Source organism: Prionailurus viverrinus, chromosome B4, assembly GCF_022837055.1.
Source record: "Prionailurus viverrinus isolate Anna chromosome B4, UM_Priviv_1.0, whole genome shotgun sequence".
NCBI classification, from domain to species: Eukaryota; Metazoa; Chordata; class Mammalia; order Carnivora; family Felidae; genus Prionailurus; species Prionailurus viverrinus.
In genome coordinates this window covers 5,104,130-5,176,218 of record NC_062567.1, presented here as the reverse complement: position 1 = coordinate 5,176,218, position 72,089 = coordinate 5,104,130, and positions in this window count along the sequence as shown.

Here is a 72,089-nt window from a genome sequence, read left to right as displayed (position 1 = left end):
CATGACCCTGAGATCAAGAGTCACCTACTCTTTCTACTGAGCCACCTAGGCACACCAGTTTTTCACTTTTTAAAAAAAATCAACTTTTCTTATCATATTACATCATTTCCATTTCCATTTCCATATCTTGCATAAATTTTTTTTCCTGATAGAAACTGTATGTCTTCAGTGAAGTCTGGGCCTTCAATAGCTTCATGGGGGGAATCATGACTGGTTTTAGCTAGTTTATGAGACCTCTCCCTTCCAGGTGTTGGTTCAGGAGGAAGCAAGTAACCTAATTCTGGGCAATGGTATATTTAAGGAGACTTGTTGAGAAATGAGTCCTGGCTCTTAGAAAGAAAAGAGAAAAAAAAAGACTCAGAGAAGAAATAGGTCCCTTATGTCTCTGAACTTCACATGTGAGGGTGTGATCCTTCAAATTGCTGCAGCCACTTTCCCACCATGAGGCTACATGAATGAGGACAAAAGTCAACTTATTGCTAGAGTTAGTAGAGAAAGAAAATAGATGAAAAAACTCTGGCTTTTTGAGTTGTACATACGGAATCACATACTTACAGGCTTCCTGTTACATAGAATAATATAATGTAGTTTATTTAAGTCACAGAAGCCAGAGATTTCTGCTATAAGCAGCTAAGCACATCTGAACTAATATTCTTTATCGTTTGTATGACATGCTACAGATAGACCTATGGAGATAGGTCTGTCACTCCAGAGCTTTCTAAAATCTGAGGGATAGGCAGAGATAGAGAGAGAGAGAGAGAGAGAGAGAGAGAGAGAGAGAGAGAGAGAGAATATGCACACCTGAGTGGGGGAGGGCTAGCGAGAGGGGGAGAGAAAAGAATCCCAAATACAGTCCACCATGCTCAGTGCAGAGCCTAATGTAGGGCTTGATCTCTCAAACGGAGATCATGGCCTGGACTGAGGTCAAAAGTCAGTTGTTTAACTGACTGAATCACCCAGGTGCCCCTAAGAGCTTTCTCTTGCGTAGGGGTTGCCCTTACTGGTTGTGAGGACAGGTGACTGGAGGAACACGTGTGTCAGAAAGAACTATATAAACCAGTGTACTTCATCTTAAAAAAGGTGACTCCCATATTACTAACTGAGACAGCATTTATTTGCATATCCTACAACGTTCTCCACAGCCTGATGCCTACCTACCTACCTACCTAAAATTGTGAACCTTTGCAATTTATATATAGAACACATTATTTGATTTATTGATGAAGTGATTCATCTATCAAACCAAACAAAACTAAAAAAGACATATTTGGGGATTCAGTGGTTTCAATTTTAGGAATACAGTTTAAGGAAATAATATGAGATATGGTAGAACTATGTACAAGGATGCTTATCACAGTGTTATTTATAAATATCAGTATGAAGAGGAAGTAATCAGAGCATCCAACAAAAGTGGAAAAGTTACTAAATCATGGACCGTTCTTACAATTGAATATTAGGGAACAATTACAATTACTTATTTGCAGAATATTTGATGTCATGAAAAAGTGTTCATAATAAAAAGTTTAGGTTGAAAGGAAAACATCAGGCAAAAATAAGTACAAAATTCAAAGATACAATCCCAGTTTGGAAAAAGAGGAGGCAAGAGGGAAGGTATTTATATGTATATGTACAATTCTCCCCACTCCCACATACATGCACACATACACAATTTTTAAAATGGGAGCAATTCAGTATATCAATAATGTTTATTCTAAGTTAATGGGCAATAGGCAATTTTCTTGGGCATAGGTAAATATGGATTGCTTTTATATAATAATATATAAATAAAAATACACAAACTATATTGTATTTACCTTTCTTTGACTTACTTCGCTTGGCATTATACTCTTTACATCCATCATGTTGTTTCAAATGGCAAGATTTTATTCTTTTTTATGACTGAGTAATATTCTATTATATACACACATATATATGTATGTATACATATCACTTTTTCTTTATCCATGCATCTATGGAATGGACACTTGGGTTGCATCCTTATCTTGGATATTGTGAATAATGCTGCAATAAACATAGAGATGCACGTGCCTTTTTGAATTAGCATTTTCATTTTCTTTGGGTAAATACCCAGTAGTAGAATTACTGGAACATACGGTAATTTTATTTTTTAATATTTTGGGGAACCTCCATACTGTTTTCCAGTGTTTGCACCTATTAACATTCCTATCAACAATGCACGAGGGATCCCTTTTTTCTATATCCTCACCAAAACTTATTGTTTCTAGTGTTTTTTTTTTTATTTTATCCATTCTGACAGGTTTGAGGAGATATCTCATTGTTGTTTTGATTTGTATTTCTTTAATGATGGGGGATGCGAACATGGGTGTCTGTTGGCCATCTGTATGTATTCTTTGGAGAAATGTCTGTTCATGTCTTCTGCTCATTTTTTACTTGGGTTATTTGTGTGTGTGTGTGTGTGTGTGTTTGTTGTATAGGTTCTTTGTATATTGTGTGTATTAATACCTTATTGGATATATCATTCACAAATACCTTCCCCCATTCAGTAGCTTGTCTTTTTGTAGAATTTAAGGAATAAAACACACAGACAAAGAGAAAAATAGACCCAAACAACCAGGCTCTTAAATATAGAGAACAAACCAACAAGACTGGAGGGGAGGTGGTGGAGAAATGGGTGAAATAGGTGAAGGGGATTAAGAGGACACTTCTGTGATGAGCATTGAATAATGCATAGAATTGTTGGATCACTGTATTGTACACCTGAAACTAATGTAACACTGTATGTTAATTATACTGTGATTGAAATAAATTTAAAGACAGAAAGAAAGAAAAGAAAAGAAAGGCATCTCTTAAAAAATATAGAAACTAGAAGTAGCTCAAAATTAAAATTTAAGAAAAAGGATTTTATGAATAGTAGTATAATATGACCAAGGAGAAAATACTGTATTCTCAGTAAATGAGCGATATTATGGCACCAACCATTAATATAGATCACATATAGAAATGCCTTCAAGCAAAAGGAAAGCAATATGTATTTTGTGTTTAAATAATTAACTCACAGTCAAACCAGATAAAGATATTACCTCTCTCTGGGGTTCTTTCTTGCTTAATAGCTCAACACATTGCTAGTCATGATGCTGACGGGGGTGGCTAGGGTAAAACAAGTTGGGATAATTCTGTAGACTCTCTCCATGTTATGAGAATGGGCTGTTGAGAGATGGGGAAAGAGAGAAAGGCAGAGGAGAGGGGAGGGGGGAAGGAGAGAAGAGAATGTGTGATATGTAAGGGAGGTAATGTCTCCAGTGGCAGGGGGTAACTACTCCTGGTAAAAACTGACACATTGCTAAAGGAAAGGAAGTAAAGCACAGATCTCAGGCCATGCATCCTGCTTCTTTCCTTTCACAAAAACCACAACACACACCCTCATTAACTCCTGTCTGTGCGAATAAGAAGAATGATAGCATGAAGAATAACTATCTAGCTTGAAATCTTCACTGTAGATTTTAGGTCAGAAAAAAATGGGGTGAGTTTTTCCAAGTCACAAAATTATTTAGTGACAACAAGAGTCTAAGATCCTTGGGCTGGGCTCTGATGCCCAATACATTTTTCATTCCACTAAACCGTCATCATACTTGATACTTAAGGAAAGGTTCCACCTTACCCCATGGTAACTGTCACACAAAAACATGCCTGATTGGTTTTGTATGTTAGTTTTATGTAAATAAGTAAATAACAGAAAGCCCACTGAATGGGGTCTAGGAACTTCCTGTACTCAAGTACTATTTTCATTGATTATCATTGTGGTCTTGTGTTTGTTGCTTAACCTTGCTGTGTCTCAGTTTCTTATCTGCAAAATAAAGAGAATGCATTGAATGTTCTCTGATGTATTTGAAGATATTCAACAGACACCCTGCAGAATTGCATAACCAGTGAAAACAACATAGTTCCGACAAAGGTATAATCTTTACTGATATCTTGCTCCATCTTCCCTGAAGCCCTAAATAAATAACTTGAGATATTGAAACTAAATAGTAGCGGAACAACTATTGCATATCCGTGATCATTTACAGTAAGTGAAAATTATAAGTGAATTTAGGGAGGTTTCACGAATTGAAATGTAAAAGACTCTTCAGTTGTTTTCATCGGGAAATGTACACAGAGGAAATGGGGAAGGAGGGCAGTTTACCTACGGAAGGGAGAGCAAGCACATGTAAAGAATTTTTTAGAGAAGCCTCACTGTATGTAATTATTTCCGAGAGACTTTGGGGGGGTCATTTCTTTGATAATCAAGGTGTGAATCAAAAAGGGAATAAGGAAGATACTGGGATGCTAACTTACCAAAAGGGACTTCTCTGTTATAATCTGTAGGGAGACACTACCCTATGCTAAAGAGAGTTAATTCATTCTGAAATTCACTGTGCAAGTGAATGTAAGCCCACTCCTCAAAAATTGGGGGAAATGGTAGACCAAGGGTTTCATGAAACTTTCCAAATTCAGCTTTGTTTGACAGTAGAAACAATGATGAGGATGATAATAGAATCTATTTGATAAGGTTATTGTAAGGATTAAATGAATTAATACAGGTTAATTAGTTAATTTGTTAAATTGTTATCGTTGTCATTCCTGTTGTTGTTTGCAATATTATTTGGTCTGAAATATATCTAGATTGATCTAACTTTCTGGTAAAATTAATTATAATTTGCTGGTAAAGAAATGTCTTCTGTAACTTTTCAATTATGTGTTTTTTTTACTGAGTTTTTAAGAGAACGATCCACTTTGTCCACCAAAAAAATCAACTTTTTTAAAGTGAAACATGCAGGAAGCTTCTTGTTTGCTGTAGCAAAAGCATTGTAACTGTATTTTTCTGCCGATCAAGATATACTAAAAGTCAAACTACTAATTTTTCAGTGCCGGCCTTTAATGCCTGACTTTCTATCTAAGAGATAACCTGGTCTTTATAGTGTATTTTGTAAGAGGGGAGAGCATTGAAGTCATCTCAAATCCAAGCTTGATACCTCAACACCTTCCTACATAACTGAATTTTAACTTCTAAGAATCAAATTCTATTTGCAAGTACCTAAGAAATATGAATCATCTCTCAGTTCACTGAATGACACAAAACTTGAGATCTTTGAGATACAATATTCAAGCAATAACAAGTCACTTTCACATTTTAGAAAGCAGCCACCCCACTAAAACCAAGTAGAGGGAGAAACCCCATCACTTCCCTTTGGTTTTCAGCATGAAATCCATCCCACATAATGTCTTCTAGGTCCTAAGTAAAATTCTAGCTAATTTCCTACACGAAATAAAAATTTCAGGGAGTAATTTCTAGTTTTCTTTAATAGTTTGTTGTGCTGTTAGACTTTTATTAACTGAAACTAGGACAATTTTTCTTCGCTACTTGGTAAAACAAGAAGCATATTTCAAAATGTATACATTCAGAAGTTCTTTGATCTAAAGAGCTTTCAAACCTTCACCTTGAGTAAACTTTAAAAAGTATCATTTTAAAACTCTTAAATATTTATTAGGGGAAAGGGGAAGCAAAGCAATAATTGTAGAGTTTATAAATAGGTTAGACTCTGATATAAGGGCTTAGTTGTATCATTTATTTGATAGATGTTCCTGGTTTAAACTTTATTGGCTATAATACATACCAATTATTTTAAGAATAAATGGTGTTTCAAAATCTCCCTATATAGCTCTGGAAAATTGGTGTGTTTACTTTTAAAAATAACTGGTGAAAGTGGGACACTTTTTTTTTGATTTCTATGTTTCATCTTTTCCTTAAAAAAAATTTTTTTTAACACTCATTTTTGAGAGACAGAGAGACAGAGTGTGAGCGGGGGAGGGGCAGAGAGAGAGCGAGACACAGAATCCGAAGCAGGCTCCAGGCTCGGAGCCGTCAGCACAGAGCCCGACGTGGGGCTCAAACTCACGGACTGCGAGATCATGACCTGAGCCGAAGTTGGACGCTTAACTGACTGAGCCACCTAGGCGCCCTATCTTTCTCTTTCAATAATGCTCTAAGCCACCGCTCTACGTTGTATTTACCCTAATTCTGTCTTTGTATTACAGAATTTGTATGTGTTCTGTGTCATCTATATAATCAACATGGTGGTGTCACTGACAAAGAAAGACTTAATTACATGAACTGTCTGTCACAAGTCCTTGAGTAGGTAGGGCTGTTGTACAGAATCTGTAGGGCTCATCTGTAGGGCTGGTGTCACTAATAAACACTAAACATCCTTTGTGATGCAGCCCGACAAGCCCCCGTTTAGACTGGACTAGGACAAAAAGTCAAATCGATCTGAACTGAGTCAGTTTACCTACCTACCAGAGAGATAACAGCTGCAGTTTTCCCTTTACTTATTTATATTTATCCTGTACTTTAGATTTATATATTTAAAGGCCAACCAATGCATTTTTAAGGCTAACCAATGCCTTTAAATAATTTTATAGAATTCGAGAGCTGGCAGAGAATCTAGTAATCATCTAACCCTACATAAGAAGAAAATGTAGCCTGTGGAGAAAAAAAAGGCGGTGCTCAAGGTCTCAGTGAATTAGTAACACAGCTGAAATAAGTTCATCTTATGTGAAATTTATAATATTTGCACTGCTTCTAAATTCAATGGAATGTTTAAATGTGTAATCTAAAAGTATAATATGTTGTTTTTATAGGTACCAAAAATGAACCCGAACTACTCACAGTTCACTGAAAATAACCCCTTTTTTGACATTTGAAATATATTTACAGTTCCATCTGTAGATGTTAGTTTGTTTTAAAGGATAAGCAGGATATTAGAATGTAAGCTACAAATTCCCTTCCTTTTATTTTATTTTATTTTATTTTATTTTATTTTATTTTATTTTATTTTATTTTATTTTATTTTAAAGAGAGAGAGTGTGGAACTGATGCAGGGCTTGATCTCAAAGCCCTGGGATCATGACCTGGGCCTAAATCAAGAGTCCCATGCTCAACCGACTGAGCCTCCTTGGCAGCCCCCGCACTTGTTAAGTCATAAGAAGAAGGACAAAATTTAAACTCTGTAGCCTAAAAATGTTCTCTGTGAACTACTTGAACTTCACTTTTTTGTTTAATGAACGGCTGGTTTTAGAATTCTAGAGTGATAAAATTTTAGGACAATATGATAGTATCAGCTATTTAGCTTAAGAAAAGAATTTGAAAGCCAGCAGAGAATTTATTCTGAAACGAAGAGGTAGCTATAATACCCTTGAGCTGTTTAAGTCTTTTAGTACTTATCCTTGGGAAGACCACTCTGGTAGAGGTAGGAGGAATTGCTTCAACGATGGTGGAAGTTTATTGGAAGCAAGGGTCCTGCCCTGCCAGGCAGTAAATCTGTAAAGAAACTTACAAATATCTCTTACTTGTGAAGCTTACATTTAATCAGGGGGAAACGGACTACAGCAATAAACATCATAAGTAAGTATATAATATGTTAGGAGAACAAATAAGTACAGTGAACAAATATCATACACAGCAAATAGAATTTAAGTTCTTGGAATAAAGGACAGATTCCAGGTTTAAATAAGATGTTCAAAGTTAGTTTCACTGAAAAGAAAACATTTGAACACTCAGAAGACATAGAAGAGCTTAAAATTCAGCTGTGGGGAAATGGCTACCTCAGAGGTCATAAGGCTGTCACATACCTGACAAGTTTGGGAAGCAGCAAGGAGGTTTGCATCGCTGAAGAGGACTGCAAAAGGGACGGCACGATAGGAGATGAGGTGAGAAAGTTAACAGGATCCTGATTATGTGAGGGCATCTAGGCCATTGTCAAGCCTTTGGCTTTCGCTCTGAGTGAAATGGGTAGGCTGTGTGTGGAGTATTTGGAGCACAGAAATGACATGCTCTTTCTCTTGTTTTAAAAGGATCATTCAAGGAGCTCTGTCAAAACCACAGTTTGGGAGTGGGGGGAGACTGGAAACAGGGAGGTGGGTTAGGAGATTCTTGCCATAAGTCGTGTAAGACAGGATGGGAGGACTGACCACACGGTGGTTAAGGTGGTAAGAAGCACTTATGTTGTGGATGTTTTCTGAATATAAAGCCAACACGATAGTCTGACAGACTGGATGAGAAGGTGAGAGAAAAAGAGGAGTGAGGGTTGTTTCCCAGGCTTTTGCTAGAGACAACTGGAAAGAGGGGTGTTTTCAGCAATTGATTAGGGAAAGCTGTGGATGAAACAGGTTTGGCTGGTTTCAGAAGGAAGAAGACAAGTTCGGTTTTGGATTTGTTGAGTTCATTGTGCCTATTAGATATCTACGTGGAAATATGGAGTCCAGTTTGGAAGAGAGATCTGGTCTGGAGATAGAAATTTGAGAACCCAGATGCTATTTGAAGCCACAGAACTGGACAGGATCGCCACAAAAGCGAATGAAGGCCAAGAAGAAGAAAGAACCAAGGAATAAAGCCAGCGAAAGGAAGGAACCAGCCAAGAGATTTGAGAAACAGTAAGTAAGGTGGGAGAAAGACTAGGAGAATGGGTGTTCTTGGAAGTCAAGGGAAGAAAATGGGTCAAGGACATGTGATTGAGCAATTGTTTCCAATGATGCTAAGAGGTTGAATAAAATGAGAATTGAGCATTGTTTTTTGGCAAAGAAGAAATCATCAACAGGGCAATAACACAGACACATCACATTTGGTCTGGGCACTCCAAAGTGGTTCCCATTGCCATTAATACGCTCATTTGGGTACACTTATTTGGGGGAAGAGGGATTGGAAACACTAAATCAAGTGATGGAAGACTGCATTATGTGACTTAAGATTATTATGGGAGACGGGTTGGAAATTTTATTTGCCTGGTGTCAGATTTGAGAAAAAATGTTTTGTGTCCGGATAAGGTGCACATTTGGCATTGGTTCAGCTGGAGTAATGCTACATATTAAGATGGAGACCACATGAGCAGGAAGATATGGAGGAATGATTCAGAGACGGTGGCTTCAGTTTTGAGGAACTGGCAGACCTCCAAGTGAGCTCATATAAATTGAACCTCAACAGGGATGGATTTGTGATGGAAATTGGAAGTCAGAACAAAGAAATGAGAGTCAAAGCAGAGGAACACTATGCTGAGTACAAAGCAATGGTTGAGAACAAATAGCATCTCATGGTAAACAATGTGTAAAGTGCGAAGTAAGGAGACTAAGAATGATTAGGTTGACAGGAAGGAAACCAGGGCAGTAGTGTCCCGTAAGGCATTGGAGGAGATTTTCAAAAGGGATATTTCTGAAACCACTCAGTGCCCTCAAGAATTTGGTTCTCCTTCATGGGTGAGGATGTACTATTCCTTACACTTAGATCCAACCCGGTAAATCTCAGAAACTTTTCCTTTCCTCCAATCTGAACTTGCTTTTGCTTTGTTTTATTAATCTTAGTGTGTAGTTTCTTACATGTCACCTAATGTCTGGTGTCTGTTTCTTGCACAAGCCAATGTAAACTGAATTTTCAAGTGGACTGTATTCATTGTCAATCTAGGCTCCCCAGATGCCTTCTCCTTAACTTCCTCAGTCCCACAGTCACAACCTTTTAGGGAAGTCCCTTGTGGCCTCAGCCAAAATTTCCAGAACTTCAACTTGGATGGGATACCTAGACCCATTGTTTTTGGACAGTGTGATATCAAACTAGTTAAGAGCCAAAAAGTCACCATTATATTTGGTAACCAGAGAATCATCGGTGCATTTTATAAGAACACTTTCCAACAGCTGCTTTGATGAGAATCTAGGCTATATTGTGTTGAAACACAATACGTCCATAGACATAGTGGAGGAGACAGCTCTTAAAATTAGAAGAGCAAGATCATAGAGATATTCAGTGAATTTTTTGAAGTGTATAAAAAGGAGGAAGAAAGGGTTTTTTTTTCTTTTGTTTTGGGGAAGGACTTTCTGACTTTGGCAAACTGAGGAAAAGGAGCCTGTATGAAGGGAATAGTTAAAAAATTGGAGAGGGGTACCTGAATGGCTCAATCGGTTAAGCATCCGACTTCGACTTGGGTCATGATCTTGCAGTTCATGGGTTGAACCCTGCATCAGGCTTTGTGCTGACAGCTCAGGGCCTGGAGCCTGCTTCGGATTCTGTGTCTCCCTCTCTGTCTTAGTACCCCTCCCCTGCTCACTCTCTCTCAAAAATAAAACTTTAAAAATATTTTTTTAAAACTTGGAGAGAAAGGGTATTTATGAAATAAGAATGTGGGAAGGGAGTACTAATTCAAGTTAGAGAATTGACAATATCTGACTAAATAGGAGCTAAATCACATCCCTCATCGTTTGTAAATGACATCACATGAAGTAAATCAAATGTAATATGTAACATTAATTGCTGTTTATAGGAAAAGACATTGAGAATTTCTTTTTATTTTATGCTTTATGAGTAGTAGATGTCAGAACGTGTTGATGTGAATGATTTCTCCATGGCTTCACAAAGCTATAGTTGAAATGATTTCCTCTCTGCTGTGTAATTCCCTTATATAAAGTTGGTCCCTTCCATTTACTTTGTACACGTCCACTTATTCAGCAGCAATGAGTGTTTAACTCAATATATTTCTCTCAAAAGAGTTCAGAAATAAATAAATGTCTCATTTTCCAGTGATATTTCCAGGGGAAGTGTACCACCCTCTGTCTGCCATGAACATTTTATCACTCCCATTTTCTTTATGCCATTCAAGTCATCTTTCTCGATATTTCCTCCACTCCAACCCAAAATTCTTATACTATGGCCTGAATATTTGTGTTCCCTCCAAAATTATGTGGTAAATTCTCGTGCCATATGGGATAGTATTTGGAGATAGAGCCTTGACGAAGTGAGTAGGTCATGAGGGTGGAGCCCTCATGAATGGGGCTAGTGCTTTCAAGAAAGGGACCCAGGAGAGTTCCCTCACACTTACATGAAGATACAGTGAAAAAGATGGCTGCCCGTGAACCAGGAAGAGGACTCTCACCAGACACCCAGTCTGCCAGCACAGTGCTCTTGGACTTCCCAGCCTCCAGGACTATGAGAAAGAAATGTTTTTTGTTTAAGTTGCCCAGCCTATGGTATTTTTGGTATAGCAGCTTGGACAAACTAAGACAACTGACAACTTTGCTTCATGTTTTATGGAAAGAAGGATAATCAGGAGTCAGCAGACAAGACCCGTTCATCCTCTCATGTCCAAAATTTACACTCTTACCTGTGGCTGCTCCTATTTTCCCCTTTTGGTTTGTGGGTGATCTAGAATCCACATGAGCTTCTCAAAGATTTAGCTCAAGATTATCATCTTTTTTACCTGCCTTTGCATCTTCTTCCTTTGTACCAGACCACTGGACTTAACGTTTCAAATAGTCTGTACTTTTCCAATTATAACCAAAAACAAACTCTCTGAGCTCAATCTTCATCTCAAGCTACCAGTCTATGTCTATGCTTTCTCCATAGATTAGGATATCTTGAGTTGCAGTTCAGTAACCCAACTCAGAATGGATGTAAACAATGGAGAACATAAATTGCCTCATGTAATTGTAAAATTCCAAAGGGTATATGGGCTTCATGTGTAGTTTGCTGCTGTGGCTCAACAGCACCATCAAAGACTTAAGTGCTTTCTTTCTTTCTCTTATGATTTCAGCATTCTAACTTCCCACATGTTAACACAATGGCTTTTCAGCCACTATGTGGGTTACTTTCTTCCTAATTTTGTCTGTCAGAGATAGGAAACAAAGAGCATTTTTTTTTTATTTACTAACTATAGCAGAATGGAGGTGGTTTCTTTCCCATGAGTTAAAATTGTGTCATATGATTATTCCTGCACCAACTTCTGTGGTCAGAGGGATGGACTAAACTGGTAAGATTATGCCATTCAGAATCTAGTCTGGAATTAGAAGTGACATCAAGCCCATTGAAAACACATGACTAGGAAATGTCTGGTCTAACTTTAAGGGAAAATAGAAAATCAATTGTGGGAGTAGCCAAAAAATGTTCATCATACCTTCAGTCAGACTGTTCAGAGAAGTTGTTCGTACACTCTTTCCTGTAGTCCATTAACTACTCAACACATTCCCATTGTACTATTAAATGAATTCAACATAGTATCTGCTTCCACTACTCTTTGGAACTACGTTCACTGGTATCTCAGTTACTTTCATGTTGCCAAATCCAACTTTTTCAGTCCTCATTTTACTGGGCCTCTAAGTCACTTTCAGTGCTTTGAACACTCCCTTATTCAAACATTCTTGGGGCGCCTGGGTGGCTCAGTCGGTTGAGTGTCCGACTTCAGCTCAGGTCACGATCTCACGGTCCGCGAGTTCGAGCCCCGCGTCGGGCTCTGGGCTGATGGCTCAGAGCCTGGAGCCTGCTTCCCATTCTGTGTCTCCCTCTCTCTCTGCCCCTCCCCCGTTCATGCTCTGTCTCTCTCTGTCTCAAGAATAAATAAACGTTAAAACAAAAAAAAAAAAACAAAAAAAAACATTCTTTCCTTTTGACTTCCATAATTCACCCTCTCCTGACTTCCAACCTACCAATATACCCATTTGTTTTCAGTCTCTATCATATTTTCCTGCTGTAAATAGTCAGGTTGCTTGGATGATGTAGCTACACATATCTGCACAGTAAATTGTCTTGAAACAAAGATGTTTAAATACCAAACATTTATTACCTCACAGTTTCCGTGAATCAGAAACCCCGGTGCGGCTCAGTTGGAAACTTCTGGTCCAAGGTCTCCCATGGAGTTACAGTTAGTCTCTTGGCTAGGGCTGTGATCTTATCCGAAGGCTCAATTGGGGGAGGATCCTCTTACAAGCTCATTTATGTGATTGAGAATTTAGTCATTCACAGACTGCTGGCTGGAGGTCTCCCTTAGTTATCTGTCACCGTGGGCCTCTCCACAGGGTTCCTAATAACTTGGACACACTAGAAAGCAACCCCAGACAAGAAAGATAGAAGTCAGAGCGTTGTATAACCTAGTCTTAGAAGTAATATCCCGTGATTCTTCCTGTGTTCCATTTGTTGGCACCATGTCCAGCCCACACTTAAGGGGAGAGGCTTCTACAAGGATGTGAATACTAGGGGACAGGGTCATTAGGTGCCTTCTTGGAAGTTGCCTAGCTTACTATGGCTTGGGGTTTTGTCTTTTTCTAATTCCATCTTTTTTGCTTTGGTAATGCCCTATATTGTCCGAGTTATCATGTTACCTGTATTCCATAGCTCTCAAATTTATACTGCCACATTAGGCCTCTCTTCAGACCTTTATAATCTCTCTATTTCACATCTCCATGTAGCTTTATCCCAAGCTCTCAACATTAACATGGTACAAATGAAATGTTTTATTTTCCTTTCCTTAGATTCCAAATATTCTCTTTTTTCTGCTAAGCTTTTCGACTTTGGTAAATGGCACCTCTGATCACTCAGTTTCTCAAGCCAGGCACTAGAACGTTTTTTTTGACCTTTACCTCCCTCACTTACCACATCATTCTATCCCTACAGTCTATCAACTGTCACTTCAAAATTATGGTTTCCTGGATGCCTCAAAGATCCCCTCCATATGTTTGCTTTTGTTTTTGCTCTGTTGCAACCCATTCTCAGTAACAAAATAGATTAATCATTTATTAATGTAAATAAGAGCTAATCCCATGTTTTTTAAGTCCTTCAAAGGCTTCTCATTGCTCTGCACGATCCTGCTTGATCTGGTTTTTGCCTGCTTCACCAACCTTGTTTCAGGCAGCATTCTTTCCTTCTGAGCTCTCACCACACCTGGTCTCTTTTGGGTTCCCAGCTTTCCTTCTGGTTGGAAGACTTCTTCCACAGCTCTGCCTCAGTGAGCTCTACCCCGTTCAACCACAGACATGTCTTCCAGGACCACTCCACTCAATCACACACACATTCTTAAAGCTCAGTCCTTTTTCTTCCTGGCACTTGTAATTTGTAAGCTCCAAGTGAAAGAGGCTACATCCATTTTGTTATCTACCTGTCAATGCCTAGAGAGCACCATTTAAACACACAACACTCCATAGATAACTTCTGGAGTAAGCTTCTCACTGTAGAATACACCCCAAAATCACAGTAACATTTTCTCTGCTGTTTCTTATTTTACCAACTCGAGTTGTACTTGTTCTTAATTTAGTCATTTAGTGTTGTGTCTAAATATGTGTGTTGCCTTTCTTCTTTCTTTCTAGTTAGCCTTTTTTGGGGAAGCGTGCTGAGGAACATTCCTAAAGAGAGATTATAACATATTCATCCTTAGTGAAGTTAAGAGGAGGACCTTTATAACAATGACACCTAGATTGCCTTTGCCTGAGGAACATGTAAGGTTGAGTATTCAGGTGGCATTCGTTTAAGATCTCTTTTTGAGAATCTTTCTGGAAGTTGGGGGCCAGAGGCTGGGACTTGTTTTCTCTTGGAGACATGGTCTGCTTTAGGTTTTCTCACTAGTCATACACTGGTTGCACATGTACCATAAAAGAAAGCCATGGAAAGACCCACCTGACACCCACATTGAGATTGCAATCTTCCAGCTGATGTTTCTGTTCAGAGCTTTTGTGAACTTGAGAGAACTAATAATCCTGGAATGAATCACTGTACCTGTGACATTCTAGTTAAAGTCGAACGGTGCGGATAAAATGTGCCGCTTTGGTGTGAAGAGACTGAACAACACTTAATAAATAATAAAACCACAGAATACACACAAATTGAAGTGAAAAACGTTAACCTTTTGCTGCCCAGGAAAACTTTCTGGTAAATGGGAGGTGGGATGTGGGTGGGGAGATGGCTTGTGGAGTGTTAGGTAAAGTACAACGTGAAAACATGCCCCGAATCTTCTGCAGAAGAAGTGCTTCTCCTCATGTCTTTAGGAGAGGGGGTTGGCTAAATCATTTTACCCTTTTCATATTTTTTATATTTATAGATTTTTAATTTTTGTTGTAGAGAGGAAGAGTGTGCGAGTGGAGGAGAGGAGCACAGGGAGAGGGAGAAAGAATCTCAGGCAGGCTCATGCTCAGCACAGAGTCCAGCGTGGGGCTTGATTCCACGACCCTGGGATCATGAACTGAGCCAAAACAGAGAGTCAGACACTCACCTGACTGGGCCTCTCAGGCATCCCCACTTTACCCTCTTTTTAGTCTTCTCTTGAATATTTTTATTCTAAAAGACAATATATTTCCTCCACAGGTCTCATAGTTATTTATTTCAAGCTCTGTCTTCTCTCAAAGAACGAAAGTTCACTGACTCCAATCAGTGCAATTCGAAGGTTATGTTGTTTACTTAATGTTAATTCTGTGAATGAATAATTTTAAACAGATATTTGGGAATATGAGGGGGGTGGGGAGAGATAAGTATGGAAAACATGGGGAGGAAAGAGCTGGATTTAAGTATATGGAAAAAGACCATATGAGCCAGAATGTGTCAATAGTGGAGATGAAGAGAGAGAAAAAGACATCAAATGATATGCTTCCTACTATTGTTGTGTATCGTGGTAAAATATATATGGTATATTTTATAATATATTCCAAAAACATGCTTGTTCACATCCTTGTTTCTATATGTCTTTTTACACATATTTTCCTAATGTACATAAATCCCCATCAGAGCAAGGGAAAAATTTCCATCCATTGCTGTGAAAAATCAGCCGCTTTTGATTTGGAGTGGGGCTCCGACTAATAGGGAAATAGAAGGGTTTGAAGCTGTCCATACGATTACTGCAGCTCTTTTGATTGTTTTCTTTTGATTTCGATGATAAGTTATTTCTTTTAACTGGATTCTGCTTGATCTGATCTCAGTGCCTGAGTTTGGAGGATGAGTGACTTGTGCTCCTGAAGTCTTTGCCCTGTGTCCTGCCAGATTTAAATTCACATCAACCGTCTGTGATGATTTGATGTCATTTGCAAATTATCAGCAATCTACATAAAATCAATGTAAAAGACTACTTATGTCACAGCAGTGATTATCTGATTGAGCTGGTATTTAAATTTGTATTTAAATATGTAAATTGTTTTTAACTGACTGCAGTTTTTTACGTATTTTCAAAAGATACTTTTAGAACCATTTAGGAAGTTGATGAAAACTTCTGCTTGGTGTTTAATAGCATCCTCTTTAATGATAGAAGCACATATATTAATACAACAGTACAGTGAGTTACCTCCAATTGACCACCAGTTCTGTCCTACGGAATCTGGGTTAAAGCAGAGCCAAACTCAGTAGAGAGTTACCTTTGTGTTAACTTTGGGGAAAGATTCTATTAGCAAAACAATAAACCAATTTCAACAAGGTTATAGAGAGGGAAGCTCGAAACCTTTTAAAATTATACTCATGCAAGTTATTTTGTAAGTTGAAACAAATATTTTGCAAAAAAATTCTATTTATGCAAATTTATGTTAGGAAAATACTCAAAATGTATAAAAAGTCACGTACACAAATATACACATTATGCAATTTTTAGAATATCAGACAAATAGGTATAACTTATAATAGGTAAAAGTCAGCTTTTTGCCAATCCTCTCTGTGGATAAATACTCACAATTTAAATACAATAGATATGATGTACCTATAGGAAAACTGTTTAAGATATAATGTTAAGTAAAAATGAATATGAAAATGTATGCATGTTTTGAGTACATATTTGAAATTATGAGAGAAAAAGCAATCAAAGGAAATAAAGATAAAACTGGTCTTTTAAAATAAAGGGTATCTGGGGCGCCTGGGTGGCTCAGTCGGTTGAGTGTCCGACTTCGACTCAGGTGATGATCTCACGGCTTGTAAATTCAAGCCCCGCGTCGGGCTCTGTGCTGACGGCTCGGAGCCTGCAGCCTGCTTTCGATTCTGTGTCTCCCTCTCTCTCTGCCCCTAACCCACTCGCATTCTGTCTCTGTCTCTCTCAAAAATAAATAAACATTAAGAAAAAAATTAAAATAAAGGGTATCATGGTATTTTCTGTTTCTAAAGTGATCTGTAATCTGGTTTATTTCATCATTCAGGTGAATTAAGGAAGTAGTTTATGGAGAGCCCTACTATTTATAGGATATGAATTATAATTCATTTTATCTTGTAAGGACTGGATGAAATGATTATTATAGTCATCTTAAACAGTAATAAAATTTGTGCCAAAATTGTGAAAGAGATCCTTTGAGGATCACACAGTAAATAGACGAGCAAGACATCGGGGCACCTGGGTGACTCAGTTGGGTAAGCGTCCGACTCTTGATTTTGACTCTGGTCATAATCTCGTGGTTCATGGGATCCAGCCCCGCTCTGGGCTGACAGCTGTGGAGGCTGCTTGGGATCCTCTCTCTCTGTGCCCCTCCCTTGCTCTCTTTCTGTCTCAAAGTAAATAAATAAACATACAAAAAAAAAAGACATGGGGGCGCCTGGGTGGCGCAGTCGGTTGAGCGTCCGACTTCAGCCAGGTCACGATCTCGCGGTCCGTGAGTTCGAGCCCCGCGTCGGGCTCTGGGCTGATGGCTCGGAGCCTGGAGCCTGTTTCCGATTCTGTGTCTCCCTCTCTCTCTGCCCCTCCCCCGTTCATGCTCTGTCTCTGTCTGTCCCAAAAATAAATAAAAAACGTTGAAAAAAAAAAATTTAAAAAAAAAAAAAAAAAAAAAAAAAAAAAAAAAAAAAAAAAGACATGAACCAGAGACAGTATTTCTAACCATTGGTCATTCTCCACAGTGCTGAACACAAATGAATAAACTAAACTCAGGTATTTTTAAGTGCCCGCTTGGTGGTTAATATTCTTGACGTTAATTTGTGTGCTAACGGTTTGCTTAATGTATAATAACCAAAGGAACCCTACTAATGGCTAAATCATTTGAGAAACAATTCTGATCTCTTCTGGGTTTTTTTGTGTGTTTTGTTCTGTTTTAATAGAGCAAAACTTATCGTGTAAGAAACATAGAGAAAACCAAAGCCACAAATGAGGACATGTGACAAAAACTAACAACTTATGTAAGTTAAGTTACTGGGAAATTTAACATAAGCCGTGACGATATGCATTATCTGATTAAAGTTTAGCCAACTAAATGCAGTTTTGACTAATAGGCGGTAGGACTCCTGAGTTGGCGGAAGGAAGGGAAATAATATGCTAGCATGTATGTTATTGTGTTAGCAGTTCTTTTGAATATTTGATTTTGACCTTGACCAGAAATGACATCCTATCACCAGCATTCTTTGACATTCCCTCGTAGCTGCTTAGGCTACTGACAATTGCAGGCACAATTTCTGAATTCCTTCGGACAGTATCACGGCCTTTCGCCTTTTGGCTTAACTTATCATAAGTATAACTTAATACTTATGTTTGGGTAATGTTTTTAAATTTGTTTTAACTTTACATGTTTTTCTTGTTTGTTTGTTTCCTGAAAAAAAAGAAGTCAAATACAATTTGTTTTTGTGTTTTTATTACACAATAAACACAAAAACAGAAAACCGTCCCAAATAATTGTGTCATTTGTTGAATGATTATACGGTGAGGACCGTCGCAAACCAGATCAGGAAATGGACTTTTGCCAGTCACCCCAGAAGCGCGTGTACATGTCCTCCTCCTAAGCTCTTCTCAACTTTCATTGTGACTCTCTGCTTGCATCTTCAATAGATTTATCCACCAAGGGCTTCGCTAAGATTCCAATACTGTAACTTTCCATTTTGCTTTTAAATACATTTTTAAAGATCTCTTTTGATCTTCAGATTTCTCCTTTATCCCTTTCTTTTTCTCATGAACCATCTGCTGGCCATTTCATCTGCGGGATTTTCCAGAGTATGTTGCAACCAGTAGTCTCCATGCTGTGGAAACACTGTTGGTACAACTGAGTAGGTCCCCTTGTCCTCTGTGTCCTCCAAATTGGCACGTGGGTCCAGAGGCTTGATGGCACGCAAATTCACGTTTTATGAAACTTACAGGTGTTTGCTTTCACACGTGGGCACAAAGGATCTGCTTTTCTTTTTAATTTCTTTTAAACCTCTTTAGTTTTGAGAGAGAGAGAGGGTGTGTGTGAGCATGGGAGGAACAGAGGGAGAGGGAGACACAGAACCTGAAGCAGGCTCCAGGCTCTGAGCTGCCAGCACAGAGGCCGATGTGGGGCTTGAACTCACGAACCTCCATGATGTGAGCTGAAGTGGGTCAATCAACCGACTGAGCCACCCAGGAGCCCCAAAGGGCCTGCTTTTCTGATGTCAGCAGCAGTTTGTGCTCAGGGCACTGGTTCTTACGTCTGTGTCTCTTCAGTCACTTTGATTGTCTGAAACTATTTTCCAGTGTTACCCCAAGTTAATGAATATTGCTAAAATTTGGTTTGTGCCCTCTATGTCGTCAGTTCTCTTGGGATATAAAATTTGTGGTTCTCTTCTGTTCTTAAATAAATTACGCTTTTTTTTTTCTGGTATAAACTTTTGCTGCCAAAAAGTAGAATGATTGTCTCCTTTTGTTTTTTCCCTTATAAAACACTCGCTATTTTTGCCTAGATTCTCAGATGTTAAACTCTCAAAAGTTAAATGATTTCACTAGGATATGCTTTTCTGTTGGTCATTTTTGCTCAATATTCTGAGCCTTTGGGGGTATTTTCAAAGGAAAGTTTTCTTTAATTACAGCTTTAGGTATTTATTCCATTCTTTTATGTTGGTTATCTTTTTTCAAATCATTTTTTTAACTGGTAGATCTTTTTCCACCTCTTTAAATTTTCCACAAGCTCCTTTCAATTCTTTTTTCGTTTCACTTTTATTTTTTGTTTTCATCTTTTATTTCAGATATTAACTGTGTGTTCATTTGATCTTTTGTTCTTTCTAGTTTAGACTTTCTGCAATTATTTTCCTTAACTTTTAAGTGTTCTCATGTAATTTCTGATATCTACTATTTCTCATTTATTCTTTCATGTGTTTTATCATTTTTAATATTGTTTAGCTTATTTTGAAATAGTAGGTTATACTTTTTTGTTTTTTTGTTTTAGATTACATATATATATATATATATATATATATATTTTTTTTTTTTTTTCAAGTTAGTTAACACTCAGTGTAGTCTTGGCTTCAGGAGTAGAACACAGTGATTCATCTCTTACATATGACACCCTGTGCTTGTCCTGAAAAGTGCCCTCCTTGATGCCCATCACCCATTTAACCCACCCCCAATGCACACATGCACTCCTTCCCCCTCCAGCAACCTCAGTCTGTTCTCTGTATTTAAGAGTCTCTGATGGTTTGCCTCCCTCTCTGTTTTTATCTTATTTTTCCTTCCCTCCCCCTGTGTTCATTTGTTGAGTTTCTCAAATTACACTCATGAGTGAGATCATAGGTATCTGTCTTTGTGTGACTGAGTTATTTTCCTTAGCATAATACCCTCCAGTTCCAACCACGTTGTTGCAAATGGCAAGATTTCATTCTTTTCCTTTGCTGAGTCGTATTCCATTGTATGTATATACCACATCTTCTTAATCCATTCATCAGTCCATGGACATTTGGGTTCTTTCCACAGTTTGGCTATTGTTAATAGCACTGCTTTAAACATTGGGACGCACATGCCCCTTTGAATCAGCATTTTTGTATCCTTTGGATAAATACCTAGTAGTGCATTTGCTGGGTCGTAGGGTAGTTCTATTTTTAATTTGTTGAGGAAACTCCATTCCGTTTTCCAGAGTGGCTGCACTAGTTTGCATTCCCACTGACAGTGCAAGGGGGTTCCCCTTTCTCTATATCCTCATCAACATCTGTTGTTTCCTGAGTTTTTTATTTTAGCCACTCTGACAGATGTGAGGTGGTACCTCATTGTGGTTTTGGTTTGTATTTCCCTGATGATGATGTTGAGTGTCTTTTGATGTGTCTGCTGGCCATCTGGATGTCTTCTTTGGAAAAGTGTCTATTCATGTCTATTCTGCCCATTTCTTCACTGGATTATTTGTTTTTTGGGTGTGGAGTTTGATAAGTTCTTTATAGACTTTGGATACTAACCCTTTATCTGATATGTCATTTGCAAATATCTTCTCCCATTCTGTCAGTTGCCTTTTAGTTTTGTTGATTCTTTGCTTTGCTGTGCAGAAGCTTCTTATCTTCATAAGGTCCCAATAGTTCAATTTTGCTTTTTTTCCCCTTGTCTCTGAAGATGTATCAAGTGAGTTACCGCTGTGACCTACGTCAAAGAAGTCGTTGCCTGTTTTCTCCTGTAGGATGATAATGGTTTCCTGTCTCACCTTTAGGTCTTTCATCCATTTTGAATTTATTTTTGTGTATTTAAGAAAGTGGTCCAGTTTCATTCTTCTGTATGTTGCTGTCCAGTTCTCCCAGCACGATTTGCCAAAGAGACTGTCTTTTTTCCACTGGATACTCTTTCCTGCTTCATTGAAGATTAGTTGGCCATATATTTGTGGGTCCATTTCTGGGTTTCCTATTCTATTCCTTTGATCTCTGTGTGTGTTTTTGTGCCAATACCATGCTGTCTTGATGATTATGGTTTTGTAATATAGTTAAAGTCCAGGAATGCCTCTGGCTTTGCTTTTCTTTTTCAAGACTGCTTTGGCTATTTGTGGTCTTTTTGGTTCCATACAAATTTTAGGATTATTTGTGGATTAGGATTACCTAGCTCTGTGAAGAATGCTGGTGTTATTTTGATAGGGATTACATTGAATGTGTAGATTGCTTTGGGTAGTATTGACATTTTAAAAATATTTGTTCTTACAATCTATGAGCATGGAATATTTTTCATGGAATAAGCATGGAATATGCTTAGTTTCATTGATCTGTTCTGTTGTTGTTGTTGTTGTTGTTTGGATTCTATATTGTTTATTTCTGCTCTACTCTTTATTATTTCCCTTCTTCTGCTGGCTTTGGGCTTTATTTACTGCTCATTTTCTAGCTCCTTTAGGTGTAAGGTTAGGTTGTGTATTTGGGAACTTTGTTGCTTCTTAAGATAGGCCTGGATTGCAATGTATTTTCCTCTTAGGACTACCTTTGCTGCATCCCATTTGTGTCTTCTTCAATTTCTTTCATAAGTTTTCTGTAGTTTTCAGCATACAGATCTTTTATATCTTTGGTTAGGTTTGTTCCTAAGTATTTTATAGTTCTTGGTGCAATTGTAAATGGGATCAATTCCTTGATATCTCTTTCTGTTGCTTCATTATTGGTGTATAGAAATGCAAAGGATTTCTGTACATTGATATCCTGCGACTTTGATAAGTTCATGTATCAGCTCTAGCAGTTTTTTGGTGGAGTCTTTTGGGTTTTCCATGTAGAGTATCATGCCATCTGTGAAGAGTGATAGTTTGACTTCTTCTTTGCCAATTTGGATGCATTTTATTTCATTTTGTTGTCTGATTACTGAGGTTGGGACTTCCAAGACTATGTTGAACAACAGGGGTGAGAGTGGACATCCTTGTCGTGTTCATGATCTTAGGGGGAAAGCTCTCAGTTTTTCCACATTGAGGATGATATTAGCAGTGGTCCTTTCATATATGGCTTTTATGATGTTAAGCTACGTTCCTTCTATCCTGACTTTCTTGAGGATTTTTATCAAGAAAGGACACTGTATTTTGTCAATTGCTTTTTCTGCATTTACTGACAGGATCATATGGTGTTTATCCTTTCTGATATTAATGTGGTGTGTTATGCTGATTTATTTGTGAATATTGAATCAGCCCTTCAGTCCAGGAATGAATCCCACTTGATCATGGTGAATAATTCTTTTAATGTACTGTTGAATTCAATTTACTACTATCTTGTTGAGAATTTTGCATCCAGGTTCATCACAGATATTGGCCTGTAATTCTCCTTTTGAGTGGGGTCTTTGTCTGGTTCTGGAATCCAGGTAATTCTGGCTTCATAGAATGAGTTTGGGAGCTTTCCTTCCATTTCTATTTTTTGGAAAAGTTTGAGAAGAATAGGTCTTTAACTCTGTTTAAATGACTGGAGACCATGTGGCTCTGGACTCCTATTTATTGGGAGATTTAAAAATTTTTTTTTAATTTTATTTATTTTGAGAGAGAAAGAGAGAGACCTAGTGTGAGAGGGGGAGGGGCAGAGGGAAAAGGAGACACAGAATCTGAAGCAGGCTCCAGGCTCCAAGCTCCAAGCTGTCAGCACAGAGCCCGATGCAGTGCTTGAACCCATGAACCACAAGATCATTACCTGAGTCATAGTCAGATGCTTAACTGACTGAGCCACCCAGGTGTCCCATGTTGGGAGATTTTTGATAATCGATTCAGTTTCTTCGCTGGTTATGGGTCTGTTCAAATTTTCTATTTCTTCCCATTTGAGGTTTGGTAGTGTGTGAATGTCTAGGAATTTTCTGTTTCTTCCAGATTGTCCAATTTGTTGGCATTTAATTTTTCATAGTATTCTAATTGTTTGTATTTCTGTGGTGTTGGTTGTGATCTCTCCTCTTTCATTCATGATTTCATTACCTATTTGGGTCCTCTCTCTTTTCTTTTTGAGAAGTCTGGCTAGGAGTTTATCAATTTTATTTATTCTTTAAAAAAACCAGCTCTCAGTTTCATTGATCTGTTCTACTGTTTTTGTTGTTTGTTTGTTTGTTTGTTTGTTTGTTTGGGGGATTCTGTATCATTTATTTCTGCTCTAATATTTATTATTTCCCTTATTCTGCTGGCTTTGGACTTTATTTACTGCTCATTTTCTAGCTCCTTCAGGTGTAAGTTTAGGTTGTATATTTGGAAACTTTCTTGCTTCTTGAGATAGGTCTGAGTTGCAATGCATTTTCCTCTTAGAACTGCTTTTGCTGCAATCCCAAAGGGTTTGGACTGTCATATTTTCATTTTCATTTGCTTCCATGTATTTTTAAATTTATTCTTTAATTTCTTGGTGAACCCATTCATTCTTTAGTAGGATGTTCTTTCACCTCCATGTATTTGGATGCTTTCCAAATTATTTCTTGTGGTTGATTTCAAGTTTCATAGCATTGTGATTTGAAAATATGCATGATATGATCTCAATCTTTTTGTACCTGTTGAGGGCTGTTTTGTGACCCAGTGTGTAATCTATTTTGGAGAATGTTCCTTATGCACTTGAGAATAACATATATTCTGCTCCTTTAGGTTGAATTTTTCTGAATATATCTGTTAAGTCCATCTGGTCCAACGTTTCATCCAGAGCTGTTACTTCCTTACTGATTTTCTGATTAGTTGATCTGCCCATTGTTATAAGTGGATTGTTGAAGTCTTCTACAATTACAGTAATATTACCAATGTTTGCTTGTGTTTGAGATTAATTGATTTATATATTTGGGTGTTCTACATTGGGGGCATAAATATTTAGAGTTGTTAGCTCTTTTTGATGGATAGACCCCTTAATTATGATGCAATGCCCTTCTTCATCTGTTGTTATGGTCTTTGATTAAAACCTAGTTTTTCTGATATAAGTAGGGCTACTCTGGCTTTCTTTTGATGTCTATTAGCATGATAGATGATTCTCCATCCCCTCACTTTCAATCTGCAAATGTCCTCAGGTCTAAAATGAGTCTCTTATAGGCAGCATATAGATGGATCTTGGTGGTTTTTTTGTTTTTTGTTTTGTGTGTGTGTGTGTGTGTGTGTGTGTGTGTGTGTGTGTGTGCTTTTTTATCCATTCTGATACCCTATGTCTATGGATTGGGGCATTTTTTTTTAAATTTTTTTTTCAACGTTTATTTATTTTTGGGACAGAGAGAGACAGAGCATGAACGGGGGAGGGGCAGAGAGAGAAGGAGACACAGAATTGGAAACAGGCTCCAGGCTCTGAGCCATCAGCCCAGAGCCCGACGCGGGGCTCGAACTCCCGGACCGCGAGATCGTGACCTGGCTGAAGTCGGACGCTTAACTGACTGCGCTACCCAGGCGCCCCTGGATTGGGGCATTTAATCCATTTACATTCATAGTGATTATTGAAAGATGAATTTAGCACTGTTGTGTTATCTGGAGATTTCATGTTTGTTGTGATGTCTCTGGTCCTTTATAGTCTTTGCTGCTCTGCACTCACAGAGTCTTTAGGATCTCTTGTAGAACTTGTTTAGTGGTCATGAACTCCTTTAGTTTTTGCTTGTCTGGGAAAGTCTTTATCTCTCCTTCTATTCTGAATGATATCCTTGCTGGATAAAGGATTCTTGGCTGCATATTTTTTTCCTATTCAGCACATAGAATATTTCCTGCCACTCCCTTCTGGCCTGCCAAGGTTCATTGGACAGGTCTGCTACGAACCTTATGCATCTACCCTTGTAGGTTAAGGCCCGTTTGTCCCTGACTTCTTTTAGAATCATCTCTTTATCTTTGTATTTTGCCAGTTTTGCTATATGTCATGGTGTTGAGGTGTTTTTGTTGATTTTGAAGGGTGTTCTCTGTGCCTCTTGGGCTTGGATGTCTGTTTCCTTCCCCAGGTTAGGGAAGTTCTCAGCTATAATTTGTTCAAATAAACCTTGTGCCCTTTTTTCCTGCCCTTCTTCTTCTGGAACTCCTATGATATGGATATTGTTTCATTTCATGGAATCACTTAGTTCTCTAATTCTCCCCTCGTGATCTAGTGATTTCCTTTCCTTCTTTTTTTCAGTGTCATTATTTTCCATAATTTTATCTTCTATTTCACCTACTCTCTTTTTCCTCTGCTTCTTCCATCCTTGCTGTTACTATGTCTAGTTTATTTTGCATCTCTGTTATAGCATTTTTTAATTGATCGTGACTAGTTCTTAGGTCTTTGATCTCTGCAGCATGAGTTTCTCTGGTGTCTTCTATGCTTTTTTCAAGATCAGCTATTAGTCTTATGACCTTTACTATAAATTCTTGTTTGGATCTATTGTTTATATCTGTTTTGAGCAGTTCTCTGGCTGTGATTTCTTCCTGAACTTTCTTTTAGGGAGAATTCCTCCATTTTGTCATTTTGGTTGTTTCGGTCTTTTGTGTGTTTTAAAAGCTCATTATGTGTCCTGCACCCTAGAGTGCTACTATATTAAAAACAGCTCATCCACTGTCCCAGGCTTGGCACTCAGGAAATGTTTTTGGTGTATGTTGTGTGCACTCTGTTATTGTGTTTTGGCTGCTCTGTCCCACTGGTCAGTCCTCTGCAGAGCTCATCCTTGCTTGTGGTGGTGGGGTGTTTGGAACTTCAACCAGGTGGGCTTTGATTTGTTTTTGAAGTAAGCCTGGAGAAAAGAAGGAAAAGAGGGAACCTATAAAAAGAGAAAATGAAAGGGAAGAAAAACTCAATCCTGCTAAGCTGTCTCCCCCCAACCATTGATATCCTTCTGCCACTCTGCAGATTGATTTCCTGTGTATTCCAAGTAACCTGATCTCAATACAGCTGGGTTGGAGGGACAAGGAAAACCTAGGTCCCCTTACTTCTCTGCCATCTTAACTCCTTTCAAGTAGGTTATAGTTTTGGTTGTTTTTATGAGCATATCTTTCTCCTTTGTTTTTTAGGATGATATTTTGCTGCAAATTCTGTCTTTGAAACAACTCCATATGAGATTTGGCCTTAATATTTCTTCGTTGTCATTCCAAGTGAAATTAGTTTCCTTGGACTTTGTACAGGGAGATGTAGTCTAATATGGGGTATCTAATTTCACAGAGATCCATTTCTGTTGTTTTTATGTAGTGCTCTAAAGTTCATGGCTTAGTGTCTCACTTTTGGAGATCTCCTGTGTCTTTTCTATATCTCACTTTTATCTGGACCATTTATTTCCTTTTTTCTTCATTATTCCAGTTCTGCCTGATTTTGATCCTTCCTCCAGAAGTCTGTCCTCCGTGTGGAGTTACATTCTGCAAGAGCACATTGTCTGGTTATCTTACAGAGTTCATGGTGGCTAGATTTCTCATGCCATTTTAGACCTTGCAACATACTCATTGCACTCACCCTCCATCAGGTTGGGCAAAATTCTCCCCATTTCAGCTGTGGACATCAAGTTGGCCCACTGTGGCTTCAAGAAATAACTCTTGGCTCTTTGGAATTTCTCCTATTCTAAGGTACATTCCCCTGTGTTTTCCTCTATCTTTTCCTTCACAGACTTTGAAACTTGATGTCTGTGGCTGTTGGTAGTTTGTCCCAACCAGTGTGCAGTTCATAGGACACCGTATTATTCTAATTTTATTTGAAATGTCATCCATAGGCCTTTGGATTTGCATCCCAGTCGCCATTGTGATTCTTTGTGGGGCTCCAGGGAGATTCAGATCTATGCAGTCATCATCAGCACCTTTCCAAAATATCTTTTTACTTTTGCAATTCTTTTAAGAAGAAGATGGATGGAAATTGATATAAAACAATGGTATTTTAATAAAATTCAGAATTCTTGAAAAAAAACTCATTTTCCAATGTATGCTACTTTTTTCTTTGGCCTGGAGTCCCCAGCAGATGGTTCAACACTCAGACCACACGGACTCTTTTACATTGATGATGTTAGAGAAAATAGTGGTTAAGGTGCCACATATTCTTATAACTTTTCTTGGACGATCTTGCCTAAGGGCAATAAATACTCATGTGAAAGGCTATATAGTGTTCACAGTAAAAATGTTATTTGCCATAAATAGGTCTTTGATAAATCTGTTATCAGTAGATAAATCCTGTGGCTCTAATGACCATACTACATTAATGTATATGTATTGAAGGAGTATATTCCTTAAATGCTATCGGTGGTTCTGGACAACTAACTCAATAATAAACATAAGTGGAATGTAGGCGTGGCTTCTACTGACAAAGTCAATGACAGTTTAGGAATGGAATGCAAATTTCTAAATTCCCTTTTACCAGGAGGCACATTTCATCTACTGTGTTTATCTTCTGAATTTTATTTTGATTGTATATATTCCTAATATTCTCCTTTACCTTCAAAAAACACTTCATTTCCGGGGCATTTGGGTGGCTCATTTGGTTAAGCATAGGACTCTTGACTTCACAATTCAGTTCATTGGATTGAGCTCTGCTGGTTCATCTCTATGGTGAGCTGGGAGCCTGCTTGGGATTCTCTCTCTGCTCCTCCCCTGCTTGCTCTCGTGCGCATGCTCGCTCGCTCTCTCTCTCTTTCTCTCTCTCTGTCTCAAAATAAGTAAACTTAAACAAACAAACAAACAAAATCCACTTCATTTCTGACACTCCTGGTCACTAAATGTGTGGATGTTTTTCCCCACAGCAAGCGGTTCTCCATGACACCAGTTGGGTGTCCTACAATTTAATTTGATTCTGAAATTATCTACCTGGAAATAATGTCAGATTTCACACATTAAGGACAGAGCCCTTCAGATGCCAATCACAAGTACTAGTCCCCAGGTTATGCACAACTTCTGTCCAGTTTGGCTACAAATCAGAGGTTCCCATGACCTCCCTCTGGGGTTCAGTTAATTTACCAGAGCAGCTCATAGAATTCAGGAAGCCTTTGATTTACCAGATTAGTGTTTATTATGAAAGGACATAAGTCAGGTACAACCATAAGAAAGAGATACATAGGGCAACTTCTGGCGAAAAGGTGCAGAACTTTCATCCTCTGGTGTGCCACTCCCCCGGTGCTTCCATGTGTTCGTCAACCTGGAAACTCCTGAACCCAGTCCTCTTGTCTTTTAATGGAGGCTTTATTAGAGAGACATGGCCAATGAAACACCATTGGACATTGGCAGTTGATTCAGCCTCCAGCCCCTCTTTCTTCCCCAGAGGTCAGGGCAGGGTTAAAAGTTCCAACACACTAATCACCTGGTTGGTTCTCTTGGCAACCGGCCCCTATCCTTAGGTAGGATCTAAAAGTCATCTTGTTACCATAAAAAAAAGACACCAATATGCTCTCCTCACTTAGGAAATGCCGAAGGTTTTAGAAGCTCTGTGCCAGAAACAAGACCAAATATGTAATTATTATAAATCACACTATTGTACTATATACACACATTATAATATATACAGTGGTATTGTTAGAATGTGTGTGTGTGTGTGTGTGTGTGTGTGTGTGTGTGTGTGTGAAAAAGAGGGGGAGAGAGAGAGAGAGAGAGAGAGAGAGAGAGAGAGAGAGAGAAAGATCATGGACTAGGAATGATGGTGCTAATGATAAATATTTCTCATTTCTTACAAATGATTCACCAATTCCTGGATCCTTAATAACACAACCTTAATATTCCATTTTGTCCCGGACAAACTATTGTAATAGGTTTTTAATCGGTCTTCCTGCTTCTCCTCTGTAATACATTTTCACAAAGCACTAACCCTTTTGAAACTTGAATCAGGACTGGAGATTCCACTGCTTTAAAAAAAAAACCTTCATTGAGATGGCATTGCATGCAGAATGATATACAATTTTTTTGAATGACCCCAAAGATCCCACAACCTATAGACTGTTATACCTCCATGGATCTATGCCTTTAAATGTGCTCTTGTTCATCCAGAATATCCTAAACATATCAAGCTCATTTGCATCTCCAAACCTTTGCACTCAACTGGTCTCTCTTCCTAGAGTGCTACAGTTCTCTCTGGATCAATGTTATCTCTCCAAAGAAAGCTGGATGACCACCCTCCTAAAATTCTTCTACTCCAGTCACTGTGAAACATTTTTCTTCATAGAATTTTCCACTGTCATACATTATCTACGTATTTGTTGTGGTGATGATGATGATGATGATGATGATGATGATGATGATGATTTGCTTCTTATAAGCTTCATGGGACTGGGATACTTGTCATTTTTCTATTTCACTGGTTCCCAGTGACTAGGTTAGTGCCCACCACACCGTATTAATACTTAATGAGCAAATGAGTAAATCTGGGTTTGCATTATGACCATCAACCTGTCAGATGGATAATTGCATGTCAAGATTGGTTGAAAGGATAATTTAAATTGAAAATGGAAATCAAGGTCAAAAGTAAATGGGAGGAATAGTTTAGTTTGGATCAAGAGCTCAAGGGGAGCATTCTGGATAATTCTCAAGGTGTTTTGTTTTGTTTTGTTTTAAATTTATTTGATACTTTTTGTAACTGACAGCAGGCCATGATGTCAGTGACACTGTTGCTTCCCAGTTTTGTTAACCTCCCTTGGTTTGACGTTGTTACAAAATAGGAAGAAAGGAAATACAAGAATAGGGAGTAATTGAGAAGAAGAGAACATAGAAGCACCTGGAATATAAAAGTGGTGAGAGAGAAACTGAGGCCAATGGGAGGGGGGTGCACACTCCTTTGCAATTTACCATTTGCCTCATGTTTGGTTGTTCATCTGATGAAATAAGGTTAAAACTGAATTTTTCTGTAACTGACCTTCCTAGGGAGAGGTCTCAGTGCACTTAGTTACTGTTGTTAATCAACTTCATTTTTTTTCTAAGTCATCATATTTTCTGACTTAAAATTTTCTCAGGCTTTCAATGCACAAAGGAGTTTTTTGAACTAAATAGACAACAAGTGTGGGAGTGCCCATGGCTAATTTAAGTACAGTACATGGAATTTTATCATTCTCGTTTTTCTCGAACTAATAATATCAGGGCATGATGCAGGAACTCTGTGTTGACCTCAGAAATATTCATATTTTTTGAAACCTAGGGGGAAATACCTATGTAAGAGAATTGCTATCCAAATATAATTGCCAACTTAACATAGGCAATTGTTGAACTTTACAGTTGTAGCAAAGTATATTTTTAAAGCAGCAATTTCTTTTTTATGCACAGAGTAAATTTCTTTTTTATGCACAGAGTAAATGTGTAGGTCGTGCTCACATAATGTTCAATGAAAATTCTAATCAATTAAAATAATGATAAGAAAATAATGATCTATCTGATTTTTGAACTTCTTTAAGAACTGTAACAGGTAAATAGATTAGCATTTAACTAAAATTAAATCAACTGTTTAATATTAACTCGAATTAAATGATCTTGAGAAATTGTATGACTTTACAAAATGCCTTCTGAAAAGCAAGGCATGTGATGAATTGATAAGATTGCTAGCATGATGGGTTAATGCACTAGATGGCACTAATTGTATGCCTTTTATGTATTATAAAATCAAATCTAGTGTGAAAAAGAAAGTACCTCACACTTGAAATGTTTTTATCAGGTATACTTTATGAAATTTCTTTGATACGTTATTTGTAATTTCTCATTATGGCTTTTCAGATCATGAGGAAAAAAAGAATTAATTATAGCCACTTTGATATTAAGCGAATTTCAAATTGAAAAATATAATTCCCAGATTTTTTTTTTAACCTAAAGAAACTAATTTACTCCAGGCAAGATGCAAAAGTATTCTAGTACAGAAGGATTAAGCGATTCAATTCAAGTGAAAAGTTCTATACCAATTACATGGTTTTCCATGAACTTTACTTATCAAAAAGATTAAAGCCTCAGAAAATAAATAAATTCTTCAGATTTTCTAAACAAAGTCTAAACCTTAAAGCATAAAAGAAATTCTGTGCTCTGCAAAATTCTTTCCTTGTGGTTTTTAAGTACACAAATGGGAAAAGGGGAAGGGAATGAAATCGGGTTATTTAGGGAACAAAGCAAGACTGTAACTAAGATAATTTTCAAAATAAGCAATTTCCAATTAAGTTACCTGCCATTTAAAGGCAAACTTAATAAGTATTATTACAATGAAAAATAAGGCAAAATCATTAATACAATTAATGCACGTCTACTTCAAAATACATAAAGTATTTACATTATGGTCACCCCAGTTAATTATGAATCTGTTGAGCTTATTTTCATTTTGATATGAGTAATTTAAAATTTTCGGTCAAACAGAAACACTGTCTGTTGAGAGTGCAGTTTTCCTTGCCTGATTTGGACATTGTCATCATGTGTATGAATTACTCATGGCAGTCACTGTGTCAGTTACTTCATTGTAGGGGTCTTTATGGAGTTGCCTACCTCTCTGGTCATTGAAAAGTTCATAAGTTAATTAGTTGAGAAAAACTGAACACATGTAATAGGACGGAATATTAACACTCATAATAGTTAACAAAATACACACACACACACATACACACACACATACATATATGTACACACACACACACACACACACACACACACACACATATATATAAATGTCCATGTCTAAATTGGATGGGGTTTCCCCAACCTTTTCTTATCGGGCATTGGTAAAACCTATAGATCCATAAAGAAGTTTTAAAAGCTTGTTCCACATAAAACCTTTCTTTCTTTCTCCCTTTCCTTTTATTTTCTTATTTTCTCTCTCTTTCTTTCTTTCTTTCTTTCTTTCTTTCTTTCTTTCTTTCTTTTGTTCTTTCTCTCTCTCTCTCTCTCTCTCTCTCTCTCTCTTTAGTTTTAGGTAGGGCGATGGTAGTGATAATGGTGGCAGTAGTTGTGGACAGGAAGGGACGACATAGTGGAGATGATGGCTGAAGGGGATGGTGATGGACACAGTCAATGGGAGTGATACAGATGGCCGTAACTCATATACTTCACCAGGATCTCTTTGGATCAGAAATCCCCACTGATAATGCTACTCTGACTCCCATTGATGTTGCTTCACATCAATCCATGCTCATTCCTGTAGGACTGATCATTTTTAAAACATTCAAAATAAATAAGTGCAAAGAATTATCCCTCTCTTGATCTTCCTAACTCTCTCACTTGCTTTTTTGTTCTTTCTTTGTAAGTACAATGTTCAATCTTTTAGAAAGTACCAATTTTTATTATGAGTTTTTTAAAGTTTGTTTGTTTGTTTGTTTGTTTGTTTGTTTTGAGAGAGAGAGAGTTGGGGAAGGGGCAGAGAAAGACAGATAGAGCCCAGCAGGCTCTGCCCTGCCAACACAGAGCCCTATGCGGGGCTTGAACCCACGAACCATGAGATCATGACCAGAGCTGAAACTGAGAGTTGGATGTATAACCAACTGAGCCACCGAGGTGCCCCTAAATGGTTTTTATTTAGCTACTAATGAGTCTGTGAAAATACAGGATTTTCATCCCATCACTGAAAATGTTCTCTACAAAATTTATTCTTTTATGAGTTACAGAAATGATAGAAGAAGTTTCAAAAGGTACTCTAGGTTTGAATGGTACCTAGAAAATCCCTCCAATACTCAGAAAACATATGCTATAAGTGTTTCCTTTCTCACACTTTATATCAGGTTCTCCCTCCTTCCATAGTGCTACAGTAAGTTGAGCCTGACTTTCCAAAATGTACAGTAGAGCCTTGTAGTATATCGATATTTCTTCTATAACTTAAAGATCATTAAGTTTATTTGCATTCTTTCAGAAATAAACATCACTTTTGAGGGAATATAAGCTCATTTATGTGAATTTGAAAGCATTTAAGTGTAAGAAAATAGAAAAAATATACTAATATGGTTTTATAGATTGCTTAAATAACTCAAATTTTTTTGCATTTTGAAACATATACAGTTACATTATTCACATCAATTCATAAAATTAGGATTTACAAATCAAATAAATGGTTTGGCCATTCATATTGCTAAGGGATTCATTGTTATTTAAGAAAGGCCTTTAATTTTTATTTAATGTTTACTTTTTTTTAGTTTTTTTTATTAACTTTTTTTTTTAATTTACATCAAAATTAGTTAGCATATAGTGCAACAATGATTTCAGGAGTAGATTCCTTACTGCCCCTGACCCATTTAGCCCATCCCTGCTCCCCCAACCCCTCCAGTAACCCTCAGTTTGTTCTCCATATTTATGAATCTCTTCTGTTTTGTCCCCCTCCCTGTTTTTATATCATTTTTGTTTCCCTTCCCTTATGTTCATCTGTTTTGTCTCTTAAAGTCCTCATAGGGGTAAAGTCTTACGATTTTTGTCTTTCTCTGACTAATTTCACTTAGCATAATACCCTCCAGTTCCATCCACATAGTTGCAAATGGCAAGATTTCCTTCTTTTTGGTTGCCGAGTAATACTCCATTGTATATATATACCACATCTTCTTTGTCCATTCATCCATCAATGGACATTTGGGCTCTTTCCATACTTTGGCTGTTGTTGATAGTGCTGCTATAAACATGGGGGTGCATGTGTCCCTTCGAAACAGCACACCTGTATCCCATGGGTAAATGCCTAGTAGTGCCATTGCTGGGTCATAGGGTAGTTCTATTTTTAGTTTTTTGAGGAACCTCCATACTGTTTTCCAGAGTGACTGCACCAGCTTGCATTCCCATAATGTTTACTTATTTTTGAGAGAGAGTGTGTAAGCAGGGGAGGGACAGAGAGAGAGGGAGACACGCAATCTGAAGCAGACTCCAGGCTCCGTGCTGTCACCACAGAGCCCGACACAGGGCTTGAAGTCACGAACAATGAGATCATGACCTGAGCAGAAGTCTGACGCTCAACCCACTAAGCCACCCAGGCGCCCCAATAAAGGCCTCTAATTTTTAATGATTTAGGCACTTTTTCATGCATAGCACCATTAGGGAAATAATGGAACATGCACATGATTTTACTTTTTAAAAAAATTGTATGTTAGGTTAATATTCAATATATTATTAGAGAGACATCAATTCACAGGAACACAGATGGACTTTCACAGGTTTAGGGTGAAAGCCAAGGGTCAAATAGTATGGCTCTTTTTCCGTAATAATATTTGTATGGGAAATTCCTTCTTCCGGTTCAGGGTGGAAGAGATACATCTCCCTAACTGCCAGTTTTGGTGTCAAGAATGTGCATTTTACCATTCCTTTGCACGGAACTGTAAGAAGGGGACCTCCAGGGGCAGCTGCGTGGCTCAGTTGGTTGAGCATACCACTCTTGATTTCGGCTCCGGTCATGATCTCATGGTTCCTGTGTTCGAGCCCTGGGTGGGGCTCCGTGCTGTCAATACAGAGCGTGCTTGCAATTTTCTCCCTCTTTCTCTGCCCCTTCTGTGTGCGTGTTCTCTCTCTCAAAATAAATAAACTTAAGGAAAAAAAAAAGAATGGGACCCCCATTCCTTGGCAGGTGTCTCAGCCCTTCATCGATGCTGGCTGGGCCTCTGACTGTCCTGAGGAAGCAAGAAATTGAGGCAGTGTAGTGAAAGATGGGCCGAGTCTTCAGGGGCCAGCGTAGGAAGTGGATGGGACCTGAAGAGAGGATCCCGTCCTACGTCCTAGGCAGTTCTTTCTGAGGCTGACTTTCACTTGCTTACTTTAGGAATAATGCAAAAACATAAAAATTTTTTTTTTAAAAAGGCTCCGCTCTTCTTTTGTTATAAAAATTTATCTAGCTCTTGTTGCATAAAACCAAAAACAGTTACCTTAATTTACTGTCTAGTGAGTGAGAAGCCCTAGATTTTTCCTTTTGACTCACCTCCATCTTTTTACAATATCTGTATGAGTTAGAACTTAATCATTGTTTACGGTTGAGAGACATAAATGCTTACTGAAGGAATGTGAAATGAATCCTTGTATACCCAAATGTCCAAAGGAGATGTGGCTAAAGGTGGGGCTTCTGGAATGGGATGCGGTTGCATGTTGGAGCTCGGGATGCTGAACATAAAACTGGAATAATAGCCGTAGTGAGTTTTGGCAACAAGGATTACAGAGTAACTTAAGACTTGACTTTTCATTTTTTAGTAGCAACTCACACACATGCGCACACACACACGCGTCTGCATACTACCCTGGTAGGAAAAAGAGAATTGAGGTAAATAAGATGGGAACTGAAATAGGAAAAAAAAATTGCCCCAGGTAGCAGTAGAGCTTAGCCATGCCTCATATATCAAAACCACGTGATTTATTAAAAATAAGCTCACATTCTAAAATCTTGGGTTTCTCTCCTCAATGGAAAGATATAGCTCAGATGAAAATCACCATGCCTTTTGATGTTGTTGACTGACCTCACAGGGTAGTAGTAGGGGTAACAGTGTTTGAAGACACAAAAATTTAAAAATCACACCTGAAAAACGCTAAAATGTCAGCACTGAATAAACTCTGAGTTCCTTATTAGTTCCTCAAAACTTATTCTTAGAACTGGCTCAAGTCCAAAAAAAGCTAGGTACAATGTAATACAGTTCCTAAGCCACACTGTCAAATTAAAAGAAAATCACATATGAAAAGTTAGTTATTTAAAATTATTTTGGTCAGCAATCAAGTGCATATCATGGATAAATAACACATCGATGGAACTATGAAAAAGTCTATAGTTATTTTTATGATCTTTGCTTTCATGCCACTGAGAAATTCTAAGATCTTCAGAAATATTTAATAATAGTTCATTTAAAAGCTAGGAAATCACCGAAACTGCAGAAATGTTACCTCTGAATGCTTGCACTAAGACAAAATTAATATGGAAGCATTGCTATGTAGTCAGTGAAACCTATTATAGGTGAAGATTTTATAATTAGCAGATTAATCATATAGAAACCATAACTGCTTAAGTACATCTTAATTGTTGACAGTCTATTGTTTTTCTTAAAGTTGTCTAAATCTTCATCTTATAGTTTGAAATTTTATTATTGACATGCTTAGCAAACTCTCTTCATAGATGATCCAAAGATAACTTTAAGCTAGTTCACATCCAGCTTACTACACATTTCAAATGAGTAGGGTCAGATTACCAAGAACTTAGTTGTTTGCATTATGAGTAGAAAGAATGAGTCAGAATTAATAAGAAGCTGAATGGTTCTGGGTGGACACTCGGCAAGAGAAAATCAAAAGGTGAAAGAGCTTCTGATTTCCATAGGATATGCAGACCTGCCCTACAAAGGTGGAAGAATGATTATTCAATCTCTGATTGACAGCAAACTGGCTATTTCATTATTCAGCTCATTAATCAAGGTTTCCTCAACTCCCTTTCCAACTCTTCACTGTGTTAATTCAGTGAGAGAACATAGTAGCATTTCTTGTGCAATTATTTTGCGTGATGAAATTGGGATTCCACTATATATAATTGCTAAATATGATTCATTGAAATGAGATATGATTTGGAAATATAAGAAAAATGATTTCAGAAGAGTAGTAATAACAGGGAGGAGGAGGAAGAGAGGAGGAGGAGGAGGAGGAAGAGAAAAAGAAGAAGAAGAAAACGTAAAAATCTTCACATGTAATGTATCAACCTAGTACAGTAAATATATATGTCTACATATATATATATATGCATTAAAATGGCCAGTATTAATATTTATTAATATATGGTGATGGAGATTTAAAAGCACATATTTCTTCTTATACCTTTTTTATTGTCGAAGTTTTTTACAATACACATGTATCATTTATGTACCCAGAAAAAAATCACTGTAATTGTGAAATCATAAAATGTTGCTAGTATAATTTAATATTTTCATCATCTTAATTTTAATACATCTTAAATACTCATTGTTTTGAGTTGTACCTATTTTGTCATAACAGTATCACAATATTGTCTATTTGCTGCTGTGATCTGCATTTGAAAAATCACTCAATTAAAAGCATTGCTGATCGCCATAGTGTTATTAGAAGTGTCATATTAGATTTCAGATTTCATGAGTAGATAATGTATCTAGCTGGAAGAAAAGACATCTGCTATTTAAAAATTTTCTTTCCTGGAAATAGAAGGGAGGAAGAAAGATACACCTTACAGCTGAACTGCAACTTATACTTTAGAGTCTGGTTCAGATACTTTAGTATTAAATTGTGTATGGCCTGAAAGTTATTTTTTTCATGTGTTATTTATCTTTCCTTCTCATACAAAATATATTTTTTAAGCAGTTACCATATTCAGATCACCTCCTGAGAGTTGTGTGAAGCAATGTGTTAATTAAGTGACTAATATTTGGTTTTTTCCCACTATTTTATTTTTATGCATTTTCCATACAAAATAAATTATGCAAAAGGGTGATTCCTCCTCCCCTGTCTTTCTCTCCTTCACTTCTTCCATTGAAAACTCCTCTGGCAGTGAGGCGATTTAAGTAGAAATACATTGTAGAATAGATGGAAACATGCATACCTCATTGTCTCTTTCATGGATTACTAAAATCAAAACAAAACAAAACAAAACAAAAATGTCCTCATTGCTTCCACTTGCTTCCCTGGGGTTGTTCATTCTTGGTATAGCAGCCAGAGTGGTGGAGCAAATCTGGCTCATGTTCTTTTTTTTTTTTGTAAATAAAGTTTTCTTAGAACACAGTCACATTCATGCCTTTATGTTTTGTCTATAGCTGCTTTCATGTAATAGTGGCAGAGCTAATTATTTCCCACAGAGACCAAAAGGACCACAGAGCCTGAATATTTCCTATCTGGCCCTTTACAGAAAATGGTTTTCAATTCCCGTCCTCAGCAGTAAGTCATGATCGAGTTTGTTGTGTGCTCAAAACTCTGCAAATGGCTCCCCATGCCCCTTCAGAGTAAAAGCTCAAGCCCTTGCAATGGCCAGTTAGGTCCTACGTGGGCTGTTTTGCCTCAAATCTCTAAGCTCATGTTGTTGATTTCCCTCCCTTCCTCTACTCTACTTACCAAGACCTTCGTGAATACATTAAGCAAACTCTTGCTGTAGGGACCTTTTCTTAACTGTTCCTTCTCCATGGAATGTTTTCCACTTAAATTTCTACAGCTAACATCCTCACCTCTGCCAGGTGTTTGCTCCAGTGTCACTTTCTGAATGAGAACTACCCTGTACACACATTTTTTAACCATTCCCCTTCCCCATCTCACCTTTCAGAATGCCTGACCATGCTTGATGTTTTCCTCCATAGCACTTATCCCTTTCTCACCTACCATATGAATTTACTTGTGTTTACTTATAAATGTATCTGTTCATTATCTGTCTCTTCCCACTAAATGTAAGGTCCTTTTCCCTTTTTTGTGTATCAAGATATCTCAAATGGCTTGAATAGTACCTGACACATGGTAGGCACCCAATACAAACATGAAGAATAAATAATAATAATATTAATAATAATAATAATAATAAATCTTCACACACAGGGTAGAAATCAGAAATATTTTCTGATCCTGACTCTGCCATTAACTAATTCTGCCATCTTGGGAGAATAAAAAGACATTGCAGAGCACTAGTTTCCTTAAGTAAAATGTGGTGATTTGAAAAGTTTCAGGCACTTAAATTCATTAATTTTCTGATCGCCAGTATAATATAAATGTACTAAGTGCATTTCTGAACTTCTGGATCTGTTTTACAGAGAATAGAATTATAATGAGACAAATATTCCAAATGAAGCCATTGTCTTAAGTGTACAATATTATTTCTGGATGTGTAATGAAAACAAGTCATGTGTTTGTTCCAGTTAACGTGTTTGGAAACTGATCATTTCTGTTGATGAGGAAAAACAAATGTTTATTTGGGGGAAAGGAGGATAGCCAAATATATATTTCTTCAAATATTTCTATAGGCTACATAGAAATGTACCTTGTTTCATTTACTGTTAGTTTGCCTTTGGTAGGATGATTAGATGTTTTATATAAAGTTTTTTAAATTCTTTGGAAAATACACTGTTTTCAGGCAAAGTCATTAATCTGTAAATTTGTATATTCCAAATTACATACTTATTTTAGATCTTAATTAAAAACAACAAAATACAGGCTCTTTGTTCATTGTTCAAATCGGTACACATTTATTACACCAGGATTTCTTCATGATGTCAATTATGACATGGCTATTTTGTTCACTTAGTAAGTTTTTGCTAAGGGTTCGTTGTGTGTAAAGCACAGTGTTTTGTTCTGGGAACAAAATGGTGAGCTTATCTGTGTAATAAAATATATAGATTAGGGGTGCCTGGGTGTCCCAGCCGGTTAAGCGTCCGACTTCAACTCAGGTCATGATCTCATGGTTCATGAGTTTGAGCCCCACACTGGGCTCTGTGCTGACAGCCCAGAGCCTGGAGCCTGCTTCATATTCTGTGTCTCTCCCTCTCTCTCTCTCTCTCTGTCTCTCTGTCTCTCTCTCAAAAATAAATAAACATTAAAATATATAGATTATCCGTTGGTCTAACAGGGAAGTCTAGCACATAGGAAATGCTTTTAGCTTACTCCTTACTTAGAGGTCTTTATAATATTTCAAATAATAAATACTGTCATTAAGCAGTAGATACCATAGGAATAGCCTAGGTGTGTTTCTAATTATCAAGATGAACATATTCTGGCCAAGATATTCAGTACAAATACTCAAAGGTCATATATTTAATTGGTGCTGAACAAAGAACTAGAATATAGAACTTCTATGGTCAGGTCAGTAGAAATCTATCCCATCTCCTTGAGGAACTAGGTATTGAGTATGAAATCTGTGGATAAATAAATTGATGTGTGTGTCCTCTCCCAAACTCCATGTGCAAAGAATCATACATTATACATATAGTAAGCTTATTTTTTATTAGTTATTCTCCACAACTTTGTTTTCACTCTTCCTTACAGATTTGGTAAATGTCTGTCCTATAATTCTGCTATTTACTTCTGACTTAGAATGTTCAGTTGACTCATAGTCAAAATGTAAATATGGCCTTCAGAGGAGCACATTTTCTATGTAGGTCACAGATTACATTGTGAAAAGGCCATTTAAAAAAGTGATGTTATTAAAAGCATGGCAATGATGATAAGCCTCATTGCTTTTGTGATGGAGAGAAATTTGACATGTTTGCTGTTAATGGTATAGACCAACCTGAGTAGGAACAGCAATGGGCCCCGAATTAGAGATTTATGGACATCCCTATCACATTCCAAGCTTTAAAAATTCCCCCGTGTCACTGCTAGAAACTTATTGCAATCAAAGTAGTTTCTGGTAAACTGTTGGAAGCAGTTAATTCCTCAGAAGTTTCTGCTAAAAATAGCATTTGAATTCATTCTCCTGGCAGAATCTTCCATTCCTTAACCCCATTCCCCCACCTTCCTGCCATTTTATAGTTTTGTTACTCCCCCTGGTTCATTTCTTCTCCCCATTTAAAACACACACAAACACACACACACACACGCATGCATGCACGCACACACACACATACACACACACACACACGCTAAAGAACACTATCAAGACACATAAGGCCTAGATACCTAACAATGAATCTCTTTAAAAAAATCTATAGTTTCCTTCAACTTTATGTGAACAGTTGTAGAGTGTGATTATCTACATATTGCTGTCATCTGAACAGAATTCCAAAATACTTAGTTTTTTTTTTTGAAAAAATGCCATTTGGCAAAACCCGTTTACTCATGAAAAGTAATTGTGGTCAGACATATTTAGCTTATATGACTGGCATTCATCTTGAAGTTCTGTAAATATTTATAGTGAATTTAAATGCATGTAAATACTGTATACCGTTTCAGCAATTTAATGGGATTCATTTATAGGACATGAAAAAAAAATGGACTTAGCTGCCACAGTTCAAAGAACGGAAGATATTTTTTCATTTATTTCCAAATGTGTATGTTTCAGAATAGTGAAGTCCACATGGAAAGAGACTGTGTGCTTGCGTCTTTGCAGAATGTGCTTTAGATACACAGTCTTAGATGTAGGTGTTTGAATGGGATACAAAATTGGGAATTTGGAATCTGGGTTGAAACAACTTTCCTGTCCTTGGCATTTTAATGAAAAAAAAAAAAGAATATTGAGGTTGGGGACCATGATAATTGTCCTATTTTTCACTTAATTTTGCCTGTGTTATGAAAGCAGTCCTCAAGATTCTATTCATACACATAGACACAAATCAACATACAAGTATAAAAATGTATATATTCTTGAAAAAGATTGTGATAAACCTTTGATCAATAATCTAATACTTTAGTTTGAAAATTAATTAAAATTAATCAAAATAAATTGTATTTGGTTAACATAAGAGAACATGTTAACATGAGCTTTGCAGTCCTGGTTTTTTCGTTTGGTGCTATTTCTCTCCATACGAACATCAGAAAGTACACATTTTAGTTAAGAAGATATTATTTACATAATTGAGAAATATGTAACAGAGCTATCAAAATTGAGTATGTTACCTCATCTAGCAACAAGATAAAGATTTTTTTTTTTAATACAGGGCTTTTAAACTAATCTGGTGCTTTTATTTATAATGTACTGTTAATCCTTATAAGAAAACATATAATTAGTGTGATTATACTCAATTCACGGATGAGAAACAGGAGACCTAAGTAGATTAAATAGTTTGTTGAAGATCTCACATCTAAAAAATAGTAATGTAACTACAAATTCTGATTTTTAAGTTTTGTGCCCATGTCTGCTTCTGCCCGACAACTTGATATTCCAGAGCATTTCAAGAGAAAGATTTGGGGGGACTATAAAGGTAAAAATGAGATGAACAGTTACTACGATGAAGTTCAGAAAGTGTTGTTGAAAAATGTCCTAGAAGCCAGGTCTCGTTCTGGTACTGTCTCTAAATCAGATGCAGGGAGTGTGACATCAAAAATGCTCAAAATCCATAGGAAAGCGAATACACTTACATTTACAATTAATAATAGTAATGCAATGTGCGAAGTGTTACATTAGCATCATATTTGAAGTACAGAAATACGAGAAAGTAGAAACCAATTTGGCTGGTGAAATTTAGGGGAAATAAGCTGGGACGCTGAGGCTCTAGAATTTTCTGTACAATGCCTAATTTTTTAAATTAAGGTGGGATCTATAGCCATAGTATTAATGTGGTCAATTAAGTTCTACTTAAATAGAGTATTCTTCAATAAATTAACCAGGTACATCCTAAGGTCTAGAAATTGAATTTTAGTAGCCTGTATCCAGAATCTTTGATACACTTTTTTGGTAAAGTCAAAACATTTCTTTATGGAAATGAATCGAAATTCCCCTTGCAACGCCTCTAATACTGTTTTTCACATTCAAAAAAGTCCTATTCTTTGCAAGAATGGGGTGTGTATGTGTGTGAAAACGCAATGAAAAGAATGACAGAATTTCTTTCTAATCTAATCTAAACTTTGTTCCGATACCTACCATTCTCCATTAGCAAATAAATTACTTTCATTTTTAGAGTAGGTAGTCGGCATATTTATAAGCTATGACCCGAAACTCAATTGAAAATCTTCGTTTTCTAGCGCTTGGATCCATGTCTACAAAAGGCAAGGCTAAGTTTCGGTGGCTTTTCAGCATAGGAGGGGGTTCCAGAGGGCACGGTGGGTGGCTGCTAATATTTGCTAACATGCACAAGATGGGTTCTGCTCTTGTCCATGGCTCCAGACATCCAAAACACTGCATTTTCTCTGTCAACCCTATTGTGCCAAGCCAGTACTGCAAGCCACTATTTATTTTACAAAGTTGATAATGACTGGAGTCACGGGGAGTGCTTTCTAGTGATAAATACCCTTGAAAAATGCCATTTCCCCAGTTGCCATTTTTGTCTTCTCGGTATTACATAATAGCAAGCATCTTGTGAGGAAAGGAAATGGCTAGGTGTTTGTAATATATGTCACTCACTGTTTCCATTCCCATCACGGCGTGGAATGTTTAATTTCTAAACTCTAAGTGCCTAATGACTACTGGTTATTTTCTCTTCTCTACAAACATTACCTGTTCACTTGCAGTTCATGGAATTCTGCCATATAATAAACAGTACCATTTGAACCCCCCCTCAGGGTATTCTCCCTTTCTTGGATGAACAGATAAGTTCTGAGTTACTTTTCCACTTAAATATACTATGATTTCATTAGGATGCCGGGACTGCCAAATTTGGGTTTACAAACTTCTTTCATTGTCGTTAGCATTCTGTAGTAATTCCTTGTATCGAGGTATGTCTTCCCTTCCCTCACCAACAAAATACCATCAGAGTTACTAGTTGAAGTACTATTTGACAGGATGTTGCATTAACATAATGAACAACTGCTCTCAGGAAAGAGAGCTTGTAAACAAGACAGAGGGGAAATTAAGAATAGTAGGACCAAGAAGTTTATATCTAGATTTTTAATGCTGCCCTTGTATGCACTAGTCTTATACTTCATCAGCTATGCCCACATATCTCATTTCATAACTTAAATGTGTGCTAAATGTTGTGAGTAAATAGGCATTTCAATTTCAGTGACTTTAAATGGAAAAACTTTTTCTGATTTTAGAAATTCCAACTTTGCGCCTTCAGTAAAGGAGACACTTCCTTAATATTGATCATTTCTGTTGACATTGTTACTTTGCGTTGTAAAATTCTCCCTGTGTGACATTCTCTGCACATGAAGAAATCTTGTTCTCTATCAAATTGTTAAAAACTGAAGTACTTAATGTGTATTGTTAGGTATAAAATTAAACAGTTTTACAGTGGGACTTGTTCTGTTCCTCTGGGTGTGGCTAGTTGAGAGGATGATATTTAGGCCACATCGACTGTAATAAAATGGAAACATATTCCTAAATCTATTGATGAGAAAACAACATTCCCGGAGAAACAAGCTAATAGCTCCCAAGTTGAAATGCAGTGATTTATCCAAGGTGGTCCACAAAAGCCACCCAAAGGCATCTGTCTTCTTTGTGACTACAGACGTAACAAAAGTGGTGAGCAAAGCAGGATGAGAAAAAGTTCAAATTAAATCTGAACTAAGGTATATAGGAAAATATAGTATCTAGAATAAATATAATCATTACAAGCTTTTTTAAAAATGCAGTTTGTTTGTTTGTTTGTTTAATTTGGAGAGAAAGAGCAGAGGAGTGGCAGAGAGAGAAAGGGAGAGAGAGAATTCCAAGCAGGCTCCACACTGTCAGCACAGAGCCCGACTTGAGGCTCGAACCCATGAACCAGGAAATCATGACCTGAGCTGAAACCAGGAGTCAAGTGCTTAACCGACTGAGCCACCCAGATGCCCCTCAGTAGAAGCTTTAACCTAGAACTACCTAGTGGCTTAATAAATAAAATAGGGGTTTGCTTTAAAAAGGAAGACTCTCTGTTTTACTTAGAAATGAAACAAATACACATCCACTCCCTCAATGCAAATGGCTTTCATCAATGTAGCTCTTCCTTGTTTAGACCAAAGTTTCTGCCCTAAGTCAGAGGCACATCCTTCTTTCACTCCTCACTTTCCGGAGATTTCCTCATCACTAGCTATAGCCACTGACAAAAGATAAAGTCTAAATAGAGATGATACTTAAAAACTGATTGAATAAAACTAAGAATGTGCTCTTGTTAAAGGAGCTATTTGATAAACAGATCACAAGGAATGTTCACCACAGGAAGTAGCTGGAAGGGCTTTTTTAGTTCATTATCTGATACTGAGTCTGAAAGGATTAATGCAGTCTTTTTGGTATGTCATGTACATTTTTGATTGCAGTGATTAGAAGCAAGATTAAATGACCTCACACAAAGCAATAGGGAGAATACATTGAGTTTGCCCTCTGATTTACATTTCAACTGTTGTTGAGGTTTCAGTGCTTTAAGTATGGTATGGCTATCTTATAAATACGTTTTAGTTGTCTGAACCCTTGGAACCATTGTCAGAAACATGTACTAATATATTGCTAGCATTTTGAATATTTTACTTTGATATAGTCAACAGTGTAATTCTCTTGGCATAAAAGAGTTTTTTTTTTTAAATGATGTAGTTGCAAAATGTATAAATTGAGATTTTTGCAAAGGAAACAAATTGCTTGGCATTATGTTCTTTAAAGGCATTTTGAGATACGATGTGGAAAGGATACTGATTGAAACTTTAAAAATGTGTGAAAATAATTTTTACAGAAAATGTTATTCACTCTAGTATATTATCATTTGAGTGGGAATAAAATTATTAGAATACTGAACTCTATAACAAAATATCAATAACGTGCTGTATTGTTTTTTATTATGTAGTTCGAGTTCCACCAAACAGACTTCCAGATACATATATATGTACAAATGAATTGATCTACCTTTTAATATGGTTGGCCGTATTTTGTGACACTTTTTTCTTTAGGATTTAGGGAAATAAGGTTCAGTCCATGTTATATGGAAACCCTATCTTAATTAATTCTACAGTTTTTTATGTGTATTCAGAAGCAAATATGTAACTTAATAAATGTGTACATTGGCAGTATTTGGTATCATTGGGATTGAGGAAAGGGGGTCACGATGAGTTGGATACAAGCAAAGCCATATTTTTGGATCCATGGTGGATGGCAGCACTTTCTTTTTCTGGGAAAGGGAAGATTAGCAAAGAGAAAGTTTGGGGGCTAGTGGTGAGAAAAAGCAAGGATTTCACTTGGGATATGCTGAGTCAAACACCTGCTGTCTTTAGACAAGGTTCTCTGGAAGTGGAGGCTGAGATGAGATTCTTATGAAAATGCTTTTTTAAGGAAGAATTTTTTTTTGAGAAGTCTCTAAAAAAGCGAGAGATGGATAGGAAAGGGGAAGCAGGTGAGCAGGGATGTGGTTTCAGTTAGAGTCGAGTTTCAGCAGAATCCCCTAAGGAACTTTGAAGCATGATTTATGCCCCAGAGTAGGCACTGAGAAAAGGAGGCCGGACCAGTCAGTCCTTGACTGCAGGCTGTCCTCTGGGAGATGCTTAACCTCCAAAGCCTGGTGGCCTCCAACAGCTGAGATCAATTCCCTAGAGAATGGTGGGAATTTTCTGCCACCCAAGACCTGACATTCCCAACTATCAGGTTAGAAAGAAAAACCACAGGAAGGAAAAAACACTTTCAGACCTTATGACTTTATTATTGATCAGTAATAAATCAAAATTGTGGTTGTTCTTACAAAATTGTAGTCTATCTATACAATGACAATATTCATCTCTAAGAAGGAATATATCCAAAATTTATGAAAGAAATAATACAACGTCCACGTAAAGCCTTAAAATATTGAAAAGTTAGAAGTACTTTCGAACTCGTTCAGTGTGGCCAGCATTACCCCAACATAAAAATAGAAAAAGACATTGCAAGAAAGAAATGTACTATCATGCAATTTGATGCAATAATTCTAAACAGTATCTCAGCAAATGAAACCCAATATGTGAAAATGCCTAAATCTGGTTTATTCCAGGAATGTGAGGTTGGATTAACATTTGAAATTCAAATAACTTACTACATTGAAACTAAAAGAGGAAACCAATAGGAAAAATCACTTGTCAATATCCAACATCCATCCATTCCTTATAAATGCTCTCAGCAAACTAGGAAGAGTGAAGGACTTCTTGAACTTGTTAAAACATACCCACAGAAGTCTTACAGCTATAGTATCGTGCAGTTTTCCCTGAAAGAAATTGAAGATGCTATAAGGAAATGGAAAAGCGTTCTATGCTCACAGATTACCCATAACAGTGTTATGGAAGCAGTAACTAGTTCCTGTGAAAGAACCTGAACCAGAAAGGAGGCTGGGAAGCTGAGCCAAACTGGGGTCAACAGCTTGTTTCTCTTGTCCTTCTCTTACCCTCAATTTGGGAAAATGGAGATGTTCTCTCCTTTGTATCCCGGGGGATCTAAATGAAAAAACACAAGAACAAAACTTCAGAACACACCTTTTTGACCCATCAAAGGCTTAAAACAAATCCAAGAACATAATTCACTTTCACCACCCCTGGTATTCAGAAGGGGCTTTTAAAAAAGCGCATATGCTGGGATACCCATTAGAACCATTTTTTATAAAGGTTACCACAAACCGCACGTTTTGGGGTAGGAAAGGTGAATGCCAGTATGGGGATTAAAAAAAAAAGTTAGGGAGGGAGCCAAGCCATAAGAGACTCTTAAAAACTGAGAATAAACTGAGGGTTGATGGGGGGGGAGGGGAGGGGAGGGAAAGTGGGTGATGGGCATGGAGGAGGGCACCTGTTGGGATGAGCACTGGGTGCTGTGTAGAACCAATTTGACAATAAATTTCATATTAAAAAATTTAAAAAAAGAAAGAACATACATTGTTAAAATGTCTATATGACCCAAAGCAATCTACATATGTAGTACATCCTTATCAAAATACCAATAGCATTTTTCACAGAGCTGGAGCAAACAATCCTAAAAATTGTATCGAACCACAAAAGGCCCTGAATAGCCAAAGCGACTTTGAAAAAGAAAAGCAAAGCTGGAGGCATTCCAGACTTGAAGCTATATTACAAAGCTATAGTGATCGAGACAGTATGGTACTGGCATAAAAGCACATAGGTCAATGGAATAGAAGAGAAAATCCAGAAATGAAACCATAACTGTATGGTCAGTTAATCTCCAACAAAGTGGGAAGAATATGCAATGTGAAAAAGACAGTCTCTTCAACAAATGGTGTTGGGAAAACTAAATAACAACATGCAAGTGAATGAAACCAGGCCACTTTCTTACATCATACACAAAAATAAATTCAAAATGGATGAAAGACCTAAATGTGAGACAGGAAACCATCATAATCTTAGAGGAGAACACAGGCAGTAACTCTTTGACATCAGCCATAGCAGCTTCTTACAAAATATGTCTCTTGATGCAAGGGAAACAAAAGCAAAAATAAACTATTGGGACTTCATCAAAATAAAAAACGTCTGCACAGTGAAGGAAACAGTCAACAAAACTAAAAGGCCACCTACGGAATGGGAAAAGATATTTGCAAATAACATATCTGATTAAGGGTTAGTATCCAAAATACATAAAGAACTTATCAAACTTAATATCCCAAACACAAATAATTCAGTTAAAAAAATGGGCAGAAGAGATGAATAGACATTTGTTCAAAGAAGATATCCAGATGGCTAACAGACACATGAAAAGATGTTCAACATCACTCATCATCAAGGAAATACAGATCAGAACTACAGTGAGAAATCACCTCACACCGGTTGGAATGGCTAAAATTAACAACACAGGAAACAACAGGTCATGACAAGGATGCGGAGAAAGGGGAGCTCTCTTACACTGTTGATGGGAGTACAAACTGGTGCAACCACTTTGGAACAACAGTATGGTGGTACCTCAAAAAGGTAAAAATAGAACTACCCTATGATCCAGCACTTGCACTTAAATATTTGCCCAAAGGGTACAAAAACACTAATTTGTAGGGATACATGCACCTTGATGTCTATAGCAGCATTATCAACAAAGCCAAATTATGGAAAGAGGCAAATGTTCATTGACTGAGGAATAGATAAAGGCGTGGCATATATACATATGTGTGTGTGTATATATATATATATATATATATATATATATATATACACACACACACACACACGCATATGTATATATATAAACACACATACATGTGGTATATATATAAATATATTTATATTTATATACACATACAATGGAATATTTCTCAACCATAAAAAAGAATGAAACCTTGCCATTTGTAATGGCATGGGTGGAGTTAGAGGGTATTATGCTAAGTGAAATAAGTCACACAGAGATTTAACTCATACGTGGAATGTAAGAAACAAAACAAATGAACATGAGGGGAATAAAAGAGGCAGACCAAGAAACAGACTCTTAATGATAGAGAACAAACTGATGGTTACTGGAGGGGAGGGGAGTGTGGAGATGGGTTAAATAGGTGATGGGAATTAAGGAGGGCACTTGTGATGAGCACTGGGTGTTATATGTAAGTGATAAATCACTAAATTCTACACCTGAACCTAATAGTATACTAGTAGTTACTAAAGGGAATTTAAATTAAAACTTTAAAAAAAGATATGATTTTCTACAAATTGATTCATAGTTTTAAAATCTAGCAAGGAATTTTTGTAGAAATTGGCTAGCAGAGTTTACAGTTTATATAGACATACAAATAATCTACAATAGCCAAAACAATTTTGAAAAGAAAAGGTCAGAGGACTAGAACTATCTGATTTTAAGACTTACTTTAAATCTGGAGTATTTAAGACAGTGTGGTATTAGTATCACGTAAAAAAGTAAGTCAATGTAACTCTCAACAGAAAGTTTATTGACCCAATGAACTTTTAATAAAGATGCAAAGACAATTCAAAGGAGAGATGGTAGTCTTCAAAAAATGGTGCTGGAGCAATGGATATCCTGTGTGACAGAGAAAGAAAAGGAAGGAAATTGGAGGGGAGAGATAAATTCAACATCTATTTATGCATATTTGACACAATACACAAAAATTAACTCATAACGGGTCATAGTCCTAAATTAAAGCATAAAATCTAAAGTATCTAGAATAAAACATTGGGCTAATGGCTAGGCAGATTTCTTAAATATGACATCAAATGCATGATTTAATTGGTGTATTAGAGAATCAAAGTGTAAAACCTCTGCTCTTTGTAGAATAATCTTAAGAGAATAAAGAACCAAGCCACATGCCGGGAGAACACATTTGCAAAGCATATGTCTGACGAAGGACTTGCGTCCATAGTGTATAAATACATAAAGTCAAAATCCAATAATAAGAACACTATAAACTCGAAGAAGTGTGCTAACATTTGAACAGACACTTCACCAAAGAAAACACCGAAGAAGATTACAAATGAGCACGAGAAAAGATGCTGAACATTGCAGGTCACTGGGGAAATGCAAAGTAAAACAGTGAGGTTTAGTTACGTAGCTAGAGTGGCTAAAATTTAAAATAATAACCATACCAAATTTTGGAAGGAACAAGAACTTTTCTACACACTGTGAGTGGAATACATAATGCTACAAACAGTTTGGCTATTTCTTAAAAAATATTAACATATATTTACCTATGATCTAGTCACTTCACTCCTACGTGTTTTCCCTAGAGACCATACCCGTATAAATTCTCTTAAACAAAAGTTCTTAGCAGATTTATGGTAATAGCCAAAAAGTGGGAGAACCAAATGTCCACCAGGAGGTGAAAGGATTAAAAACCATTGTGTTCATCCACACAATAAAACCATATCCTTCAATAAGAAATGAACTATTCCCACATGTCACAACATGTAGGAAGAGGTAATCCTAAGGTAATTATGCTGAGTGAGAGAAGCCATAAAAGAGGGTACATATGGGATGATTTTATTTATATAAGATGTTAGAAAATGCAATTTATGGTCATCAACAGATCAGTGTTTGACCGGGAAGGGGATATTCCAAAGGGCATGAGGGAACCATTGGGAGCGGTGGATATGTTCCCCATCTTGATGTAGTATGGTTTCATGGGGGTACCATTTGTCATGAAAAATTTACCAATGTTTTGCTTTAAGTAGGTGCAACTCATTCTGTATGTCCGTTATACCTCAATGCTAAATACCATATAGCCACTATATTTATAATGAATCTAAAATCTAAAGGGTTTCTGTATTATTTCTAAAACAGAGCCAACACAAGAGAGAGACGAATTGGGCTAATTTGAGCACATAGGTGCTTTAGGTAAAACATTTGTTTATCAGAGACCATAGATTTCTGTCCCTGATTGCTTTATCTAGTTTCCGTTTGTAGTAACTAATAGGAAAAAACTCTAAAATGCATCAATTCATTTTTGGAAGAAAATGTAACACATGAAAAGCAGAGGCTCTGGGGGCATCAAAACTGCATATAAATTCAGGCTGCACCACTTGATAAGTGTGTAACTGTGCTCAGTTTACTTATTCTTTTTAACCTGAGTTTTCTCATCAGTAAACTATCTTAATTACATGACTTTGTAATCTATAAAGCTAGCTTCAAGCTCTGAGCGTGCATACGTGCGCCATCTACAAAACGTTAGAATTTGCCACTTTAAATTTGCCAGGTGACATATTCACCCTTACCATCCCCCTCCTGGGCTGTGTTGAGAAGATTAATCAGGGAGTGTTGCAGAGAAGAATTAGGTGCTGGAGGCTTGAGGGTTGAAATGAGAGTTATATAGGTTCGGGCAGGGGGACGAGAAGAAAAGTCTTTGGAGGCAAAGGCATTTTGGCAGAGATACGAATGCAGTGAGGGAGGAAGCCAGGGGAAAACCCGGGAAGAAAGCTTTTAAGGCAGAAAAAATAAATACAAAAACACTGAGGTGCATATAAGCTGTGCTTTTTGACCCAGGCGCTTGAGCATGGAGTGACTGGCAGGATGTGGGGGACGTAGCAGGTGCTAGATCACATTGGACCTTGTAACACTTTAGTAAAGCATGTACAAGTTTTACTTAGCGTTTAATTCTAGGGACGTAGGTAAGCCGTAAGAGTCTTATGCAGGACAGTGATCTGATTTTTATGTTTGGAAGTACACTGCAGCTGTTGTGTGGGAGATAAATTATTAGAATGTCAAGAACCTGACCAGGGTGACCAAGTTCTCTTGTAGGTCTCCCGACCAAGCAGAGTCTCTTTCTCACTGCAAAGTTTACAACTTCTCCAGGGTACAGAAAAATGTACAGAACTTACTCTGAGAAGTTAATTCACCTTCCTATAAAAGTTTTAATCTTATTCTTATCTGCTAATCGGCACTTGAAGATATTTCTTTGCAAATTAGATGTGTGCATTATTTTAAAAATTGGCATTTTTATAACATGGTATGCTTCAAAATTCTAAAAGAATACGTATGTTTTAAACAAGCACCTAAATAAAGTGGGGGGGGGGACCTGAAGCATTTGATAAACAAACCAAAGCAATAACCATACAAGCCACTTTTATTTATTTATTTTAAGTTTATTTATTTTGAGAGAGAGAGAGAGAGTGAGAGCACGAGTGGGGGAGGGGCAGAGTGAGAATCCCAAGCAGATCCCAGGGAGCCCCACACAGGGCTCGAACTCACGAACAGTGAGATCATGACCTGAGCTGAAATCAGAAGTTGGACATATAACTGAGTGAGCCACCCAGGCACTGCATTTATAGGCGATTTTTTAAAGAATAAATGGCATACAATATTATATTAGTTTCTGGTGTGCAACGTAGGGATTTGATATCTATATACATTATGAAATGGTCACCAGAATAACTCTGGTTACCATCAGTCACCATACAGAGGTGTTACAATTATTACTGACTATACTCTGTATGATGTACATCTCTGTGCCTCCTTTCTTTTATAACTGGAAGATTGTATCTCTTAATCCCCTTCACTCATTTCATCCATCTCCCCAACCCACCTCCTCTGACAACCACAGAAGACTATGTTCTATATCTATGAGTCTGTTTCTGTTTTGTTTGTCCATTTGTTTTGTTTTTTTAGATTCCACATATTAGTGAAATCATACAGTATTTGTCTTTTTCTGACTTACTTCACTTGGCATAATACCCCAGAGGTCCATGTATGTTGTCACAAATGGCAAGATCCCATTCTTTTTTAGGGCTGAGTAATATTCCATCGAGTGTATATACCCCATCTCTATCAGTTCATCTGTCACTGCACATTTAGGTTACGTTCACATCTTGGCTATTGTAAATAATGCTGCATTTTAGGGCCGGATGTGTCTTTTCCAATTAGTGTTTTTGTCCTCTTGAGATAAATACCTAGAAGTGGAATTGTTGGATCATACGGTAATTCTGTTTTTAATTTTTCTTAGGAACCTCCAGCCTGTTTTCCGCAGAGGCTGTACCAATTTACATTTCCAGCAGCAGGCACACATTCCCTTTTCTCCACATCCTCACCAATGCTTGTTATGTCTTGTCTTTTTGACTCCAGATGATACATCTCACTGTGGCCTTGATTTGCATTTCCCTGGTGGTTACGTATGTTGAGCATGCTTTGACATGCCTGTTGGCCATTTGTGTGTCTTCTTTAGAAAAATATCCATTCAGTTCCTCTGCCCATTTTAAAAAATCAGATTGTGTTTTCATATGGAAGTGTATGAGTTCTTCATACATTTTGGATGCTAACCCCTGATGAAATACATCATTTGTAAATATCTTCTCCTGTTCGGCAGGTTGCCTTTTCATTTAATCGATGGTTTTCTTCACTGTGCGGAAGCATTTTAGTTTGATGTGGTCCTATTTGATTATTTTTGCCTTTGTTTCCCTTGCCCAAGGAGGCAGATTCAAAATAATATTCTAAGACTGATGTCAAGGAGCTTGCTGTCGTATTTTCTTCTGGGAGATTTATGGTTTCAGATCTTCTATTAAGGTCATTCATGTATTTTAAGTTTATTTTTGTGTATGGTGTAGGAAAGTGGTCCAGTTTCATTCTTTTGCATGTAGCCGTGCAGCCTTCCTGGCACCATTTGTTGAAGAGACGGTTTTCTCCACACTGTATATACTTGCCTCCTTTGTCATAGATTAATGGACCACGTAAGGGTGGGTTTATTTCTGGGCTCTCTGTTGGGTTCCGTTGATCTATGTGTCTTTTTGTGCCAGTACCATATTGTACTGATTACTACAGTTTTGTAGTATAGTTTGAAACCTGGGATATTCACCATTTTTAAGTTTAATTCATTATTAGCACTTTCTCCAAAATACTGTGCATAGTAGAATAATCTTTATCAAATATAAAAAAAAATTCCATTACTGATCTCTAATTTCCTTCCCATATATTCTTCACACTTCTAATTCTGATTAATCCTCAATTTCTATAATTTTTTATGGATATAAACTCCAATTTCTTAAGGGCTTACCTACAAGTAATATTATATAATATATATTTGTATATATGATTCTAATTATTTATTTTCACAGACTTCTTGATTTCTCCACCACCATTCAACCTAAATCCTCTCTCTTGTAATTTAAATCTCATTACTAGTCATTCAGACATCAGCAAACCATTCGTTATTTTGGCTCTTGCTCTCATAGGAAATTGATATATTCATAAATACCTTGTTTTAGCCTTCATTTATTATTACAAATATCCCAGTTTCTCCCTATCTTATATGTATCCCATGCATTTTAGTTGTCTAGGTTACTGTCCTGTGATATTTTGCATTCTTTAAAAGTTGCCTTAGGGCAACTTTATGTTATCTCCTGTCAAAGGGAGATCTTTTCATGTTTGCATTGCAAATGCACAAACAACAAAATACAGTATCTTATTGCGATATGACTACATATTTGTTGCTTGTGGCTCCTTTGGTTTTTATTTATTTATTTATTTTATTTCCCCAGTTGAATATTAAGTTTAAACTCTTTTTATTCAGTTGGTGGACCTCTTGGACTTCCTCATTTAAGTTTTAAATCCTTTTTTCTATTTTTTTGTTGTTTGTCTTTTTGCTCTATTCTCTGAGGACTCTTTCAAAATTATTGTTCAGTTGTTTCACTGAATTTGAGTTTTTAATGTCTGCTAGGAGAGGGGTTTTTTAAAATTATTTTTTAGTCACTAGAAGTCTCCTGTTTTTTTTAGCATTCTGTTCTGCTTTTGTAGATATAATATATCCTCTTCTGAATAACATTTTTCTAAGAAATTTATCTCCCATTATAGTTTCTGTTTTCTTCCTACGCTTTCTGTTTATTCGCTATTGCCTCTAGTTTCAAGTTAGAAGCTTTCTTCAGAAAACTAGCATTTCTAGTTTATCCTCTCATAATTCAGAATGTGAAGGATTAACTTGGAAGATGCCCTCAGCATAGGGATGGGTTTTGACTGTGAACTGTGCTCTAGGGATCACTGACTGGAACATTTGATCACACAACATCTAATGTTGATGGCTTTGGGTTTCTTCCACTTAGGCAGGTCATGTTCTCCAAAAATGACTCTTTGAATCACCAGTCATTTCTGGCTGCAAGCATATTAGGAACTCAGAGGAATAAGAGAACTGGGAGCCTCAGATCTGACAGGATATGTCACCCCTATTTCAATAGGGTCCCTCTACCCTTACCTGAGCTCTTGTCCTGTCTTGAGAACATATTTCCTTTGTGAGAATAGAAGTAGTTTTCAACTTCACAGAAATGTGGTAAGGACATGGGTAATTCGCGTGCTTCCTAAATAGAACATCAAAGAAACTTCTTTATTTGAAGCTCCCTCTTATTCATTCCGCCTTCCAGAGGTAAGTAGCACTATATTATTCAGACATGTGGGGATTTTGAGATATAAATGGGTTTAGATCACAGCTTTTTCACACTGAAGGTGTAGCATTCGATTCTCTTGGGTCTTTTAGGTTCTTGACTTCTCTTCTGTCTGTATTCCAGTTTCGAAAATCCCTTTCTAAGTCTCCTTGTTCTTGTGGTTTTATGTCATTAAAAAAAAAATCATTGTCATTGGGAGATAAGACTAGTGCTGCCCCCCTCCACAGATGCTCGTGTCTTAATTCCCAGAACCTAGGACTCTGTTACATGCCAAAAGGGACTTTGCAAATATGACTAAAGTTAATGGCCTGAGAGGGGTGATTACCCTGGATTATCCAGGCTGGCACAGACTAGCCACACAATTCTTTGAAAGCAGAGAGCCCTTCCAGACTGTAATGAGAGGGAGATCTGATGACAGAGGAAGGGTTAGAGAGGGAGAAAGGGGCAGAAATTAGGAAGTTGGGACAGACTCTAGAAGCTAAAGATGCAAAGGAAAAGGATTCTCCCCTAGAGCATCAACAGAGTGATACAGCCCTGCTGACAGCTTGATTTTACTCCGTGAGGATGGTGTTGGACTCCTGAGAGGCATATACTGTAAGATGATAAAGCCATATCACTGTGAGCCACCGAGCGTGTTACAGCAGCAAGCCCAAACTAGTACACTATTGTCTTATTGAGATTTGGAGAGGAGACAAGTGTAGATTCACATGTTCGGTCTTCTGTCTTACTGGAAACACTTATGGTTAGTAAAAATTTTAATTATTTAGGAATAGGAAATAGATTCACATGGTTTGAATTCAGAATGTTCTAAAGTATACATACACATGAAGAGTTTCCTTAATGCTTTTATCTCCTCTCTTTGGGGATGACAGATGTTGGAAGGATATGTGTATCCTTCCAGAGACGTTCCGTGCCAACACAAATAGAGATATCCTACGCAATATATTCATTTTTTCACATGTATGATACATATTTCTCTGCCCTTTGCTATTTTTACTTAAGAGTAGAGTGTCCTAATTCTTTTTTTTCCCCAATGAGTATATGATTTGATGAGTATATCAGATCATCCTATTGATGGCCATGAATTCTGTTACAAATCTCTTAGGATTTTAATGGTGACACAAATGATAATAAATGATATATGTTCCAAGATGCACATGAGACAAATCCTGAGAAATGGAATTGCTGGATTAAAAGGTAAGCACATATGTGATTTTGATGGAGACAAGCTTTACAGAAGTATGTATCCATTTCTACATAAAATAATACAGTATGAAATGAAGCAAGTTGAAAGCAAATATATTGAGGTATGAATGTAGGAAGGGCAGGGATGTCTCCTCCAAATTCTGTTACTCTTGGACCACTGGGAGATCATGGTTAAAATACCAAAGATCACCATAGTTGCAGGGTGAATGCGATATACCGCTTGGGTAATAAACTTGAAAGATTCATCGCAGACTGCAGTAAGCAAAATCAGTAGAGGCTCAGCTATGTGAGGTGTGATGAAAGCAAGTGCATATTAAATTCTCAGGCATTATGCAGCAGCCTGTGTCAAGGCCTGGGCATTCTTGGCTGTGCCGTCTCTGAGGAAGGTCAGTGTGGCAGGAACGAGGGTGAGCAAAACAGTGCAGAGAGGGACAAGGTCAGGGTCGAGAGATGAACCATTTCAAGGAAGTTGGGCTTTATCTTAACAGTCGAGGGAAACTTTAGCAAATTTTGTTTGCTTGTTTGTTTCCTCTTTCATTCTCTTTTTTAAACCAGAGATCTTTTTTTAATTAGGAGAAGATGTGAATTTGAACCTACTAACTAAATTCCAAAATCCTAACCAAACTGATTTTTGGCATGAGAATGAAGCAAATATAGAATCACTGAAAGTAAGAAATTTTGTTTCACTTCAGTAAACCTATATCCATTGATATCTGTGGAGGGTACAACAAATAGAACAGAGACATTTAGAAAAAGGTGCAGAAGAGAAAGAATTGGGGGAAATGTGTGGATTGAAAGTTAGCAAACATAGTCATTGTCAATATTGAAGGCTTAGTGTCTTACTCAGGAAATAATTGTGATCTTCTTCTGGACCAAAAGATGGGTCTGATGTAAGACTTCAGTTCTTATTTTCCTTAAATGGCCAGTCCCTGCTGCCAGTCCTATGTAGGAAATACTCCCAAATGCCAGCACTGGGGAGGCAACATTCCCCTTTTTCCCTCAGAGTCTCTGCTCCTAATCTGTGCTTCTGAGGCATCATTTTGAATCCACGTTACCTTTACTTAGTACGCACACGTATTGACATATTCAGTTAAAAACAATTTTCAACACTCACTAATTTTCATGACTTTCTAGAAAAATAGAAGCAGTGGCATTGTTGGCTTATTTTCACATTATAACAATTTCTGTCTTATACATTGGCAACTATGTGAAAATGAAATAAAATTATTAGGGTTACCTAAAATTCGTTACCCATTTGTACTTCAGCGTTTGCTTCTATCTGTCGGGATGATTTTCTATGGCTCTCTTTAAAATCTGCCAAAAAAAACACGTATATTTCCCCACAGTTAAAGCATCAAAGCTCCCACACAGAAACCCATTCCCATGGAACCCAAATAGAAACATAAAGAAGACTGTTGGTAGACTAAATACATTTCAAGCCTTCTCCAGGTTTCTATTTAAACATGGACTTATTTTCACTCGGTTGACTCTCTTTGTATGAAGCCCCGGGTGCATGGACCAGGATGTACTTTTATGGCTTTGCAATAGCAATGATGACAGCTAAGATTAAACAGGCTCCCATTAGATCCAACAGTGCCAGCAGAGGCACATTACACAGATTATTTTATTGGAATACCAACCAATGAACACTCACAGAGTTGTGCTTCGTACATAATGGGCACTTAATAATTGCTTTTTGCATGATGACTGAACGATCCCTAAATTTGTCATACATTCCATGGTCTGGACCTATGGAGGCCCAGGAGGAGAACTGAGAAATGTAAAACTCAACCCTGTACTTTAGTGTTTATTTTGTCCTAATTTTCAAACTTATATTTGAGTAGACTCTGGCCACTTATGGTTTTGAGTAACAAAAAATTATTGAGCAAAAATGGTACTACAGTAACTCGCATACCAAGTTTTTATTACATTTTTAACAATTAAGATGTTAAATTGCATTTGCCTTCCCGTGTTCTCTCTTGCTTTTTTTTTTTTTAATGTTTGTTTATTTTTGAGAGAGAGGGAGAGACAGAGCGTGAACAGGGGAGGGGCAGACAGATAGGGAGACAGAATCAGAAACAGGCTCCAGGCTCTGAGTCGTCGGCACAGAGCCCGACGCAGGGCTCGAACTCATGAGCTGTGAGATCATGACCTGAGCCAAAGTTGGATGCTTACCCGACTGAGCCACCCAGGCACCCCATTTTTTTTAAGATAGACTTTGCTTAAGAGGCAATTTAAGATACTATGATGAATATAACCCTTAAGGTGAAGAAAATGACAAGAATGTTGAACACATAAGTGATAACTTAAAGTCACGGTAAGGAATTCCTGAAACAAATGTTTGAGAAAGAACTTATTTCTTATTTTCACTTTTTCCTTAATCCTAGAACTTTAAAGTGTGGCTTAATTTATAGGTTGTGTGTGGACTTTAGGAATGAGAAATGGTCTCATTGCCTCTGTGAAATAAAAATCACATGACAGTCGTTAACACATAGTTCAATAATCATATGTGGACAATGACACTGAGGATGGGAATGATAATGTTACTTCGGGTACAACGTGGAGAATAGTGAGTTCCAGGAAATGGGGGACGCTGCTGAGGCTGGGTTGTGTTGGTGTCTCTTCACTAAAAGCAAAGCAGGTTACATGCGTACTTCTTATACATTTTAGGACATTCCACTTAGTACAGAGACACAGAACCACAGGGTCCCAGAAACAGAGAGAGGTCCTTCCAGGGGAACTATCGAGTGGTACCTTGCATTGGTATCTCCTTTGATTGTGTGTAATTCATGGCAGATATATAGAAATTGTTGAGGAAGTTTCTAATGCTCGACATGGCAAATGCTGCATCAACACAGACCAAGCTACGAAGAAATCTGCAATTGCAGTGGTAAGGCCTAGTTCATTGCAAGCCCCAGGGTAACACCTACAGTTGCAGAAATCCCTGACTATACTGGGTATAGGGCTATGCCTGGAATTCATTCAAGGAAACTGACATTTCTCATATTTTGATGTCCCCAAAGGACGTCAGTGTTTTTTTTGTTTGTTTGTTTGTTTTACAATAACAACAACTGTGTGTCTGCGGAAGGTGGCATAAAATTTAATATTTTTAATTTTTTTAATATTTTTAATTTATTTTTGAGAGAGAGAGAGAACGAGCAGGGAAGGGGTAGAGAGAGAGGGAGACACAGAATCTGAAGCAGTTTCTAGGCTCTGAGCTGTCAGCACAGAGTCCAGCATGGGGCTCAAACTCACAGACCGCGAGATCATGACCTGAGCTAAAGTTGGAAGCTTGACCGACTGAGCCACCCAGGCACCCTTAAAATTTAAGTTTTAATCTGGAAGTTATAAAGCACATTTTAAAAGTAGATTAAGGGCGCCTGGGTGGCGCAGTCGGTTAAGCGTCCGACTTCAGCCAGGTCACGATCTCGCGGTCCGTGAGTTCGAGCCCCGCGTCGGGCTCTGGGCTGATGGCTCAGAGCCTGGAGCCTGTTTCCGATTCTGTGTTTCCCTCTCTCTCTGCCCCTCCCCCGTTCATGCTCTGTCTCTCTCTGTCCCAAAAATAAATAAACGTTGAAAAAAATTTTTTTAAGTAGATTAATTTAGTAAAAATATATAATGCAGTTTAAATCTGGCTTTCTACCCGAAATATCCCATCCAAACCTTTCATTCTACCCAAAATTACAGCTCTAACTTTAAGAACTTTTTGGTTTGGCACTCATGTCTCTTTGACTTTCCACCCACTTATACTCAAATTCCAACAGTCCAGTGGCAATAGTGAAGGTAGACCTTTGGTCAAGTACAGCTACAAAGCTTGCTTGGTCGTTCTCCAAATGTTACTCTATAATATAATCCAGAGCTTGGCTCATGTCTTTCATTCACTCAGAATAACTATTTAATGTTGATGCTTTTCTACCAGCCACTGGCCTAGGCCCTTTGAGTTGAAGCTTATATTCTAGAGGGAATAGATTGATAACACCATATAGAAATATATTAATAATGTACATAAGTACATAAGGATGTAATTAAATATGATATAGAGAACAATTAAGCAGGGAAGGGGGATAAGAAATGCCAGAGTAATTACATTTTAAATGGAATAATCAGGCCAGAGATTTCTGAAAGGTTACATTTGGTCAAAGACTTGAAGTAGGCAAAGGAGAACCACCTGGGTAGGCGGGAGAAGAACCTTTTATGCCCAGGAATGACTGAGAAGCATGGCTGCTGTGTTTGCAACAAAACAGGGCCCTACTCTGTGTGTCCCATTACCTCTTGGGCTACATTGACTCCTATCCTCCGCAGTCCTTGCACTCCAGGTAATGGAGACATATAGAGTAGGGCCTTGTAGTCCCTGGTAAAGACTTTGGCTTTTACTGTGCCAAATATGAGCATCTTTATTTAAAGAGCATTGGAGAATTTTAAATTAAGCGATAATATGGTCTCACTTAAGCTTTTAAAAAGGATTATTTCAGATAATTATATTGAGAAGAGACTTTAAAGCGACAAAGGTGGAAGCAAAGAGCTCAAGTGGTAGACAGAGGAGAGGTGATGGTGATTTGGACCAGGAAACTAGCCATGGGGATGGTGGAAAGAAGTCAGATTGCATAGGTTTGTATACGAAGTATAATCCAGAGTCTCTGTGTGGACCCAATTCTCCCTCTCTGCTGATTTCAGTAAAAGCTTCCTCCACATGAACAAATAGCAGTGGAATATTCCATTCCATGGAATCCATCGTGGGAAGGATGAGATCTCTATTTTAAGTTAGAAAATGTCATGGGCAGATGGAATTGACCCAGGGTCCGTCATATGGGGCTCTCTTCTGCTAGCGTGTCTGAAGTACCATAGGATGTAAATCCCTGAATTCCTGAATCTTCGTGTGTCAGCCAACCTTATAGAGATATCACTGGTAAAACTCATTTCTTTTGGTAGGCACCTTTCAAAGATTACTTGGACCACTTTTCTACTCTGTCACCACATAACAGCCTATAAAATTTCCAGCTTACAGGCCTCGGAGGGACCAATTAAATAGATATTTCCAAATGTAATTTTATAAAGAAATTGGCCAAGGAGTAGCAGCACTCTCTATTTCATCCTGCTCCTCTTCTGCTTATGAAAGAAAAGCTATTTCATGTGATAGAGGAAGAATATCAAAGACTAGACCAAAACTGTGACTGCAAATAAGTTGTATAGTTCATTCATATGCTAATCTTCACTGAAATGGTTGAGATGTAAAAATCTAAACTCAGTTCCTATTCTGTAGCATATCTGCGTCTGCTTCACTAAGGTGTTACCAGCACCAAGCCCTGTGCCTGGCACATCAGAGCAAACCAATAAATCCTTACTGAATGAATACATGAATCTCACCACACGGGAAAATGATGAAGTCTCAATTTGCTTCTTTGTATGCCACTCTTTGGCAAAGGCCGTAACTTACAGATGCCGGCGAGTGGGGGTCGGGGGGGACGGATGTATCACCTTCTTGTTTAAAAGTCATCAGTAGCATTGAAAGGATGACTTCACATTGCTATCAGTTTTTTCATCCGTAGAAAATTGTTTGCTTCACAAAGGCAATATGTTTCTTAGATCCCTATGTCTTATATCCCTTATATGAAATAAATTTCTTGGCTTTGTTCCTTTGATATATCATTTTATAGCAATTAATAATTATTTTGCATCCATTAGTTTTAAACATAGATACTTCCTTCAAGGAGATTACAAACCAGTATTTGGGGACAAGGAACAAATACAAGTAAAATTATATATAAAATTGATAGAATATTCCAGAAGAAAGAACAAAAGGGTCACAGATAGACCATGGTATTCCATATGCACTTGTCTGCTGTTTGGGAAGGAGGACGTAGAAACACCGCTAGAAACATAAGGTACTTGTCATGGGTTGAATTGTGTCTCCTGCCCCCAACTCAGTTAATACATCAAAGTGCTAAAGGCCTGTTCTTCAGAATGTAACTATGTTGGGGGATAGGGTCTTTACAGAAGTAATGAGGATAAAATGAGATCATTAGGGTGGGCCCTAATCCTATATGGCTAATGGTCTTCTAAGAAGAGGAGGTTTGGACACAGACACATGTAGCAGAAGAATGCCGTGTGAACATGAGGACGGCCAAGGAGAGAAGCTTTGGAGGAAACCAACCCCTGCCGACACCTTAATGTTGGACTTCTGCTATGTAGCTCCTAGACCTGTGAGCAAATACATTTGTGTTGTTTAAGCCACCCAATCTGTAGTAATTGGTTATGACAGTTCTAGCAGAGTAATGCAGTATGAATACAAAATAGGTCTCATCCAGGAGAAACATTAGCAGCAAAGAAGTAGCAAGGCATAAATGGTCCTGTGAACTTGCATTTTTCCACAAAACTATGCTTAATTCAGACAGCCATAGAGGATTGGATGCACCACAGAAAGGGCTCTGAGAAAGAGACCCCACACTCATAACTGGTCAGAAAAAAAATAAACTATAGGGAAGAGAGGGAAAGTCATATGTAGGCCCTCTGTGACAGTGAGATTGTCTGGGTTTCAATGTCCAGTGGGAGATTTCAGCCAGTTGTGTTGAACTAAACCAGACCTTCCAAGCAAGCTCTTTGTTCTTTGTTGTTCCTCACTTATGTATGGCAAGTCCCACAGTTCAGTCAGCTGACCACCTGGAAAACATAGGTTTTATATATCACTAACAAATTAGTCATATTATAATATAAATATGAAAGTTATAATATAATTATAAAAGTAATATATTACTTTATTAAATAGATATGTGTATTAAATATACATTTCTATTAATATAAATACAAAAATAATAATTAGTTACCGAGCATTTTTGTTACTAAATATAAAGAATACCAATTGCTTAAGTGCATTTATCGAAAGAATGGCTATTATTTTTTAGGGTAATGAAAATATTCACTTGTAAGTCATGATTTATAAATTGGAGCTTGAGTAAATGTGTATATATATACAATATACAGTAATAAAAATAAATACATGTATATATTTCCTGTGATTCATCAATTTAGGTAAGGTAACACCTTGTATTTGTAAGTCATCTGCAAGCTGTGTATGTATGTCACAAGTAAAGGCAAAACAGAAATGTGAGTGAGGTGGGTATTTTATTTCTACCCTGTTGCCTCCAATGACTGGTCTAGGTCACTCAGGAAACCACCTCATTTGAGGAGGATCAGAAGCTGGAAGTCCCTTGGGAATTCAGTCCTATCTGTGTCCACTCTAAAGGGAGACTGGAAAACACGATTTTGCACTTGCACATTGCTGAGTAAGTAGGTCAGCATCTAGCCCTGGCTCAGCATTTGGCAATCCACCGGCCAGAAGTTCTCATGCAGCTTGGCTGCTTCCTGCCATTAGCTGGTGTGGATTTCACAATTCCCTGCTTCAACAGGGCAGCCTCTTAGCCCTGGATCTCTGTGACACAGCCACCTCAAGCTGTAGGGTTTTTCCACTTGAAGCTTATGAACCTAGCATGGGAGGCAGAACTCACTACCTTTCTCATGGGGACATTTTGACTTAAAGTGGCACATTGGCCGATAGTGTGGGTATATATACCTAAGGACTTTAGGCAAACATAATACATGACATTAAAATAATGTTCATTTGATGTCCAGCTAGTAAAGGGAACAGAACAAGGTGTTTATGTTGCATAAGCAGGTGAATGCCGAAGTAGAATTAATTTGAAAAGGGCCAGTGCTTATTCAATTAGTTGCCACTCATTTCAAATATGGCTAACGAAGAAAATAGGGGGATACCTAAAAAGCTGTATAATTTTGGCAAGACAAGTAACAATACAAAAACTTTTGCATGAATAATGGTGTTGATTGATTTTAACCTGTGTTCAGAGGACGAGAACTTTTGGTTATGGTGTATGACTTTCTCTCCATGTTGCTGAATTCATATTGCTAGTATTTTAGGTATCTTTATATCTGTGTTCATGAGTGATGTTGGTATTTGATTATTTTGTAGTAATGACGTTGTCAGGTTTGGAATCAGAGTTCTTACCTCATGAAGTAAGTTGGAACATACTGTTCCATGTCTGTTTTCTGAGAGTACATGTAAGAGTGGTAATATTTCCTAGCTCAATATTTGATAGAGTTCACCAATCAAGCCATTTGCATCTATGAATTTCTTTGTAAGACTTTCGTCTATGAATTCAATTTTTTTTCTTTTTTCATTTTGAATTAAATTTCTTGGATACATATAGCACTATTGAAATTTTGCAATTTCCTTGTCTTTGTTTTAGTATGACATGCTTTTCAAGGAATTTGTTCTTTTACCCAACCTGTTATAATCATTGACATTAAGATCTTCATAAAACCTGTATGATGTGTACTGGCATCCCCTCTATCGTTCCTGGTATTATATTACCTTTCCTTTTCTTGATTAGTCTTCCCAACGATTTACCAACTTTACTAATCTTTTTAAGAAAACCAAGTTTTGATTTAGACATTTTCTAGGTTGTTTGTTTTCCATTCCATGATTTCTATTTTTATCTTCACCATTTGTTTTCTTCTATGCATTTTGAAGTTCATTTGCTGTGCCTTCCCTAGTTTCTTTAAGTGGGAGCTGTAATCATTGATTTCAACTTTTCTTCTTTTCCAACAGGAGCTTTTAAACCAAAGATTGTGCTCCAGTGACCAATTTAGCTGCTTCCTATCACTTTTGATAGGTTTTATTTTCATGACCATTAAGTTCAAAATATTTTCTAATTTCTTTCATGTTGTCTTCACTGACCGATAAATCATTTAGAAATAGGTAGCTTAATTTCTTTCTTTTGTTGTGTTAAATCTGCTGTCAATCTATCCAATGAACTTTTGAGTTCACATACACTCTTTTATAATTCTAGGATTTCAATTTTATTTCCATTTTAAGTTTTCTGGATCTCTTCTAAAGTTCTCCACATCATCCACTATAACAATGTCTCTTACTTTGGACTTGTTAACAGATTTATCATAGTTATTTAAAAGTTTTTGCCCACTAACTTCTACATAATGATTGTTTGTTAGTCTCCTGGTTTTTCTCTAGACCGTGTGCCATATTTTCTGTTTTCTTCATGGCTATTAATGTTGGGTTATATATTGGACTATATGAATGACACATTGTAAATTCTGTTATATTTCTCTGAGGCGTGCTGAGTTTTTCTCTAGCAGGCAATTAAATTATTGGCAGGTCACCTTGATCTTGTGAAGTCCTGATTTCAGGCTTTGTTGAGGTTAGTCTATATATATTTTACATTTATTCCTAGGGCAGCCCTTCATCCTGGGACATAGTATTTACCCCCAATGTGCAGTCCTTCTTGGGTTTTAATAAAAAGTCAGAGGTGTTTACCAAGTCCCTCTGACTTGGCAGGATTTAAACTATAATCTTTGTCTCCTCATCCTGTCATGGATGACACATGAAATCTCTATTCGGCTCCATCAGCCTTCTAAGTTATCATGTTCCCCATTTCCAGGTGCTATGGAAGTCCTACGTTCAACTTTCTGAATCCTAAGACCTAAATAACTTCAGTTTTATGTTTCATTTCTAACTTCCCTATGGCTCACAGACTAAAACATGCTCTCAAGCCAACTAATCTTCGACAAAGCAGGAAAGAGTATCCAGTGGAACAAAGACAGTCTCTTTAGCAAATGATGCTGGGAGAGCTGGACAGCAACATGCAGAAGAATGAAACTTGACCACTTTCTTACACCATACACAAAAATAAATTCAAAGTAGATTAAAGACCTAAATGTGAGACAGGAAATCATGAAAATCCTAGAGGAGAAAACAGGCAACAACCACTTAGACCTCAGCCGTAGCAACTTCTTACTTGACATGTTTCCGAAGGCAAGGGAAATAAAACCAAAAATGAACTATTGGGACCTCATCAAGATAAAAAGCTTCTTCACAGCCAAGAAAACAATCAACAAAACTAAAAGGCAACCAACAGAATAAGGAAGATATTTGCAAATGACATAACGGATAAAGGGTTAGTTAGTATCCAAAATCTATAAATAACTTACCAAAATTAACACCCAAAAAACAAATAATCCAGTGAAGAAATGGGCCAAACACATAAATAAACATCTAAAAGACAAATAGACAAATGAAAAAATTCTCAACATTGCTCATCATCAGGGAAATACAAATCAAAACCACAATGAGATATCACCTCATACTGGTCAGAGTGGCTAAAATTAACTCAGGAAACAACAGATGTTGGTAAGGATGTGGAGAAAGGGGAACCCCCTTGCACTGTTGGTGGAAATGCAAACTGGTACAGCCACTCTGGAAAACAGTGTGGAGGTTCCTCAAAAAATTAAAAATAGAATTACCCTGTGACCCAACAATAGCACTTGTAGGAATCTATCCAAAGGATACAGGAGTGCTGATTTGTAGGGACACATGTACCTCAATGTTTATAGCAGTGCTATCAACAATAGCCAAATTATGGAAAGAGCCCAAATGTCCATCATTGATTAATGGATAAAGAATATATGGTGTGTGTGTGTGTGTGTGTGTGTGTGTGTGTGTGTGTGTGTGTATATATATGTATCTATCTCCTTATTTATATATGCACACACACACTAACACAATGGAATACTACCCGGAGTTGAAAAAGAATGAAATCTTGCCATTTGCAACAACATGGATGGATGGAACTGGAGGGTATTATGCTACATGAAATAAGTCAGTCAAGAAAGACAGGTATCATATGTTTTCACTCATATGTGGAATTTTAGAAATTTAACAGAAGACAAGGGGGAAGGGAAGGAAAAAATAGTTACAAACAGAGAGGGAGGCAAACCATAAGAGACTCTTAAATACAGAGAAAAAACTGAGGGTTTATTGGGGCATGGTCCAGTGGGGCAGGAAAAATGGGTGATGGGCATTGAGGAGGGCACTTGTTGGGATGAGCACTGGGTGTTGTATATAAGTAATGGATCATGGAAATCTACTCCCGAAGCCAAAAGCACACTGTATACACTATATGTTAGCTAACTTGAGAATAAGTTATATTAAAAAAATAATAATAAATCAAAAAACCATATTAAAGGAGAAAAAAGAAAAAAGTCATTAAAATTTTGTTTAAAAACTTACTTATTTTGGGTTATATATATTCAGCAATCTTTTCAAGAATGCTATGGTCTAAATATGTTCCCACAAAGATTACACTGAGATCCTAACCTTCAAAGTTGATGGTACTAGGAGTTGGACCTTTGGAAAGCAATTAGGTCATGAGAGTGGATGCTTCATGAATGGAGATAATGCCCTGATAAAAGAGGTTCCAGAAAGATCTCTAGCCTTTCTACCAAGTGAGAGCCCAGCAAGAAGGCACTAGCTATTAATTGGAAAGAGGGTCCTTGCCAGAATGCAACGAAACTGGTGCCATGATCTTAGATTTCCAGCCTCCAATACTGTGAGAAATAAGTTTCTATTATTATAAGCCACTCAGTCTGTGATATTTCCTTAGAACACCCTGAATGGACTAACATAAAGGAAATCTGATAAAAATCTCCAGGCTGCATCCATTTTGTGTCTCACTCTAATAAAATCATATTTTAGCAATGGCCTGAAGGCAATAACTCACAGAGTGGCAATATATATAGCTTTTAACGTTTATTTTTTTTTGAGAGAGATAGAGAGAGAGAAAGAGAGAACGGGAGCACATGTGTACAGGGGAGGAGCAGAGAGAGAGGGGGAGAGAGAATCCCAAGCGGGCTCCATGCTGTCAGCACAGAGCCTGTCATAGAACTCGATCCCAGAAACTGTGACATCATGACTTGAGCCCAAATCAAGAGTCAGATGCTTAACCGACTGAGTCACCCAGGCACCCTAGAGTGGTAATGTTTTAAGAAAGTATAAGGAAGGAGTGTTCAGTAGGAAGCAGTGATGATTTCAAAGTTGTTCAAATTCCTATTCCTTTGAAACAAAATCCTAATTATTGGGTACTTGCAATAGAAACTGACCAAGGAATTATAGAGTCTATATATCACATTGCTTTCAGTATATTATGTGAATAAGAAAGTCGTTTGAGTAGTTTAAAATGAATAGGAGAATCCCTAGTTTATCTCCTCATAGACTATGTTACACTTTTGAGGAATGTTTTCAAAAATAAGTTCTGAGGAGCATGATTTCCTTAAATTAGTAGAACTTAACATATACTAAGAATGTATTATGTTCTAGACATCATTCTAATATTTGTAACATTAACCCATCTCACCCTCAAAAACAAGCTTTTGAAGCACATAACTTTATATACTTTATTTGTAACTTTACATACTTTATTGTAACATTACAAGGGAAGAATGTTAAGTCACAGAGCAGTTGAATGAAGAACCACGAAGAAACTAGCAAATGGCGGAGCAAAGCCTTGAGCTCATGCAGTCTGGCTCCAGAGCCTGATTTCTTGAAACCGCTGGAAAAATTCACTTTTAGGGGCACGTGGGTGGCTCAGTCAGTTAAGCAGCTGACTTTGGCTCAGGTCACGATCTCACAGTTTGTGAGTTCGAGCCCCACGTCAGGCTCTGTGCTGACAGCTGGGAGCCTGGAGCCTGCTTTGGATTCTTTGTCTCTCTCTCTCTGCCCCTCCCCTGCTCACACACTGTCTCTCTCTCTCTCAAAAATAAATAAATAAATAAAATAAATAAACATTTAAAAAATTCACTTTTATTCCAGTAAGAAATGCCCCTCTATAAAATTTGGAAAATATTTGATCTAATAAATGGACCAAACTGTAGGACTTTTCAGAACCTTTAATGTGTTTTTCTGTTTTCTCAAACGTTATGTTAATTTGTTTATAGATCTAGTGGGTGTAGTAAGCAAGCACATGAACAAAAACAGGCCTCATTTGTAGCACTTGCTCAATTTTATACCAAGACTGATTTTAAGCTACCACTGTCTTGCAGGAGGTGTTGTTGTTGTTGTTGTTCCTCTTCTTCTTCCTCTCCTCCTCCTCCTCCTCCTTATCCTTCTTCCTTTTTTTTTTTTTTTTTTGACTTTTGAATATTTACCAGTTGGCTTCCTGGTATGAATCATGACTTTCCTAAAAGACATTGGTAAGATATGAAGAAACAATCTGCCTCTCTGTCTCTCTCTCTCCTTCCTTCTTTGAATCCCTGCTCACTCGTCATCTTTTCTAAGTAAATTCTGACGTTCGAAATAGAACACTCATTGCCAGTGAAAAACCTAGATGTTTGGGTCTTAAAAATCTGCTTTAAGAAAGAAAAAGTCAGAACTGATGAAACAAGGCACTACAGTTTAATCAGTTAAAGATCAAAAAAAGATGATTTTAAAGCCCCATAAGATTGTGGCAAAAGGATTTAATTAAAATATTTTATGTAGTGATAAAAATGCTATAATTACCACATATATTGAGTAGAGATGAAGTGGATGAATTCCTCTGGGCTTCTTGGCGGTAATCTCCAAGAGATAATAAATTGTTGCCTACTTTGTAAGTTATACAGTAAAACCTCCAAGGAAATATGCATTTATCATTGTTTTACCAAGTTGACTGATGGAATCATTCCTCAGCTAGATTTGAGGGACAGAAGTGATGAATATTTCTCGTTGTTTTAGATTATTTTATTTAAAGGGATAAATAAGAGAAATCCTATTGCCCATATTACCATGCTAAAACTCATTTTTACTGTTCAGCTCAGTGTCCGTTTGGAACAAAATCATCACTCAGAGTAAATGGCACCCAATGGGACAAGTACACTCCTAAGAGTCTGGGATCTTTGTGTCGGTGTGACCACTTTGCTAGTGAAAACTTCTCAAGATTCCTTCTTCTCTGTCTCCCATATTCATTTCAGAGAACATACACCTTTAAAATTTGTAAGTATCGTAATGTCAGTTGCACAAGTAAAGGTGTGGTGTTTAACTGTTACTCACTTAGAAAACTATATCTGATTCATCCTTTCAGGATGAAGGATTCTTTCTGCAAGTGGTTGATATTTATACCAAAAGCAGCCAGACAATGATATACTGTTGTTGTTTTTTTTAAATTTAATGAGCATTTTCCAGTCTGTTCATGGTTTCTTACATTCTGTTAAAACTGATTACAGCAATATGAGCTCTCCCGATTTCTCTATTGTGCTAAAATACGTCGCAACTGTGTATTGATGAAAATCCATTCCCTGACAACACTGCTTTCCAAAGTGCATTCCTAATGATAAGAAATATCAAAAGGTGTTAAAAAAAAACAAACCTGAAAAATCAATGGTATCATTGCCACGTATTATTGGAAACAACAGAATATTACATCTCACTTGGAGTTTCTTAATGAAAATTAGCATATTAAAAACTTTTATAAACCGACATTTCCCAAGTTGTATCTCTTTTGGAAGGAGCCTTCATTAGCAACGTGATGAAATTTTTCACAAAACAGCTTGGGGATGTTAAGGTTTTAAAAGCTTTCAAATTTTCTTTTTTTTTTAAATTTTTTTTTAATGTTTATTTTTGAAGGAGAGAGAGACAGAGTGTGAGTGGGGGAGGGGCAGAGAGAGAGAGAGAGAGAGAGAGAGAGAGAGAGAGAGAGGCACAGAATCTGGAATCTGAAGCAGGCTCCAGGCTGTGAGTTGTCAGCACAGAGCCCGATGCGGGGCTAGAACTCACAAACCATGAGATCATGACCTGAGCCGAAGCTGGACGCTCAACCGACTGAGCCACCCAGGCACCCCAAAGCTTTCAAATTTTCTATATGAGTTAAAAGCAACTATATTAAAATATGTATTCCAGAAATAAAATATTAAAACCCATAAAACACAGACAACACAAAAGTGCATTTGTTTCAGAATAGTAGGTTATCTATTACAAGTATTGTTCCAACTTTAATGAAATCAGCATTGATGTTTTCGAAAAGTTTATTAAAGTTCACATGACGCTTGAGAATTACTGCCCGCAATCAGTTTAGGTACCTTATCTGAATACTTGAGACACAGTAAGAGAAAAGGAATTTGACATTTACTGATGACACACTGTATGCCCAGCACTATTATAGGCATTTTATATTATTCTTACTAAAATCAACAAGCCCAGGCACTTCCTGGGGTCAGTCATTGTTTAGACATTCTGTGAACCCCAAGGCAGAAGATGACATGGCTACTGTACCCCCCCAAATACTTACCCTGTCACAGGGGTACACATTATCAAATGAGAACTGCCATGAGGAGTACAAAGTACTTGGCTTGCTAAGCTAAAAAGAGGAAGAAATTATTTAAGGCCGGCATGTGTTATATTTGATACACATAAGAGGAAGGAATATGTGACGTTGCACATCTTCTCGTGCACTTACTGGCCATCCGTATATCTTCTGTGGTGTTTTTTCAGCTCTTTTGCCCATTTTTAACTCAGGCTATTCATTTTCTTATTGTTGTGTTTTAAGAGTTTTTTTTATTATATTTATCTTTTATCAGATGTCAATATT